Source organism: Buteo buteo, chromosome Z (genome assembly GCF_964188355.1).
Source record: "Buteo buteo chromosome Z, bButBut1.hap1.1, whole genome shotgun sequence".
NCBI lineage: Eukaryota > Metazoa > Chordata > Aves > Accipitriformes > Accipitridae > Buteo > Buteo buteo.
In genome coordinates, this window is record NC_134204.1 from 3,843,308 (window position 1) to 3,914,302 (window position 70,995).

General features: G+C 49.6%; 1 protein-coding gene across 1 annotated transcript; it reads left to right on the forward strand.

Annotated features, from left to right (window-relative positions):
- Window positions 1-13,620: 13,620 nt before the first annotated feature.
- Window positions 13,621-56,649, forward strand: ZBTB7C (zinc finger and BTB domain containing 7C). Its single transcript, XM_075020467.1, has 3 exons — window positions 13,621-13,817; window positions 49,484-50,680; window positions 56,013-56,649. Exons 2-3 carry the CDS (start codon window positions 49,500-49,502, stop codon window positions 56,647-56,649), a joined length of 1,818 nt encoding a protein of 605 aa, XP_074876568.1. The 5' UTR covers window positions 13,621-13,817; window positions 49,484-49,499.
- Window positions 56,650-70,995: the final 14,346 nt, after the last annotated feature.

The following is a 70,995-nucleotide window of genomic DNA, read 5'->3' on the forward strand; positions in this document are numbered from 1 at the left end:
GGGCAGCTCTGGAGCCGCGCAGGTTTGCTACGGGATCGGAGCCCCGCTGCCCTTCCCTGGGGACCCACCATGGCCAGGACCACCACCTTAGCCCAGAGCAGCCGATATTTGGGTGCAGGGTGTAACTCCCAGCTAGCCTGGCCGAGCCAGCCCACCACCAACACGGTGTTTGCAAGGGCTGAGCTGCCATCTCTTCCACGGCACGCTGAGCATGAGCCAAGTGGAGGAAACCTTAGCAAGTCCAAGCACTGCAAAATAGCTTTTTGACTGCATCTCTCATGATTACACTCCCCAAAGCAACTTCTTCTCGTTTACAGTATCTTGACCTGAAGACTTGTCCCAGCAGGAGAAGATCAGGTGGAAATCATGATGCTCCCCTGCTTCTGTAAAGCTCCTGATTGCCTTTTTGTTTCTTTGCTGACTTTCTCTTTTCCCATTATCTCATGATGGGGGAGTTTTTTAAATACGTAGGTTTGGGAATGGCAAGGCCGTGGAGATAAAAGCCGTCTCCTGCGCGCAGAGATTCATTACCTGCTCCCATCTAAGCCAGGAGAGAAGCTAGCCTGCTTTTCTTTTTCTTAATAAAAATATGACACTGGGAATTTTTTTAAAATCAAATTAAAGCACAGGAGGACTTGAGAAAGTATGGGGGCTACAAACTAGTGCTGGAGCAAAAAGGACTCATTAAAATACAAATTATTTAGGAGAACAAACTGGAATGCCATTACACAAAGTGTTACCGACTCATTTTCATTTCACTGAGTCCAGCCTGGGGTTTGGCTACACATGATAAATGAGTCTGTCCTACTCCTCCTTCTCCTTTTTTTTTTTCTAATATGGGGCGAAATATGCAATTACAACGTCAACCTGTTGAAAAAAATCAGGTCCCACTGGAGCAGTCATAGCCAAGTCTTTTGGGAGCGCTTGGGGGGACACAGATCCCTGCCTGCTGGGATTTGGGGTGCAGCTGTAGTGAGCTGGAACCTCATGGGGCCAAATCCTGTCCCTCTTGGGTGAGTGATCTGATTCCACAGCAGCACTCGGGCCTTACACATCTCCCTAAATGTGAAATCTGCTTAAAACAGGGCACCTGGGTGAGCAGTTGGGGTCCCTGTTGCTGAATTTGGGAGGGTGCTGCAGCGGGGTGCCCAAATCAACCCTGACACAGCCCCTGCTTACACAGCAACACCTGATCGCGGTGCCAACCTGCCCGATGTGCTGGCTGAGTAAGGGTTTTAAGACAAGAAGCCTTTGTCCTCTGTGGTTATTTAATTTTTTTTTTTTTTCCCCCCTCTTTTCTAAATAATTTTCTCTGACTGCGCCGTCTCAGGCTCAGCTGGAGCGGGGGGGGGGGGGGGGGATGTTCTGCCTCGTCAAGCGTTAATTGCAGCAGAGGAAAAACACGCCAGCCGAGCAGGGAGCTGGGGTGGAGGCAAGGAGGAAGGTGGGAGTGGAGGTAATATCTTTTTTGGAGGGATGGACTGCTTGCGGTTGCATTACGCTCCTCGCCCCGGCTGCTCCCGGATGCGGAGCCAGGGAGGAAGAGGAGGTGGGAGGCAGGCAAGGCAGCGGGCAGCGCAGGGCGTTCCCTGGCAGGGCTTTCACCCACCGAGGACTTTGTGCAAAGCATGGATATTTAAAGGCACACTCGGGAGCGCTGCCACAAAGATCCTGCCTCCCCTTTAGTGCAGGAATACGGGAGCAAAGTGCTCGAGAGCAGCCACAGAGATTTGGGTGCTGCCGGTTTTGGTGCATCCTTTCTGATAAATGCAGGTGGGAGAGAAGAGGCAACCAAAATCAGTGGCTTTCTGGGGAGATGGGGTCTTCTGCGAGCTGCCAGCAGCTTGGGTGATGGGAGTCACAACCGGGAAGAGAGATGATCCCGGGTTCAAAGACCGTGGCTGGTACCTGCTGCATCTTCCAGTAGCATTTGCAGATGAGACCCCAGACTGTCTTTTTTAAACATCATCAAATTTTTACCTTGCATCTGGGCAGCCCAATAAGGTGGCTGCAGCTTCCTTGAAGGTGGCTCCACCATCAGTATGGATCACCGCACCAAAACTGTGTGTGGTGGGATTCGGTGATTTTAAGCCAAACTACCTTTTTTTTTTTTTTTTTTTTGCCCAAGTTTGAAAGATTTTGTAATGTCTAGCATTAGTTAAGACTTTGATTTAATGCCTTATCTCTTGAATTCACCTTCAGCAATAACAATGTATTCTAATCCTCTGTTCAGGTGTTGATGGATGGGGCCTGTTTGGGTTAAACATCTGGGATTTGAATTGTTGACCCCTTTCTGTCCCTGAAGCAAGAGCAGTTGAAGGAGTCCTTGAGGAACGTTGTGAGCAGCAAGTTCTCCATCACTGGTTAGTGGCAAAGTCAAATGGAAACACAAGGCCAGGGGCATAGGGTACCCTTAGCCAGACTTCATCTCCAGCTCCCATGGTGAAATCTGAAGGTTCACATGCAGTGGTAAGAAGCCCTCTGCAAATCCTGGCAGATGGAAAATAATAGGCTGGGGGCTAAATTCTTCCTTGAGTGGGTTTCAGGAGGACAAAAAGACATGAGGACAAAAAAAATCTTGCTTTTCTGTAAGGCTTTTTCCCAGAGACCGTTGCCTACCTCTGCTAGGTTGGTGCATCTGGAGCTAAGTAAGCCTTTGGGCTTGGCTCAAGCTGGGATTAGGGAGCAAACCTCCCAGGTCACTCTCCAGGGGCCCAATGGGGTCCTCCCTGGAAGATGCCACAGAATCAGTCCTGCGTGAGACCCTCCTCTCCATCCTCGCTGCCCCAAGGACCTGCGCTCTCCCCCTGTGCCAAGGGCTGGGAGAGCAGGGAGAGAGCAGCAGCCCCAGGGACCTCCTTGAGGTCCCATGAGGTTGCCTAAACCTTCATGTGCCTGGTGTGGTCATGAGATTGCTCAGGGCTTTCTTGGTTCTTGAGACAGAGAGGTTTCCCCTCATCTTTTGCATGATTGAGCAGGTCTGGTCCCTTCCAAGGCGTCTGCAGAAGCAGCAGGAAGAAGGGCAGATACCAAACTGTCCTTCCAGGCCCAGGAGAAGACACAAAGGAAGGTTGGGCAGGGAGCCCCGCTCCTGTGACCTGACTTGGTGTGTCCAAATCACTAAGGGACCTCTTCCTTGCCCTTTGGTACCCTGAAGACAAAAGACACGGACCTACCCTTGGGATTTGAGAGTGAGGAGCACATAGCAGCCGATGGCCATGCGCCCTCCTCTCCTCTGCAGGGCCCTCTTCTGCTCAGAACCCGGAGAAAAGCGGTCTCCCGTGAATTTGCTGAGCCCCACATCTTATCTCCAGCATCCACCCAAGCAAGGGACAGATGTTGGCTGGCCATGCCCAGGACGAGCAGCTCTTCCCACACACCGTGTGCCCCTTGCCCTCCTCCTTCACCCGCCTTGCGTGGGCACCTTTGCACCGGCTGCCCATCACTCAGCCTTCCTCCTCCTTTGGTACCTCGCAGGTACCACATCAACTGCCTGGTCCATCAGGCAGTGCTGCCTTTGCTGAATTAACTGCTGTTTTTCTAAAAGGGGAGAGTAGAAGTAAAACACAATAAAATTGAAGACATGGTAACGCATGACTTCAGCGGGAGCTGGACGATGCCTCAGAAAAAAGGTGGTACCTGTTCAGGGAGAAAAGAAATGGTGATGCTAAGGGGACGCTAGGGATAGCGGTGTTACTGGTGTAACAGGGATGCAGTGAAGCTGCTTCATGTTTAAGCATTTCCATTTTCTCTTGTTAAAGGTTTCTAAAAACCTTTTCTTTCAGCTGCTAGGTCTCTGGTTTTGGAGCAGCGGACAAGACCTAGATGTCCAAGTCTGCGGGGCTGCCCGCAGGGATGCTCGCTTCTGTGCCTGGCACCCCTGCGCTTGCCTTCGAGGTGTCGCTGAGGTGTTCGCCCATGCATTAAGTGTTGTGTTTTCCCAAGGGGCAGCTAAGGCTCAGGGATAAGAAAGGCCAGATGGAAGTATTCCTGTTACAAAAAAGCTGGATCAAGGTTTAATTGATTTCCTTGGGGTCACAAAGGTCAGCGTCAGCATTAAGCCCCGCGAGGAGCACAGAAAGGGCTGGTCGGGGTCACGCGTCCTCTCGTAGGCAATGGCCAACTCTAGGTGCTGCAAAATCCTGCAGTATGGAGGCTCCAATTTACTTCCTGATACCCATTCCAAGTATTCTTCCTCAGAGATGTTGGGGTGTGCATAACATCCAACCCTCTGCCCTCCTGCAGGGCCAGGCATCTGCATCTCTCTGCAGGGACGTGGTCCCCCCCCCCAACCTGCCACGGTGTTACCTCCCAGTATCTGCATCAATTCTGAGCATCCCACCTCTGTTTTTTTCACTGCCTGTCCCCTTCTTCTCATCCTCTGAGGTGGAGTGATGACCCCAGCCAGATGCTTGGCTGCCAGCATCTCCGCTCTGCTCAGATCGCTTGGCCTCTCCTATTTGTGTAGCACATAGCTGATTTATCAGCAGTGATGTTATATTTGCTTCCAGATAAGAAAACGCTGAATATTGGGGCTGGGATTGAGCCTTGTGAAACCCCCCTGGAAACAGTCCAATTCCCCTCTGACAGCAATTTGTTGAGATCAGCTCCGAATCCTCTGCACATGTGCTTTATTCTTATAATACAGCGCTCATTTTTTAATCAGCATGTCATGTCGTAGTAAATCAAACGCCGTACAAAAGCCTATGTATATTATCTCTAGGCAATTATCTTTATTAACCAAACTTGTAATCTCCTCAAAGAACAAAATCAGCTTTGTTTGATGTGATGCGTTTGCCACAGAACCTCTCTGACGAGCATTAACTGTATTCCCGTCCTTTAATTCCTCTTCTGGTTGACTCTCAGGAGGGTTCCCATTATTTTACCCATGATTGATGGCAGACAAGGCAACCTGTTCATCAGGCCATCCCACTTGCCCCTTTTGCAGATCAGTGCAGCATTTGCATGCTTCCAGCCGTCTAGATCTTCCCTGGTATTCCAAGATTTATTAAAAATTAACATCAGCGGTCCAGAGAGCTTCTCAGCCAGCTGTTGGAGGGCTCTTGGGAGCAAGTTATCCAGGCCTGCTGATTTAAAATTGTTTATCGCTAGTAGATGCTGTTTAACAACCTCCTTGGTTACTAATGGACTGGAAAGTACTTCATCCTCCTCATGTGATACAAGCATCTCATCCTGCTTCTTTCCAAATGCAGACCAGAAATATTGATTGAACACTTCTGCCTTTTCTGCATCATTACTTTTCTCCCCATCTGAGGCTGCGCTACTGATTTATACAAAGGCATTATAATATTTCCAGGATTACTCGCCATCCCTTTCCATATGCAGCTGAACATCTTGTTAGCTTTGTGGCTGTGGCTCTGCACAGAGCAGAGGTCTCTGCTGTGCTGTCTCTGTTGCTTGGAGGTCCCTTCCTTGGTTTGACACAATTTAGGACCCTGGAAGGTGCCTGAGGAGCAGAAATTCCTCTCCCTGCCCTGCATCGCTTTGCATTTATTAAGGAGGAGTTATTAATTTGCTGCACTGTTGCCCATCCATTTGGGTTGCTGAGCAGTTGGGCCACCCCCAAGAGCTCCAAAACCATCAGACCCCCCCAGCCCTTCCACAAAGGATGAGATTTGCCCCCAAACCCCTCAGATTTTTTTAAGTCATGATCATTCTGCATCTTAACATATCTGTTAGCCCCACCGTCTCCATGTTGCCATGTTAATTTTAAGTTAGTCATCCATGGATGTACAAGCCCTCATCTCTCCTTAGCAGTTTGTGACTGTTTGCTCTCTCCCCTGACCTAGAAGAGAGCTGCTATTTCTTTCTCCCATCTTATTTGCCCTTTGCCTTTCCTTCCATTTCCCCAGCTCCCTCCTGCTCCAACCACAACCTGCATTCACCGATTCCCCTCTGTTTTGCTCGCACCTTCGAGCAGTTCTGCGAGACGAGGACAACATCAGTTTTCCTGTGTGCAGGTTGCATTGGCCGAACCAGAAATGGAGTTTTTCTGCAGCGATGCTCTTATCCCCTTTGTTGCTACTGATTCAGCAAGGTGGGAGCGATGAGGGGGCTCTGACCTGCAATTACTGCACATACTCTGGGGCAGCACCTGAGGATACCCAGGTGATGGGACAGCCCATCCCCAGCATGGCAACATCATTTGGGGCTGTTAATATTTTTGGCTGATATGAATTTCTTCTGGTGTTGTCCCTGTTCATACCACTCCTGTTAGCAAGCGTGTCGCAGGACCACATGTAGCTGTCATCATTTCATCTGTACTAAAGAGTTTGTCAGATAAATACCTTTTCTCCCACTAAGTCCAGTCTCATGCTCTTCAAAGCACAATCCCAGTTACGCATGGAGGATCATGTTTGGGGTTTGGTGTGTTTTTTTTCCTGGGTCTGCTGTATTTTGCTTTTTTCTTGGCTGAGTGTAGGAAGGTGGGGTCTGGTGGTGAAGGGTGGGCATGGACAGCGGGTGTGTTTCGTTGCCCCACGTTGTCCTTGTGGCAGGGTCCAGCCTGTTGAGCTGGGAGGATGGTGGGCAGATGGCCTCTTTCTCTCTCCTCCTTAGGAGAAGATGAGGCCGTGCCAACTCCTCCTGAGCATCACTTGCTGCTGGCATTTCCCCCCTGCAGCTTTTCCCAGCATGGGAAGAGGGCAAACTCGGGGCTGAGGGGTTCCACGGGTGCAGAGAGACCACGGGGTCCAGGTTTTAATCTGTGCAAGGCTCCACCCACCTATCCATAGCTTTTTTCCAGAGCAATCTCCATCCCTGGTCGAACTTTCTGCAACCACATCCGTTGCCGGCAGAGGTGTGTAGCACCGCAGTGAGATGCTGTGGAAGGGAGATGTTCACAGCTCTCATCCTTGCTCATGGGATCATAACCTTCAAGACCCCACTTTGGGAAGAGAGCCACACTGTTTTCTTTAGTCTAGCAGAAAAAGGCTTTGTGTGATGAGGTGCTCGGAAGCTAGAGCTGGGCACGTCCAGGCAAAAAAAAAAGGAAAAACATGCAAATTTTTTAATACTGAGACTAATAAACTACTAGAAACACTTGCCAAGGATCAGGGCAAAGCCCCCTTGTTTTGAAATCTTTCAGCCAAGATTGCCTCTGCTTCTAAATGCTGGAGGGCTGGTGGGAACTAAGGCCTTGCTGCAGAAATTACCGGGTGAAGTATTTTATTTTGTGTGAAGCTGGAGGGCATAATACATGATCATAATGGTCCTTGTTGCTTGAAAATAACGGTGCGAAATAAACCTTTGTTTTGTAGCCTAAATTTCCTATGAATTGTGGTCTGAAATCCATGAATAGAGTTAGCAGGGATGTTAAAATCTTGAATATTACGAGGAATAGGCAAAAAATGTTCTGCTGTAAAGTTTGGGACAGCAAGGGATGAGGATGCTTGGGGAGCAAAGATGCAAGCTGTGAAGGAAAATACTCTTGCACCCACTAAAAGGGAGATTGATCGGTTGTGTTCGATATTGTATGTAGCTCAGGTCCTCCCTCCCAAGTGCGGCGTGAAAGCAGAGGAAATAAAAGCTTGGCTTTTGCTAAGGAAAAGAATGACCCACAATGTCAATTTTTCTGTGGGAAGAACGGCTGAATTCAGTGTTTTCCTTTCTCGCTCCATCCTGCTGCAACGCTTTGCTGTGCGGCTGGGCAGGCCAGCGAGCAGATAATGAATCTGCCGAAATGTGGTTATTGATATAGCTGAGATCATTATACCTAAGGGTCTTGTGAGCTTTCCCATCTACAGGGGCATTTTTCAGAAGGTTGCGGTCATGACATAAACAGTCTCATTTCGTATGAGATCTCAGCTGGCGAAGTCCTCAGCCTGGGAGCATTTTTTAAATACGTTATCAGGAAGGTAAATCAGGTCAGCCACATTTTTTTTTTCAGCTAGGTGAAGTAAAATGGTTCATTTGCCTCTCACTATTAATGTGATATTCTGCAAGGAGCTGTGGCCTGATCCACAGCTTCTGAAAGCAAATGAGGTTGTTTCCACCTACATCAAGGAGCTTCTGCTAAATTTCTTATTCCTGGGTAAGGATAACTTTCTAGATTGTGGAAGTGAAAGCAAGTGGACTGGCCAGAGGGTTATCAACGCCCAGAGGCCGGCATGCTGGTTACGATGGGCAATTTGCTTGGTCATCCTTAGCCCATCCACGGGTGGGACGGTGCGAACAGATCCAGCAAGGAGTCATGGCTCATTTTGTGCAAGAGCAAAGCAAAAATAACCCATTGAGAAATTACGAGGCAGGGAATGCGTATCAAAAGCTGCGCGGAGCAATTGCGTTGGAGCCGTGGATTGTGCAAGGAGGTTTAAAGCGATTGTAGTGGAAGTTGGGCTGAAGTCTGCAGCCTTCACTAGGGTCTGGGTCTTTGCAGATGCTCTCCACCGCCTCCCTTTCATCCCCCAGCAGACTGTATTTGTGTCACTCAGGGTTTTTAGTACCCATCTCAAGTTTGTTCTGGGGTGCTGGGAAGGTTTTTTTGGCATCGGGGGGGTGGCGACGCATTTAAAGTAGACGTTCAGAAGCCCCATGTGGTCTGGACCTCCCTGGAGGTCTGCATCTCACCCAGCTTCAGCTGCCCTGGGGAGGGAGAGGTACGTCCAGTAAAACTCTGCGCCAACCCATCAAGCTCCGCAAAGAGGCTCTTTGATCCACATCTTGCCTTTTATTATTAACACCCATTTGTGTTTAGAATTCATCCTACGATCATTTATTTTTAGTAGCCCTCGCCCAGTCCCAACCCTGCACAAACACAAGCTGAAGCAGACTTGAGAATCTTTCCCGATAAAGACAAAGGGAGGACTGAAGCATTAAAACCAAGCAAAGTGACCCGGCTACTGCCTTCAGACATGTGTCATCTAACCAAGTAATCAAGCAATAACATCAAGTATTTATATAGGCATGGGTTCAAGGAGGAAGATGTGCGTGCGCTGGGGAGCGGGAGCTGGTGTCATTCCCTCCTCGCTGGTGGCTTCAGGGACGAGACAAGGTTCCTGGCCCCTGATCTTCATCTCTGAGAATGGCCATTATCTCAGATGAGCTGGCTACACCTTCATTTCAGGAGATGGAGGAGGATTTAATGCATTTAGCCTTAAAGCACCTCTCCAGTGCCATGCCACCAAGCCTTCCATGTCCTAATCTGTCGCCCTTGGAGATTATCTTTCTCTCCCACCGAGCAAGAGATTGCACAGGCAACGGCTTTGCCCGGCTTCATCTTCTTTCATTAGACTGAGAATAAGACCCAGTGGAGAAAGGTAAATGTTTTCCAGGCAAAATACAGGTTTAATTCAAAGTTTGTTTTGCCATGTTCTTGCTAATGTGGGATCATTCTCATGCCCATTGTGGCACGGTGAAGCTGCAGGGGAGCAAGAAGGACTGGGAGCTGTGGATCAAGGAGGACTGGGAGCTGTAGGGCCAGCTTCACCCAGAGGTGACTGCACTTCCAGAGCTGGTACCAGTCCCTGCTGGAGCAGATATGCTGGGGGAAGAGGGGAGGTGAGGGTGCAGCTCTTCCTCTGAGAGCTTCCCAGTGAAACCATATGATGTAGCAAAATCCCATCATATAGCCACACATACAGTGTGTATATATACACGTACACCCTGTACACCTATACAATATCATGTTGGCTGCATCCAGCCCTGTTCCCTCCATAGAAATCAAACTGTGTATTCATTTCTTGAGGAAATCTCTGGGTACCATAAATGACCCTATTTCCATTGAAGACATTGGAGCCTCATTGAGTTCCACCATCCATCCACGTTAGGCAAAGCGCTGGAGATCCCTTAGGATCAATCTGGATTATGGCCATTAAGGTTTCAAATATGAAATCACTGCAACTCTGGCTCGATTGTTTTAGCAGAGCATTTAATCGACATTGGTTTTCACTGATTTGCTTTAGAGCTTTTTTTTTTAGGGTGAGAATATTGTGACAGCAGCTTTGCGTGTACACATAGCCTGGACCAGCAAATCTGCCCCGTCCATGGTATGGGGTAACTGGTAATTCAGCCTCCCGCTGGAAACTGCTTCTCGTCTGCAGAGCGTGGGGCTACTAGCAAGGAAATCCCTTCCAGGACTCACTCATTCACCCTTTCCCAATGTCCACAACTACCTTTTAAAGATGAAAAACCAGCAGCTCTAACCCAAGCCATGAGCTCAGAGACCTTCTTAAACCAGATGGGTTGTTGCCCCATCACCCTTCCTCCTAACCTGGTGGTACCCCAGCAATAAGGGTGCGCAGCCAGGTTGTGGGCTCACATCTCTTCCTTCCACTTACTCTATCACCTTTAAAATAAGGCCAACATTTGGAAGCACTTAGGCAAGGCTTAACTTTATTGCCTGGAGAGCAGTGTTGAAGTTAACGGGGATATGCACCATAACAAACAGAAACACGTGTGGGTGGGTGGGATAGACACCTTGGAGGAAACTTCGTCAGGCTTTTCCAAGTTTCCCATTTGCAAGCAGTTTCTGTGAGATTTGGGGGGAAAATATGTTGCTGGGTTTTATTTCTTACCAAAATTAACCTGCAAAAAAAAATCCTCTTTTTTTTTACCTACAGGTTTTGGCAGTAAAATAGGGATGTTTGAGGAAGAAAATTATTTTTTCTTGAAAAATGTGATTGGTGCAGCAAATCTTGCTGCAGGAAATATCTTCCTCTGGCTTTCAGGGAGCTGGATTCACTGAGGTTGATTATTGGGCTCCAACTAGCCAACTTTTTCAGGACCCCATGGGTCCTGAAAAACTCAGATTTGAAAGGAAAAATTGCAAAAATTCACAAGCCACTTGTGCCAGTTTATTCTCTAAAACAAAAGCTGTACAAAGCAAAACTGTGTCAAAATTAATTTTGCATAGGAAAATCTTTAAATTTGATGATCATTTATTTTTCTGATTGGACAGGCATCCTTTAAGTACTCTTTTCTGGAAAGCTTGCAATTCAGTGTACCTGTGATTAGAGCTTTACTGACCTGGGATAAGCAATCATTACAACCTTTTCTGTTATTTTTTTAACTAGGTGTTTCCTGTTATGCTTGTGAACCGAGGTGGGGTCTAGCACAACCCTTTCTTGTCTTCTTTCTCCTGTTATTCTTATTTCACACCCTGTTAGAAGTAGTTTAGCCTCTTTTCCTTTCTAGTCTAGAGACCTGTTCATCCCTCTGTTAACGGCAATCAAAAACTGGGAATCAATTTCACGTGGGAAATGGGAAATAATTTCCAGGGTTCAGTGGAGACCTATTGGTCTGCAGTGGTTTCAGACTCAAAGTCATTGCTGAGATGTTTCATTTGTCACTGTCCCCTGCCCCAAGTATTCTTCTGTATGAAAATGTTGGGTTTGGACTGCAGGAATTTGGGGATGTTTTTAATCATAGAATCATTTAGGTTGGAAAAGACCTTTAAGATCATGGAGTCCAACCATTAACCTAGCACTGCCACGTCCACCACTAAACCACGTCCCTAAGCGCCACATCTACACGTCTTTTAAATACCTCCAGGGTATTTAAAGTGGTGACTCCACCACTTCCCTGGGCAGCCTGCTTCAATGCTTGACAACCCTTTCAGTGAAGATATTTTTCCTAATATCCCATCTAAACCTCCTCTGGCACAACTTGAGGCCATTTACTAATGTCCTATTGCTTGTTATGTGGGAGAAGAGACCAACTCCAACCCCCTTTCAGGTAGTTGTAGAGCGATAAGGTCTCCCCTCAGCCTCCTTTTCTCCAGACTAAACAACCCCAGTTCCCTCAGCTGCTCCTCAGAAAACTTGTGCTCCAGACCCTTCACCAGCTTCGTTGCCCTTCTCTGGACATGCTCCAGCACCTCAAGGGTACTGGGGACATTTCCATAAAACCAGCCTGGGAAACAGCACCATGAATTAGCATGGGATGGAAGTAATTGTTTCTTCAACTGGTTGGCTTTGGTGGATTGATGGGAGCAAGTCATTTTGATAGAAAAAAAAAAGACAGTTTTTGTGGGAAATGAAGAGTCGCTTGGTTTTGTGCTTCGGGTGCGTGTGGGTGGTGGATGGGTGCTCCCATCCCACAGGGGATGCAGGCTGGGGGAGTACCAGGAAAGCAGCGAGTGGCAATTGGTGTTCCTTTCCACACCAGCTTGGCAGTTGCTGGATGCTGCCCAAGTTTTGCTTTACTCTTATCTGGGGCCAGACATATTGTTCGCACCGACTTCATTTACTGATTTACCCAGACACTCCTTAAAAACCCAGTAGTCAGAGGAATTGCAGATAGTGGTTTGGGTGTGGGGATGGAAGCAGTATATTTTTTTTCCTACAGACCAAGAAAGCAAGTACTAAAAGTTTCAAAAGTAACCGTGCTCCGAGCACGGAGCTCTTCCAAGCTGTGTCTGGGAGTGCCAGGTTGCCCCAGGCTATCTTACACTTGATTTTGCCTCGTGCTTCAGAAAGATTTCCCTTGTATAAACAATTTTGGTTGTGATTTGGGGTTTTTTTAATGTGCTTCTTTAAAGGAGAACCAGCAGAAAGGCATGTAACATGGAACTCGGTGTCCAGCTGCTTTCATCGGATTTACTGTATTAACAAAAAATCTGTATTTCCTTGTTGTCGTAATACCAGTGCCAGAAAGGAACTAGTATTTTATTAAATGCAGTGTTTAACTTAATGGTCAGAGATGTGGCTGCTTAATTTGGGGCAGAATCTGCAGAATGAGCTGATCCCTAGGGCACCCAGTGAGGAGGAGGGACCTGTTACTTATCACTCAACACAATGGCCAACCCTTTGAGGTTGGGCGCATGCCGGCAAGCCGGGCTTAGCCAGGTTGGGCTGCTCACGGCGGTGGAGGCGGCACGTTCTGCTGAGCGGGGCTCCGGCGGGGTGACTCCTCTGCCGGGGATGTCCTCGTGGACGGGGACCGCAGGAGATGGGTGCTGGATGGGGTTGTCGGCCCCATGGGTCTAGCTGAGGTGGCCAGGAGGTGGCTTCCAAATCTGGCTGCTGGGGGGGCTTTGAAACCCCATGCTGGGCACTCGGGAAGGGTTTTCAAAGTCACTCACTCATTCTTTGGATTGGGCACCCAATTTGGGGTCTTGTCAGCTGTGGAACACAGCGACGGGGGACTTGGGTAAGCAAACCTCCCCTTTGAAGATGTTTTGCCTCCATCTTCTTGCTCACGTGGGTCATTCATTCGCAAACCTGATTTTTTAGTTAAATTATATCCAGTTCTTTTTAAAAGAGAAGGTTTTCATCCCCCCCCGCCCCCCCAGATTTACCTTGTCTTAGCCGAATGGGTGCGCGGTTTGCAGGGGAAGCAGAGCAGATCAGTAAGAAAGTCACCCACGGCGTTACCTCTGTGGGGGCAAACCAGCACGTGGTCAGGGCTCACCAGTTACACCAGGGAAGGGCTTGGCCCACCAGGTGGCTAACAAAAAGAATGCGATAAATCTGCTTCAAGAAAAATGAGGTTTGGAAAAAAAAAACCAAACCCAAAACCCACAACAACCCCCCCAAGTTTTTCTTTCCAAAGAACTTCGTGTGCTTGTTTAAAAAGGAAACATGAAAAGATCCCGGTAAAATCAGCCCATGTCCCGCGTGTTGTTTAGACCTTAATAGTACAGGTGGATGAGGAGGGCTCCGTGCCAAATACTTTTGGTTTAGAGGGAGTGGTGGGAGTGAATTCTCCTAACCGCTCCTAGAAAGGCTTAACTTTCCGCACACAAATCAATGACAATCTCCGCTCGGCTGCAGACACTCGGGGAGCGACGCTGCCGGATTCCCCGCGCAGCCAAGGCTGGCGAGGGGAGGACGAGGGTCGGCACCCGGAGCGGGAAGGTGGGTCGGATGCTGTACTTTCGACTTCCAAACTACGTGGGTTTAAAATTTTTTTTTTTTCCCCCCTTTTAAGGCTTTTGCGGTTTCTTGAGGGGAGGGGGAGGCGCTTGAATTTCATGCTCGGAGGCTAATTGTGTTCGTGTTAGAAATCTTCGGCGCGTCGTAGCGATCCTCTGTACTAATCTATAGCCATTTACATGCGTTTTTAATTGCTGTTTGAACTCGAACCTGTGATTCTCTGATTTCTTTGCTTGGTATCTTGAATCTTTACCAAGCCTGGAGATTTTGGCTGTGTATCAACACCTGTACGATACAAACTCTCAATTTGAGGGTTGGGTTTTTTTTGTAAGTCCGGCTTAGTTATTTGTTTGTTTGTTTTAGATAGAAAATATCAGTGTGAAAACACATCTGCTAACATCCCCTGCTGGGCAGGCAGAAGGGCTCTGATGAGGCAGATGATTAATTCTGTTCTATTCTATTCTATTCTGTTCTGTTCTATTCTATTCTACTCTATTCTATATTTTTAACACTTATTTATTAATATTTGTTTTAAAGTCATTTTTGTTTCGGTTGTTCTTTGCAGAAAACTTGCAGGAAAAAACCCACTCTCCTCTTAAATAGTTAAAACGTCTCAGCAGATTTAACACTGGCTGCGCTGCCCGAGCTGCAAGTAGGGATTGCATGGGGAAACCAGAGGTGCTTTATCTGGAAAGCCCCTACCTGGAGTTTGGGTTTAAATCTCAGTCTACCTCCAGAACTTTTTGCTTCTTTACTAGCAAACGGGACACAGCAGGACAGGATGTTATACCCAGTTAAGCTTTAATATTTTTAACAGCTCCTTCTTGAAATTAAATGCTGTTTCAGCAGCACAAACCCCCTCTCCAGCTCCCCCGGCCCCACGTAGGTAATTCCCAGAGCCGCTCTGCCGATAAAAACAACAGCCGTGGTTTTGTTTAAGGTTGGGCTGAATGAAAACAGGAGGGGAGGAATGTGCTCAGCAGAGGAGGAACCGGCGCTTGGCCATTCCGGCGTTGCTTTCCGGAGCGCGTCGGATGGACGGAAATACTTGGTGCGGTCGTGCGGGGACCTGCAGTTTGTTCTGCCCTCGAAAAGGAGATGTGGCAGTCACCTTCCAGTTCACCCAGGTACAATATTTGGGGGAATGAGACCGAGTGGGACTTTCCCCTCCTTTCTGCTTAGTGGAAGTGGAATCGGATGGAGGTTTCTCCTCCTGGGAGGATTTGGAGGTTGGGAGCAGCAAAGGCAGCCGGGTCTGTCTGAGCCTTCAGCATCTCCAACACCCCACACTGGAGAGCAAAACCTTTTGCAGGCTTCTCGGGATATATCCTGGTATATCCACCCCAGGCCAGCCCAGCAAATAACTCCTGGAAAGGTAGATGACATGCTGTCTTTCCCTGTCTTCCAATGCCTTCTATCACTCCCACCACCGCAAAAAGGACATTTCAAACCCGTGCTCTGAAGCAGGCAGTGTTTAACACCCACTTTACGCTTGTGCTTGATGCCGTTTACTTCAGGTGCCAGGCGATGAGGAGTCAAACCTGGCGTGTTTGAGCGCTGAGCAAGCGTTAGCCATACAAACTTGGGATTTTCCAGCAAGCCCGGGGCTGTCCGGCACCTAACTCCCTTAGCCTTGCTTTGAAATTCCCCCTCTAATTAATAAATAAGTGGCAAGTTTCACTGACATAATTTCAGAACTATTGCTCTTAATTAAATAGCAAGTTATTAAAATAGTTTCAAAACACTGAAATCTTGCCTCCCCGGTTCATAGTCCTGGTCTTATTCCCATTAAGTGTCGCCGGTGGAATGGTTTTATAAACTTGGAAGCAATTAGGAAAGGTGAACGATCTCGGACCGCATCAAAATGTGATATTATCGAGTGTGTGTGGATGATCCTAGGAAAGCAGGCAGCGATGGGAGGGCTCATCCCTGCCCATGCTCCTGCCCGTGCCCCTGCCCCTGCCCTCCTGGCAGGATGGGGATGGGAAAGCAGCATCACGCCACATAGAATGTATATATTTATCTATAAATATAATATCTATGTTATAAAGGTACATACAGTATATATATTTGTATAGTGTATGTCTATTATACACTATTATATTAGCATGTCATGGTGCAGAAGGGGCAGCTGGCACCCAGCTACACCACGCTGCGGGTCAGGTCAGCGAGGTAGCTGCACGGTTTATTTTCCTTTGGCTGAGAGCTTTAGCGATGAATAGAGGGAGGGGATCCGGGGCTGGGATGCTTCTGCCAAGAATGATTTGGAGGCCTCTTTATATTAGTCAGAGCTTTTTTATTCCTTACTGGAAGCGTGAGAGGAGCCGCACGCCCGATGGCAACGTTGCTCACAGGTCTGCATAATTTTCAAGTATCGCTCATGTGAGCAGCTTGCCTTAATTATAGATTTATTTCTCGCTGCTGTTGGATTGCTTTGTTCCTCGTCCCTCAGAAAGATGTCCTTGCCCCTAAGGAATGGGTGTGTGGTGGTCGTGAGTGCTTTTTTGGGTCGGGGGGGAAGGATGCCACATCCCAGCCGATGGTTTTGCAAGGGGCTCGATGTGCTCGGCAGCTGCAGAAGAGGAGGAGGAGGAGGAGGAGGAGGAGGGGATGTCCCACACCGTGAAGGCTCTGCGCCATCTCCGTGTGGGTCCGGGCAGGCACGTGGAAGTTAGGACCATCAAATGACTTCCACCTCCCGGGGAGCGGGAAGATGCAGCAGCCCGGCGTTGCCGTCCCCCGCCCTGCCCTGCCTAGCAGGGAACCAGTTTGGGAAGTGCCTCCGTGTTGCCCGCGGATGAGCCAGCCCAGGAGGAGGTAGGAGACCACTTTGGATTGAGATCCTGGCACTGCTGGGAGGAGGCAGGGTGGAGGGATGGAGACCAGCCAGCTTCCTAACTATGCAAACAACCCACACCCATGTTCGGTGTTTATCCCCGCCGAGCCCGTCACCATGGTATCTGGGCACCTTTTGCCAAGGTGAGTTGAAGCTGATGGAGCAGATCCTCTGCCAAACCCCAGGCTCTCTAGGCATGTGTCTGGGAGGTCTCCTAGATCAGCTCGATCTTTCGGAGTTCCTGCTGCTGGGATAATCCCAATCCCCGCTGCTGCCTGGCCAGCTCCTGTCTGCCATGAGCTCCTCCAAGCGGGTGCATCCTCACCTCTGCCGTGGGGTTTCCTTACGCCGTGTCGCACCACCGTGCCGGGCAGGCAGCCGGAGAGGTGGTTTCACAGCCCCCTGTGCTGAAACTGCTGCCTTGATGCAAAATTTGGGCTTTTCTTCCCCACTTGGCTGTGGCTCTGAGTTGCTGGGGAGCGATCAGAGGCTGGTGGTGCCTCCAGGAACACATGGGGTCTGGGCACATCACTGGGTGACCAGCCGGTGATCTATCACGTTCTCCTCGCTGTTCGTGTTCTCTGTCACTGTTCTGCTGTGGTTTGGGGCAAGTTGTTCCATCTGCTACCAGCAAAATAGAGGTGAGGTTTGACAGCCTCCTGGGAGGAAATTGTGGAGGAGAGGAGAAAAGAGAGGAGAGGAGAAGAGAGGAGAGGACAGGAGAGGCGAGGCTGGAAAAAGAAAACAGCAAAGAGGAAAGAAAAGCAAGAGCATATTTTTTCTGCAAGGTATTCGGCTGAAAAAAAAAAAAAAAAAAGAACATTTTTATTATCAATATTAAGCAGTTTCGAAATGGGAAATTTCCCCTCCTGCCCTACTGGCAAGTCATTGCCCTGGCCAATCGCTGGTGGTGTGCAAGAGATGAGTCCCATCAGCTAATCCCTGTGACTCCCATGTCCCTTCCAGACCTTCTCCCCAGCCTTGCAGGGATGCAGATTTTGGGTGCAGCTGCTTTTCTTGCACAGAAATAATCAGGGGATGAAACTCGAGGCAGCCTCAGATGCGTTTGGCAGCTTCTCGTTTCCCAGCGGCTGCCCAGCGATTGCGTTACGGCTGCTTTTATACTCTGCGCCGAGAGACTGAACACCGGCTGAAACGGGACTCTGAAAGTCCACCTCAGCTGGGATTAATACCTCTGTGCCACGGCTAGATGCTGGAAATACTAGAAGGGGACAGATTGCAAAAGAAATAGGTCAGATTTGCTTTTCTTTATCACCAGGTCCTTGCGCCGTGAGCGGGTCTCGCTGCCTCTGTCTTTAGGGAGGTGTTGGATGAGACAACCTTCCCCATGGACAGGTCCCAACCCCTTCAAGGTGCTAGGTGGCTTTGGGAGCTCCAAGGGAACTTCTCAGCATCCCAGGGCAGAGAAAAAGGTTGTGATTTACATCCAGGCCCCAAGCTTGGTTCATTTCTGCCCTCTTAAGTCCTGGCTGAAGAGAAATTAAAGGGATTAGGTCCTCTGTGCCTTAATTTCCCTGGATGTAAAATAAGCCAGTAGTCGCCTTCCGTGGGTCTTGGTCTGGTTTTGAGAGAACTTGGAGATGCTCTGGATGTAGGGTGGTAAAATGAATGCCAAGCCTTATATCAAAAGAGGATCAGAGATTTTACGCTCGTGGCTGCACAGGAGCAGGCAGGTTGCAATATTCCAGCCTTTCCACCATGCACATGCACTTTCCAGTTTTGTTGCAATTAATTACAGTGTAATTAAAGCAGAACGACAGTGCTAACTAAGGGCAAAATCTTGTGAAACAAATAGTGTTTGGGCTGATTTTGTAATTGCTCCAGGTTCCCCAGATACAAATTACACTGTCAGGGCTCCTGATTTATGGCAGAGCGATATATGCACAGATAACTCAAGGCAAGAGCTGCCTGCCTGGGTTGCAGGTGTGGAGGTCCATGTCCCATCAGTTCTCCTTGTGGGTCACCCATGAAATTTGGGTTCTCCTTGAAGAATCCCATGGCTAGCAGGACGCAGGTGGCACTGCCTCTTTCCCTCTGCCCCATCCCCAAGGCTTCTCATGGAAGTTTTCTCACCAAGGAGGTGGCAGATGCTGCCCTGGGTGCAACTCCATCCTGGGCAGAGGGACACCGCCGGTGACAAGCCACCGACGGGGACATGGTGGGCAGAGGGATCTCACTCATCCATGCTGGTCCAGGCTATGGGACGACATGGCTGATGAAGCAATTTAGCCCTTGGCTCCCAAATCTTTCATGCTTGCAGAAAGTCCCCGTGTGGGTGAGCGGGCAAGGCTTGGCTTTGCTAAATCGCAGGCAGATTTTGCCGCCTGATCCTTCTCGGGCTGTCTGGTGGGGCCGTGATAAATCACGCTGGAGCACGGTGACTCAGCTGGGGAAGGTGACCTGCAAAGGGAATACAAAATGTTGTGCCCTTACCTGCTTCTCTGAGGGGGACCGGGCATTTTGTTTTATAGATTTGTTTCCTCCGTTTCTCTTGCCAGCCGTACTGGGAATATCGTGCTTTGTTTTCGTGCAGGAAGTCCCTTTCCAGATTAGAGAACTGGAGTGGGTGTTTTCTCACCTTTAATTAAAAGGAGTGAAGCTGTGACTTTTTAGCAAAGAAATCCTGCCTTGCAAGCGTTTGGAGGTCACTTGAGTTAATGCATTTCAAGAAATGCAAACAAAAACCCCAAAGTACCCAGACACCGTTGCCTGGAGTTTAAAAATAAGTGAGGTATGCTTCTGAAAAAGTCACGAGATCAAGTAAAAAACAAGGAGATGAGCTAAAAGTGTCAATTGTTACAATTAAACCCCTCTGTGTTCATTTTTTATCACTGAACGCTGGGGTTTGGGCCGTGAGTCACTGTCTGCTGGTATCCCAGTGCCGACATGAGCCCGCTCGGTCACACCAAGGGCTCCGTGCGGGATTCAGCCACGGAGGGATAATCTCTCCACCAGCCACCACAAAATCCCGTGGTGCTCGTGAACATCCTTTGCTGTGGGTCACGGGTGGCTTCCCGGTGTACCTGGAAAGGTGTGGTGGTTCCCACCGCCATCCCGGCTGCGGCTCGGGGTTGAGCATCTTCCCCCGACAGGTTTTGGCGTTGGGTACCAGTGCCCCCTCCCAGCACATCCCACCAGCAGCCGGGCTCCTGCTCTGAATACTAAATCCTGAGACAGAGAGAAGGAGCGCGTACGCTGATTAATTTGAGCCCGTGCTGCTCTTATCCTGGTTTCAAAGTAATTGTCTCTCCTGTCCACAATTTTCTCTCCTTACATTTCACTGCATATTTATTAGGTTTTTGTGAGGCTATCTGCAGCCACATTAAACCAATTTACTCCTTGAAATGTCTGACCTTTGATCTGCCAGCCACTGCCTTTCGGAGCCAGAAAAAGAGCCTTTAATAACGTGTCACATGAAAGGCTCGCCGCAGAGCCTGTCACTTGCACACCCGAACTCCAGTTAATAAAGTATCGGATGAATCAATTATTGCCTAATAATTGTTACCTATATTTTTGTGCTAAACAAGGAGAATATTTTTCCCCTCTTTTCCCGGTCACTTTATGATCTCCCACTAGAGAAAACTGATAAGGCAAATACATGTACACAGCTATAACTAATATTTCTCAAGCAACATCTTCAACCTTTGTAGCCAGTTCTGATCCTGGCAGACTCGGGTTTTTTTGCAGAGGCATTAGACTATCTGAGTGCATCTCATTTTAGGAGTCCCTGCAGCATCCCTGTGTGCTCTGCTGTGTGCTGTGTCTCCTGAGGCCCTCCAGCCGTCCTCCGCAGGAGGCATAGGAAAGGTGAGGGGGGTTAGTAGGTTGCAAAGTGCTTTGCTGGGGATTATTTGGCTGTTTTCCAGGCAAGGGCAGTGAGGCAGGGGGATGCCATGACTTGTCCATCACAGCAAGGTTGGAAGCAGCCACCCCAAGGACCACGCTCTTCACCGGCACCTCCCAGCACCCTCGGCACCTCCCGGTGTCCTTGTACATCGGGGCTGGATGCTCCTGTATCATCGCGTCCTGCTCCAGGGGCAATGCCTCACCTCCTAACCCATGGAAAGGCCAAAGTGGGGAGAAGACCCCTTCCAGTGGGCTGCTGGCACTACTGGCACAGCCGGCTCTTCGTGCCACGAGACTGGGCAGCTCATATCACGGTCGTGGCTGCATCCAGCCACGCTGGGTATCTTTTATTTTACATTCTTATTATGTATTTGAAGTGACCGATGTGTTATCTCTCACTGCTACGGAGCCGTCGAGCTCTCAGGGGTTTGCCGAGAAAAATAGAGGCAGATGTGGCCAAGCTGCTGTTGAAATCAGGACGCAGGGACAGAGCTGGTGGGATGCAGCATAGCTCCCTTGGGGTCTCTGCAGCCCCTGGGCACAAGATGCCGCTGCCCTGAACCCCAAGAAGTCACCTGTAGCATCTCACCCTGGGTCTCAGACCCCTTTTTGTCAGGCTGCTGGCTCTCTGCGCCTGGTCTGGACTGCTTTTGGGGATGATGGAGAACATTGTTCAGATCCTTGTGGAAGCCAGAGCATCCCCGAGTCCCCAGGGGTACAGGACCCTCTGCTCAGGCAGCCGGGCTTTACTTGTGCTTTGGGGAGAGGTCTCCCTGGCGCTCCCAACCTCTCCCCTGGTAGGAACATCAATCCTGCTTCTGCTGAAATCAGCAGCGAAGCTGGATTTCACGGGGGTGAAATGGGCCGGTGAAGTTTAATCACAGCAATTACAGTTTCTGTCACCTGCAAGGTTCTCCGATGCATCACTCTGAAACAACATCTTGCCCAGGAGCTCCATTTCACTCCCAGTGACATCTCTGCAGGGCAGCAGCAGGCAGCCGTCCGGAGAGGAGCACGCCTGGGTACAGATCCATTCTGGAGGTGGCCTTGGCAACACACTTAGGCATTTATGTATTATTTATTTTCCCCAACGCTTTTCATCTCTTACGTAGTTGCTTAACAGCACCAGGCTTTCACAAAGTGAGGGAGAAGGCTGAAAAATGCAGGAGGCAACCCAGGTCTCCTCTCTCTGCTTTAATCTTCCCGGGATGACTTCTCGCTTGCCATATGGGGAGGGACGTGCTCCTGACATCCCTAGCCTGCAAAACACCGCAGCGTCAAGCAGAAGCAAAGTCTCAAGTTTCAAGGGAAGGAGAAACCATCTGCATCGCTCTCTAGCACATCTGTGCTGATTTGGCTCTGTGAGGACTTGGTTGCAAGCCTGTAGGATTCATCTTCAGAAAGGCTGGTATTAATTGCCGTTGAAATGGGAAGCGTTAAAAGCTGGGTGAAGAAGAGGTGAAAAAAAACGGGGAAGCTTGGAAATACCATGGGCTGATAATTCTTTCCGTCACTCTTGAGTGTATTAACAACGTTGATGGTTGAAATTGTTACTGTAGGAGGCCATCTGCTAGGCTTTGCCTACCATGAATAGGGAGGCGAGGTGGAAGTGAACATCGCTGGGGAAGTTTCAAACCAAATCCCAAATTTGAGACAAGATTCAGATGGTCCTGAAGACCTTCATAAACCTGCATTTCTTACCTGCATTAAAAAATAAATGTACCAAACCAGATCTCATTCTCTGTATTGTCAACTGCATTTCGGATGGAGGCACCTGATGTACCTTCCAGCTTTAATACTGGCTCACGCCTTGTGCCTTCGTCCCTGCGTACCCAATTAAAAAAAGTCATGATCAGGGGCACATTTCATCCAGGACTGTTTCCAAATTAAGCTTCAGAGGGGAAGTTAGCCTGGAAGAAGACAGGAATGGGGAGAGGGACCTGTGTGAGTCCTGGCCATGGAAAGCCATGCTACCGTATTGACCTGGAAGTCCTATCCTGGAAGAGCCCCCTCGGAGACTTTCACCTTGTCCTTGGGTTTCTCAGAAATCAGCACTTTGTTTTCACACCTTCCAGCAAGGAGAGCCCTGGCATCGTGGGTTGATTCTCCTTAAAATGATGCTGTCACTTTTACCTTCATCTTTTACATTCGACATCCCACAGCACCCAAGCAGGAGCATCGCAGCTGACATGCTCCATGTTATTTTCCAGCCTTAAATCCATGGATGCTCAGCTGGTGGCCCCCGCCATACCCCATCGGTGCAGGCAGGGTGAAATTCAAGCCTTTTTGACCTTCCAGTTTTCCTCCTTGGGAGATGAAATTAATACTCCCTGCCATACATTGCAGGGATGCTGCTGGGATGAATTAGTTAATAGACCAAATCTCACTTGCCTGCCTCTGCAAGGGTGATCGCCACGTGGCTGAGTCTAATATTCGCTTTTCCGATGACCACAGGGGACTTTGGGTCAGGATGGCTGGGATTTTGCCACGACTTGGGTGGGACCATCCCGTGGACCCCACCGGGATCCGGCCCTTGGGTGGCGAAGGGCAGAGGCTATTGCAGAGATGCCACAGATGCCTCCCTGCAGCCCTGCACCGCATAATTTCCAGGCTCGCAGTGCTGTCTCTGCAAAGGTAGATTTGGTTTCTATTAATAAGGGGATAATAGCACGGGAAACCTGGCTACAGGATGGCCCGTACCCAATTACTGCGGTCGCTGGGCTACAGCAGCCGCTTTTCCCTGCAATTATCCCACCGCTCGCTGGTGTAGCACAGCCCTCTGCATTTTATTCTTAGTAACAGAGCCCCGGGCAAGGTCAGGGGGGTCCCTGCAGCCGAAAGTCCCCGGCTGAGGGATGCAGGAGCTGAGATAGGGACAGCGGAGCCACCTCGGTGTCACCCACCGGTGGAGGGGTCAGTGGGGGCAACGTAGGAGCGATGTCCCCCCAGCCCCGGCCGATGCAGCCACAAGGCTGGCTGGAAGGCAGTGCCCTGTTCTGTCCTTGTCCCAAGCCAAGTGGTGCAGGGGGGTCCTGGTGACCTCCATGGGGCACGTCGGCCACTTTGGGGTCCGTAGCAATCAGCCTCATTTTTTGGGGGGCACAAAATCCCCCATCCAGTCAAGGCATGGTTAGTGGTGGACTTGGTAGTGTTAGGTTTACGGTTGGACTCGGTGATCTTTCCCAATCTAAATGATTCTGTGAAATAAGACTGGACGTGATGCTTGGTCTTGCTCCCAGTATAAAACAGGTTGTATGGAAGCTCTGCTGGTTTGCACCCACTGGGATTTGGCCCGTCCAGCTTAGTGAGCCAACATGGGAATCACGGAGGCAGGAGGAGCAGGGGGTGGTCTGAGGATTGAGATTTGGGGAATCCAGGGTGAGTTCCTTTTCCAGCACATTCCCTATGCATCTGTAGGAAGCCACTTTGCTTCTTTATCCCTCAGCTGGGTATCCGTAAACACGGATAATAGCCTGACAGAGGGATGCAGCAAGAAGAAATACATTAGAGTCAGGGAGATGCTCAAAGGCAAGCTACCCAAATCACTCTAAAAACACGGAAGACCCTTCTTAAACCTGTGTTGGTTGTGGGAAAGCGGTGAATGGAAAATATATGTCAAGGATGAAAAGTGATGCTTAAAGGGCAGGAATAAAGCCTTTCTCGTGAGAAAACCCCAGCTCTAGTCTGTGCTGTTTCAAATTGAGTTTTCAGTTTCCTAAAGGCAGCAGACAATGCTTCACTCAATTCTCTCCCCACTGTCATTAAAACTCGAGTGTGTTGTCTGGATATAGTATTTTGCCCTACCTTAAGAGCTCTAATCTTTTTAGGACCATTTCTTGCCGCTATCTGCAGACACTCGAAAGCCTTCTCGACCACGGAGTGAAATACAATCCCTGTCTTGGGGAGCTTTACCTCCCCTTTGTCTTCTGCAAAGACAGAGGGAAAATAACCACTTAACAAATCTGCCAGGTCTGAATTTTCTCCCCCCTTCCATCTCCCCTTTTGCAGCTATCATTTGTCGTGGGTTGCTTTCTCCCAGTGCCACCTGCCTGTTGCAGGGAGATGGCGAGGAGCCTTTTATTGTTTGCTGAACAATTCCCTGCAATTTGCTGTTCGCTATTTCTTTTGGGCTCCTTTAATCCTTTTTTCGCTTGCTGCTGCTTATTTTTAGCTTGTGTGCCGTTCTCATTTCTTCCCCAAAACTGTTTGTGTTTTGAAAAGCCCCACTTTGCTGCTGATGGTACCTTTTTTTGAGCATCCCTGGCTGCCTGCAAAGCCCTCCCTGCTCTCTCCTTCCCCCAGCGCCCTGCCAGGCTGGGTGTTGGATGCAACGAGCTGCCATTCTCCGCTTTCCCAGCTTTCCCTGTTTTTCCCTTGGGAGCTCTCCTCCAGCCCTCCCTTGGAAACCCACTTTCCCTTCGTGCCCAAATCCTTTTGCTTTTGTCCAGTGAAAAACCCAGGAATGCCAAGCTCCCAGCGATGCCACCAGCCCAGACCCTGCCACCCCAGCTCCTTCGGGTGATTTACGCTGTCCCGGTACAAACCGAAATCCTCTGGCTTTGCCGGGTGCCGAAAGACTGCCGGCGATGGTGCCACCGACCACGAGGCGTGGGCACGAGGTTCGGCACGTGGCAACCACGTGGCGTGGGAAGCGTCCGTGGTGGCCCCGATGTGGAGCCCCTCTGAGCTTCAGGCTGCCTCTAGTCTTAGGATAAAGCTGAGCCTTAGGCGGGAGCTAGCTCAGGCCGATAGTCTAGCTAAAGTGGTGAGTTGGGATTTGGATGAGCTAACTCCAAATTTTGGCTCTACCGTGGGCTTCCTCCACGGCCTTGGGCAAATCACCAAGTCTCTTTGCTCCTTATCTCTGCAAACCAAGTCATCTCTTTTTTCTCCCACTGTTTATTCGGAGCACAAGCATTTAGGGATGGATTGTTCCTTCTTTGGTCTTGCTTGTACGGTGTCTATAAGGGGATGAGCATCCCCCTTGTAGCTATAAGACACTGATGCAGTATAAATGATCACTGCAATTAGTAATAGTAAATGATAATAATAATAGTAATAATAATAAACCCTGCACCTTGCACAGTAGAAACTTAGTCTGCTCTGAACATGCTCCAAGCTATCATCGGCAAACAACAGTAGTGGATATTTTTATTTCCTTGCCTGTACGTGTGCTGGTAGGGCTATGCTTCATACCTGTTACTCAGATCTACAGCTGGAGAATTATAATCCATCCCTTCTCCTGCCCACAATCAGGATTCAGAAATTCAAGCAGGACTTTCTTATCCCTACAAACATCTCCCGATCTGCCCAATTGACTGCCCTGAAGGCAAATAGCAATGTCCAGTTATGTTCTTGAGTTATCCAAACTGTCCCCGCTGTGTCAGCCAGGAAGATATATTTCATTTCTCCCTGGCGGTCCTGTCTCCTCCCTCGTTAATATTGCAACAAGCATTCCTCCTCGGGAGCACCGCCTGTCCTTCGGGAAGGCTTTGAGCCTCCCTGTTTCAGGCAGGTATATGGCAACTCTGCTAGCTCCATCTTTCACGCAGACACAAAGCCGGTAGCATCGGCTCTGCCTTTTTCCTGGGATCACCCAGAAGGTAGATTTATCATCATCTTCACCGCTCCTTGCCATTGTGGGTTGTTTTTTTTTTTTAATGAACTGGTGAATTTATGTTGGAAAAGCAACTTGAATTTCCTGACCTCAGAAATGATTAGGAATAGGTCTGGAGACACTCTCATTTTGGTGCTTTTTTGTTTTTCCTCTAAGATACGCTGGCGGCTGGAGGTGCAAGCCCAAAGCTGCATCTTTAATTGCTGTTTTCATGAACATCACGGCAACTGCACTGTGGTCTAGGAAAAAGAAAGTGGGATCTCTGTTAATAACCAACTGGTCTCGCTGCTGCTATCTTGGACCGGCAAAAAAGTTATTTCTGCTATCTCCTAATAACAAACTGATTTTCTCTGTTGTCTTTCAACATCGGATGAGCTCTTGCTCCCATTTCCCTTTAATAAGTGCTATTTTGTTTCCATTATTGCTCAACAGTAAAATCTTTTCCCGGCAACTTTACCAGAAGTAGATTTATGGCTATGAAAATAAACTTGGGCGTGATGAGATCTTGTCATTTTGTTATCTATAAAGCACCTCACAAGACTTTGTAGTTATCAAAATGTAATTATACATTTAGATTTTTCCATCATCTCTGTTTGTTGGGATTTTTTTTTTAAGAGGGAAATGATGAAAACTCCGAAATCCATGCTTAAATATAACTCAAAATATAACCGCTATTGACTTTACTCTGGCTTCTTCCAGAAGAAGGGCAAAAAATAATCACCGTGTGCTGCGATGGTGCCGATCTGCCCAGAGTGATGTTCATGTTAAGACACATCTTTCGGGTTTTTTTTCATGCACACAGAAAAGGTCGACGTTTCCTGGTTTGAGATACGGTATTTACCGATTCTTACGCGGGGCTGGATGTTAATTGTCATCGGAGGCTCTGGGTGTGGGCGAATCATTGTATAATGCCCACACCCTTCGGGTGGCTTAGGGTGCGGTGTTGTCTTTGCCTCACCGTGCAGTTTTCAGATGTATTATTACCCAAAAGTAACACACCCTTCCGTGCTTCGTTGTTTTTATTAGGGATCGCTCTGAACCAGCGCTCCAAGCACCTGGCAAAGCTGCCGTTGGATGTAGAGCTCGTAACTTAGGCTTGCCTGGGCTTCCCGCTGGGATTCCCTGCGGAGGAGCTCTCACCGCTGACGCTTTGCGTTGGGAGCAGGTCAGCTGGGGCATCTCAGTGGGCACGTCGGCATGCCAATGTTGGCACGGTTAGAGGCCACCAGGGACTTGGGCTGATCTTGCCTAGGCTGAGCTCCTAGACGGAGCTTACCTAGATGGAGTTTTCCGTGATGAATAGCGGCCGGAGATGGAGAGGTGGGAAAAGCAGGTATTTCTGTTGGGACTGGACAGGGCAGGAGAGAATTATCCCTTTGCAGAGGACTTCTAGCCTGACCCCTGTTTTAGGGACTTTGGTTGAACTTGCCCCAAGGGCTTTTGATTTCGTGTGCTGTCCCGCCTCAGTTTCCCACGTCTCTGTGAGATGAGGATCATGATAACCACCCAACTGCTTTTTCCATGTAGTGCCGGCTTCTGATGGTGGCCAATATAACCGACTCTTTCTCCAGATGATGCCTTTTCTTGCAAACTGTTTAGGAAAGAGATGTCCCATCGAAGAGCCCACTTCATACATCTCATATAGCCTTTTGCACAAGCACACCAGATGTCACATTTTCTCCACCCTGGCACAGCCACCATGGTGGCTCTTCCACCATCTCCACTTGGCCAGCCCTCAGGAGCATCCTTCGTGTCAGTGGTGACCTGCCCATCCATGGTGACCCCTTTGTTCACCTCTAGGTCGCCGCCACCTTCTCCAACCACCCAGTTCTCCTTCTGTGGAGGGTTTTATTACTTTTTCTTGCCTGAAGTAGGGGGCTGTATTTAAATGAAACACATGCAAGGCAAACTCACAGAGAAGTCTCACCTTTCCCCGTGCCACATGATTGAATAGGGGGGCAAAGATGCAACCCCCTTATTAGAGTAATATAATTTTCCATCTCAAATAGGAACCAGGGATGTTTTAATGATTGGGCTCATTAGATGGACTTTCCACTTAAAGTGTCTGTCTGGCAATTAAGGCTGGGAAAAGCATGACTGATGACCACACCTTCTGTGACTTAATGGGGAGTCTGAAGGCTGATCTTATTATCACACTGATACAGTCTGTGATAAAAAAGAATTTAAGATACTCTCCAGAGATTTATTTGCCCATTAGGAAGCTGCCAGGAGAAGGTTAAGGGAACTTGTAAGGTCAAAGCTGAACAGAGAAAAGTACTAAACGCTTGGGATCCGGGTGGGCAGAAACCGGAGGACACGGTTTCTGCTCTTTGCTCCGCTACTGACCTGTTACATGGCCTTCACCAAGTCACTTTGTTTCTGGGTTTTTTTCGATGTGGCTGGTCATCACCTTGTTGGGCACCGTGGTAGCCCTGCAGATGCTTGATGTAACAGCACCATGGCTTTGCCTCGGTGGCACAAGTCCCTGCTGCCATCCGCAGCCAGAGATGCCCGTGGGAAAAAATGGTGTTGAGTGGAAGGAAGCATCTACAGTCGGGAGGAAAATGATGGTGTTTAGAGCAGGGAGCTGACAAAGGGTCCGGCAACATTTTCCTTCTCCTCCAAGAGCATCCTCATGGGTCTTCAGTGATTCCCTAACCTATTCTGTCCGCTTTAAAACGTGACCCGCTGTAATATTTTACTTAAGCTTGGTGTTTAATGGACTGGAACTTATTGTAGAGCTCACTGTGCTGGCTTCAAACCTCCTGTTGGGTACCATTTTACTGACATTAGCTTGCCATAGCTTGTCAGTGATTTTAACTGTGCTGATGGGTTGAACGCCCCAGGATACAGGAGCCGGCTCTTTCAGCTTTGTACTTCGCTTTAGCTTCCTTAAGTACAGCTGGGAGAGATAATTCAGCTAAATATGTTTTAGTACAAAGTGAAGTTTTTGATGACAAAAAAACTACCGTGCATGTGGGTCAAGTTTTGTCAGATTAATGGAGGAATTGTGAAAAACGGAAGCGTTTCATTTCAGCATCTTCAAAGTGAAAGTCTCGACTTTCACAGGCAGCGTGATTTGTTTGCCTCAGCATTTCCTGTGTTTTTAATTAAACAGATGCCCAGAATTTAGGGAAAACATTTTGTTTCAGGCCGAGCACGTCGCTTTTCAACATTTTTCAGTTCCAGAAAGGAGAAGCCCTGCTCACTCGTGCTCTCCAGCTCCTGAAAAGCCTCCTCTCCTTTGCTCCGCGTCCTTTCCAAGAGGGTAGCGCCGACTCCAGCCCCATCTGGTCCATTAGGAAAGCAGAGTCCCAGATTTCTCTCATCGTCCCTCCACTTCGTCTTCCCTTTGTGCCAAATAGAGTGTTGGGAGGTGAAAAAAACCTCCATATATTACTTAGATTTGTGTGAAAACTAAATAATTGAATATGAAGACACTGGCTTTATGTCTTTTAAGGAATCCTTTTGAAGTTTGACTCTTTTGACCTTCGAGGCCCTGCATAATTTTTTCTTCTCCTCTCTCCTCCTCTTTGTTGTTCCTTGCACTCCTGTAATCTTCTCTCCTGCCTGCTTCCTTCATCTCCTCCCACCCTGCTCCGCAACTCCACTTATCTGTGCCCCGTGTTTGAAGCGCTCGGTGGCTTGTGCAGCCGGCAGCCTCCTCTCCCCCCGCAAGGAGCCTCTCCTACCCACCCTGTTTTCTCCAGCTGGCGTTTTACCTGCGCTCTTTCTATCCCCTGAATTGCTTTTTTCCTCCCTTCCATTGGGAAATGTTAAATTAGGGGACCTGCCTTAATCTTCTGGCTGGCCAAGTGCAATACGTCCACCCACAGCTTTCAGCAGGGGATGGGCTCTCTTCCCTCTCTCCAGACAGAAGTAGGACTCCACCCTCCCAGGCTAATAGTGTAATAACTGTGTGAGCTTCCCGAGCTGAATCCACATCATGTCCAACCCCACTGGCTCCTCTGTTGGCCTCGCGGTCTCCCCAGGGGTGGTCGTTGGGGATGGACGTTCCTACACCGTCCAGCACGGAGTGGGATCCCAGCATCCCATCAGGAGGCTCTAGCGATGCTCTAAAGTCAGAGTTTGGAATAATTCAATAAAAGAGGTTTCAGGCAGTGAAAAAGATCATTTAGGTAGTATATAAAAATTGCTGGAGAGTTTCAGTTTGACCAGTTCAGGAAATGGTTTTCTCTGTTTACCAGGAGTCATAGCTTCGCTGGGGTGAATGGGAGGACTCAGCTGACTTATCACAAAATCACAGAATGGTTTGGGTGGGAAGGGACCTTTAAAGGTCATCTTGTCCAACCCCCCTGCCATGAGCAGGGACATCTTCCACCAGATCAGGTTGCTCAGAGCCCCGTCCAACCTGCCCTGGAATGTTCCCAGGGATGGGGCATCCACCACCTCTCTGGGCAACCTCTTCCAGTGCCTCACCACCCTCATCGTAAAACATTTCTTCCTTCTTTCTGACTTCAGTGGGACAAGCAGTCTTCTTTCTAAAGATTAAATTTAGCTCTGAATAAAGGATGGGTACACATGCACATGCATGTTTCATGGAGGTATTTAGGCATGAGAGTGCTGGTATTGGAGGGGAAGCAAAACTCTCACCCTGCATTTACCTGGGCAAGGTTTTCGTGCTTGTTCCCCGGGAGGGCGAAACATGGATTTGCTCCTGATGCAGGTAAATATTCATAGTGATTTCACAAGGACTTGAATTCCTCCTGCAGCAAATGTGTGAGCTGAGAAAGGGCAGCAGTGGTTAGTTCTATGAAGAACTGCTCTCCTTTCTTGCCAGGGTACAGAGTTCATTTTTCCACTGACGCATCTCTGACAAACACCCAACGAGAGCGTGGCACGGGGAGCCAAGTGATTGTGTTGTCATGGCAAAGACTAGTGAAAGAAGAGCAAGATTTATATCATGGCTGCTCAGAGGGTTGGAGAAAAATGGCCCAAAGCCAGAAGTCATGCAGGCATGGCTGATACAGTCTTCAGTTTTTGCCAAGTGTGGGCTGGTTGGTGGCTTATGTGAAATGGGCTGCATAGTCTTGGTCCAAGTCTTGGTGGGCATGATTCCACATCACAGAAACCAGCCGTACAATTGACACTTTTGCTGACAGTCTTAGCAGAAAGATGAGTTGCTGAATTGGCCCTGAAGATGAAAAAAAAAAAAAAAAAAGAATAATTTTGCAGCTAGAGAAGCACTACCTTCTACCAGGGAAGCAAGAAGAGCAGACGACCCCAGAAAGCCCAGCACACACGCACACGACTATGGTGACGTGTTTAATTTACCCAAAAGCAATGAGGGAAGGGCTTTAGGTTGCTTTCTGGAGATGTGGCCTCAGGTGCAGGTCCCCTGCATGCCTGTGGTTGTATTATTTCATCTCCTTTGTGCCTCAGCTCCCTATCTGCAAAACCAGAGCACGGAGTCAGAGAATGGTTTTGGTGACAGGGACCTTTGGAGGCTCCTGGTTCCACTTCCCACTCTAGGTCAGGCTCCTGCCTTTGTGTGGGTGAGTTTTGAGTATCTCCAAGGATACAAATCCCAACGTCTCTTCAGCTTCATGGTTCAAAGCTTGACCAGCCTCTTAGTAAAAAATGTTTTTCTTACATCTGATCTAAACTTCCTTGGCTGCAACTTCTGTCTGTAGCTTCTTGTGTTCCGAGAGGAGTCTGACTCCATCTTCTCTATATGCATCAGGTAGGTAGATGAAAAAATTAGATTCCCCCTTCATGGCCTCTTCTCTGTGCTGAACAAACCTCTCTTCTTACCTTCTTACCTCCAGCTCCCTAACCATCTTGGCACACCTCCGCAATGACAATGTCTGTCTGGAGAGCCCAAACTGGACACAGCGCTCCAGCTGTGGTCTCACAAGTGACAAGTGGAGGGGAAGGATCACTTCCCTTGACCTCTGGGCAGCACTTTTGCTAATGAAACTCAATGTGTGTCTGGCCATCTTCACTGCAAGGACATGCTGCTGGCTCCTGGGCACCTTGTTGGCCACCAGGACCATCAGGTCTTTTTCTCCAAGGTGGCTTGCTAGGCAAACACAGGTGGTTCTTGCTTCCTACCAAGGTGACATGGACAGGAGGTGTCGGGGTCTTGGCAGAGCTCAAAGGGTGAGGAGCAGACTGTCCCTGGAAATGCACGGTCTGGAGGATCAGATGGGGCATGAGCTTGGCCACGTTGTGTTGCCGGCTACAGCGATAACCCACCAAGGCTTGACCTTCTTGTTTGAAAGTGTGAAGACTGTTAACAACCGAGAGGTGAGATGGCTGTAGGAGCAGGAAAGCACTGTAGAAAGCCTGAGGATACACTGAAGCACTTTTTTTTGGTCTCGGGATTGTTCTTGTTCAGAGGAGGTGCAGCTCATGTAGCCGCTGCGGTTGCCGATGCGGAACCTGCCCTGTGAATATAAAAGGAAGATTTCTGTCTCCACCGCTGCCCATCCATCACCTTTCACAAGCCTGGAAGCAAAGGAAGAATAAAAGGAATAACAAGAAAATAAAGAAACATTGCATCCAGAAAGCTATCCTCTGTGTTTCACAATTCTATAAATTATGCCCTTCCCTTCCTCTTTAATCGCCAGGCATATAAAATATGCTTGCAGCAGAATCATATTCTTCCCATTAAAGTTTCAGAAGAGAAATACAGGTCCCATCTGCCTGTTTAGCAAAGCAGGGCAGTGCACGACCGTTTCTTTTTTTTTCTCAAAATCTGCTTTATGGCAGGAGTTTTCTCTTTTAGGACTGGCCATTTATTTCATTTTCTCATGTCAGCGTGTGTTTTCACAAGCAGTCTCCTCTTTATTTTCACATGGGGCTTTCTCCAATGCCTTCGAACTCAAGTGCACCTAAAGAGCAGAGGTACAACCTGCCCTTGCTGAAGGTCGAAAAAAAATGAAGGTCATTTAGGACTTCAGCAGGGTTGCTAGAGGTGGGTGTCTGCTCTGCAGACAGGACAGACACTGTCTGAACAGCAAAAGTTGGCAATAATGAGAAATTAATAAACTGGATTCTGGAGGCACCCACATGCTTCACTGCCATCCATCCCTGCTTGCCTCCAAGGATATTTGTATTTATTTGGTGTTGGTCTGGAGTCAGGAAGGGCATGAGATCTTAGGGATGGGTTGCCTGCATGGTGGAGGAGTAAGTGTGGCGTCGTCCCCTGCCGTACAGCAACTGTCCCCACGACTCACCCCTGCAAAAGGCAGGGAGGGGAGGCTACATCTGTGTGCATAGCTCCTCGGTGTATAGGGTCAGGTGGCAGTGTAGGTGTCTATACGTCCAGGCGGACCTATGCCATCTCTGGTTGTGCATGTGAACAGGGAAGGCTTATAGCTTTTGGAAAGCAGGGATGAAATGAGAGTGCACGACAGCCTCCGCTTCTAATTCAGCCCACCAGGTCTTAGAATCATGGAATCATGGGATGGTTTGGGTGGGAAGGGACCTTTGAAGGTCACCTCGTCCAACCCCCCTGCCATGAGCAGGGACATCTTCCACCAGATCAGGTTGCTCAGAGCCCCATCCAACCTGACCTGGAATGTTCCCAGGGATGGGGCATCTACCACCTCTCTGGGAAACCTCTTCCCAGCGTCTCACTACCCTCATCGTAAAACGTTTCTTCTTCCATCTAGTCTGAATCTGCCCTCTTTTAGTTTAAAGCCATTACCCCTTGTCCTATCGCTACAGACCCTACTAAAAACTCTGTCCCATCTTTCTTCTAAGCCCCCTTTAGGTAGTGGCAGGCTGCTGTAAGGTCTCCCCGGAGCCTTCTCTTCTCCAGGCTGAACAACCCCAACTCTCTCAGCCTGTCCTCATAGGAGAGGTGCTCCATCCTTCCGATCATTTCTGTGGTCTTCTTGATACCTGTTCTGTGGCTTATCACGGGTTACGTGAGGTACGTGCAAAATGATAATCTATGGTGCTGTGCTCTTAGAAATCCCTCCTATCCAGCAGAAGGACATGTCCCTCTTTTTTACCATAAAGCCTCATTCTTATTCAGCAGCATTCAGAGCAGAGAGAATTCAGAGGACCGGGCCTATGCGGCTGCTTTTTCCGTGCCTGGAGATTTACACCCGCGCTCCTGCTGCCGTTAAAGTTGCCCTGCTCTAAGTATAAATCAGACCGTGCTCTATTAGATGCCTTACACATTTCCGAGAAGTCATGTGTGATGGTAGAGAGGATCCACTGCAAATTTTGCACTGGCTTTTGGGGGCTGAATGGTGCTGGGGGTATACAGCCACAGGGGGGATTTATATTCCCCTTTCCTGATGGGTTCACCACAGAAGAGGCTTTTTTTTTTTTTTACCACCTTGGGCAAGAAGCTGTTTGGTTTGATATAGGTTCAAATTTTATTTTTAAGCAAAATATGAGAAATGCAGGAGAGGAAACCGCACTGTGTTCCTTAAAATAAATGGAAGAAAAGACAGGGCTAGAAAAATATTCTCTGATGCATGCACTTTGTGAGCATGTACCTTGGCATACACAGCATGGAGGAGCTCTGGATGTTTAATTGGATTGTATCTTTTCCTCTATAAGGAGCTTTTTATAAGGGCCTGGTCGAGCTCTTGGGCTTGCGAAGTCCTATAGCCCGTCTCCGTGTGTAAAATGCCAGCAAGTCCCATTGAGCTCTGACTCTGGAATACCATTTGGAAGAGGGAGTGGAAACCAAACCCAGCTCGTGACCTACCTAAGTGAGCCTGTCACCGAGACCATGACTCAGGGAAAGGGAAGGGGGCAAGATTTGGGTATTTTGGCCACCCATCTACCCTTAAAAGCCCTTCTGTTGCTCCTAGCCTGGTGAGGCAGACGTCTCTCCTGGCTTTTTTTTATTCTCCATGCTTTGCATCCCCTATGCACATGTCCGATTCGGTGCTAAGCCTTCAACAGCCGTGGAGGGAGACTTCAAATCCCCACTTTCACCATCCGCAAAGGCTGGAGCCACCAGCATCCACCTGGGCAAGGGGAGCAGCCCTGCTCGTAGCCTCCCGCACCCACATCTGCGCTCCACTCGCGAGCACGCCCACAGCACCATTACCTTATAATTAAGTCTCTTTTTCCCCAACTGGAAGGATTCTGCTATAAACAAGGGTTTTCTCTAACCATAATTGCGCTCGGCGGAGGGCAAAGCTCTGCAATAACTCAGGGCTTTGTTCTGTGCGCAGGGAGCGAGTCCCTCTGCCTATCCTCAGGTATGCCAACAATGCGAGCGTAACTCCCCTCGACCTGACATGAATCTCAGGGCAGGGTTTGCAAATAGAGGCAGTGGTCAAAATGGGGCTTAAGTGCATTTATAAATATTTTGAAGTACCGACTTGGAAAAGGAAAGTCCCCGGCGTGCTGCGGCGCTGGTGTTTCATCGAGCGCTGGTGTGCGGCTTTGAAGTGCGGCGTTGGCAAGCTGCTGGGTTCCTGCCCATTCCTGAGAAGGGCTGAATGGATATGTATCTGTATATAAAAACCCACGTAAAATTTAAGACGCAGTGTTTAGGCTCCTTTTTGGCAAGTGTCTTCACGGACAAACGGGGCGAAGAAATTCAAATGCTGCAAGGGGTATTTTGCTCATGTGATGCATATATGGAACAGCATAATGTGGATTAGAAATGCCAGAGATGGGAGACGAGGTGGGTGGACGGAGAGGTGGATGTTTCCATATGTCTGCTTTTATTGTGGCCCCTTAACTAATGAATTTTCCTCTCCTAGAGAGAATTCACTGTAATACATTTAACCAGACACTGACGTATTTGCGCTGTGAAAGGACATGCAAAATACAGTGAAATGATGGGGAAAGTGGGGTGAAATGCTGATATTTTCCCACCCAGGACAAAAAGTATGTCCTGAAATAGTGTGAGTGATTCTACGTATCTGCTGGTGCTCTTCAGGACATTCCCCAACACACACAGCCAGAGCATCCTCCAGTCCTTTGCTCAGGAGGTGGATCAAACCTGCACCCCGGTGAGAATATGCAGAAGCAGCCATGTGCTCCCCACGCACGTGCGATGCCCTTCTCCATCACACAGATACTTGGGATTGGTGTTGCGTTAGATGCCTGCATTTCTTTTTTTTGTGTAAGAGAGCAAGAGCAAAGCAGCTGCTCCGTAAGATACTCTCTGTCTAGGAGCTGAGAGCCAAAACCTCTGTAGGTACGGTGACCGCGAGGTTGATCTGTAACATCCCATAGGTTTGCCTGGAAGTTGTAGCACTTTAACTAGACTGGCCTGGTTATACTTGTACCGTTCCCCCTAAGCAGAGTATATCAGAGCTGTACAGATGTTGCCTTACGCATCCAGGTGTGCCAATGGGAGATGATGCCTCCCTCCTGGAGGTTCCTGCCTCTATCGCTGTGCTGCTGGAACCATCCAAGTTCCCTTCACCCAGCTGCCCATAGCAGTTGGAAGAAACTTGGTTGCTACTTTTTCCCAGCAGAAATAGGGATTTTCCTAAGAACAGCCTCAAAGGCAGAGCTGTGAGGAGGAGTTACCTCTGGCCTGACAGTGGATGAGGACCTGGGGGGTCATTTTTTATGCCTCTGGCACATCTTGGACCAGGAGAGAGAATCTATCCTCAGTCTTCACGAGCTGTATAGGGCCATATGTAGTCCTCCGTGTGAAAGGGAATCAGGCACCTTGATATAAGCTGCTTTTGCCATGCTATAGCTGTCCCTGTTCTAGCTCTTGGGCCCATGCAGCTCTTTCTGTAAGTCCCAAACCAGCTGAAGATCCCATGCCAACGTCCTCATGGTGGCACCAGCTCAGAAGCTCACTGTAGGGTGGTGCAATTCCGATCCCTCTGCAAGACTGTCCCGCAGACCGCCGTAACATCCTCGTCCTCTTTGCACTGCTGCGAATCCAGAATAGCATCAGTTAAATCCCTGGAGTCAATCCATAGTTACACCAGGATAAATAGGAATACGCTTTACTGGGCAAAGCCTGAAAAAAGCGTAAAATCCATCTGTTCAGCTCCAGCAAGGCCAAGTTCTGGCTGTAGCCAGTGCCCTGTAATTCAAAGACTCCTTTGGACATCCCCTTTGAGTCTGGACATGTGAGCAGCTTCCCTTGAAAATGTTTCCTTGTAAAGCCTTTGTGAACTTGTGCATGCATTGATGTTATGGTTATCGCACATGTAATTACATCTGACATTGTAATGACAGCATGGGGAGTTCAAAATGTAACAGTAAATATAGTTGTTAGGGAGAAAAAAAAAAATCCCAGCCCATCATCCTGAATGCCTCTTCACGTCATGGGAGAGATGCAGACAGACTCCAAACACCATCAGCATTTCTGGGTTCCAGTTGGAAACTGCCTGGAGTTCAGGATACGCCAAAACAAACAGGCGAGACTGTCTCTCTTTACATGGCAGGGCTGCATTCTCTCCTCCTTTTCCCAATTTTTTTTCTTTTTGAAGGGTCACCCCTCTAAAATCCCTAAGAGGGGAGAGGCTGGGATTTCTCCCTGCTTGCTTGGGCTGTTTTTGTAGCCGGTGGCGTGATGCACCCCTGATCCTGCACTCACACCCGGCCAAGAGCTGAATCCTGACTCGAGCCCCGGTTATTTTTGAATGCTGTCGGTTTGCAATGCTGTATTGAAGGGTCATTTGCCAATTCCATTATAAGCCTCATTTACAACTCAGCTGTTTTAAATCAAATCAGACTGTGAGTTGGCGTGCCTGTGTAGTCAGCTGGGACGTAGGACTTCCTTGCTCGGGGGCCCGATCCTGCAAACCCCCTCCTTGCTTGCAGAAGCATCGGTTGAAAAATTAATCCTATTGATTTTCTTTTTTTTTTTTTCCATGCGTTTCAGCTGAACCATTTAAGCAGGAGATAATTTTTCTTTTCCTTCTTCCAGGTTATATCTTGGGGAGAGCTCAGATGGTTTTTTTTCTGTTGGTCCTCCATCAGCTTTGACTATATTTACCAAGCTGGGCATGGGTGGGCCCCACCAAATCGCACAGATTGCTCGGGCGGGTGAGGCTTTGCAGGATCAGGACTGAGCTGACGACTCAAATACTGTTTAGCTTTCTAGCGGGTTGGCAGAGAAGCCAGGGGCTTCGCTCACAGAAGGAGTTGAGATACAAATGAGATCTGAATCTGACCCCTGATCTTCAATTAAATTGCTCTGTAACCTTGAGAGCTGGATTAAATCGTCCCCTGAAGATGGGGAGTTGCCTCTGGATATTCGCTGCTTGGGCCACACTGTAAGGTTATGCTCATATATTACCTGTGGTCTTCAGAGAGCTCATTAGTTGGTTGGTTTACGTACAAGAAGCCTGGATGAAAGTCTCATCCCCCTTCCCTGAGTGTCCTCCGCCGAAGCCCAGCACTATTTCCTCTAGAAACGCCCAGCTCAGGGGTTAGAGACGTGATGCACCTTGCTGGGGTTTCAGCGTGGTTGGGACGTCTGATTCAGAGAAGTGTTGGCTTGCAGAAAAATGATCATAGAATCACAGAATGGTTTGGGTTGGAAGGGACCTCTAAAGGTCACCTCGTCCAACCCCCCTGCCACGAGCAGGGACATCTTCCACTAGATCAGGTTGCTCAGAGCCCCGTCCAACCTGACCTGGAATGTTCCCAGGGATGGGGCATCCGTGATTCTCCTCCTCGGGTCAGCAAAGGGTGGAGAAATGCAATATTCACCCCTCTGCGATGGAGCTGGGGCTGTAGGTGACTCTGAGGAGACACTCATATGGGTGAAAACTGGGTGCATTGGGTCCCCTCTCTGAAGCCAGGGACTTGAATTTCCATCCTGTGTTGGGGTTGACTGCGGCAGCACGGCCCAAGCCCAGGACTAGACTTCTGCCCGTGGTACAGATGATGGGGTTGTGGTGCTGGAGGGGCCGTGTCTTTGCAGGCTGGATTGCCGTCACAGGACGAGATGCTCTGCAGAGGCACCTTCCATGAACACGTCTCTCCGAAAGCCACTTTATGTCCACGTGGGAGCTATTCTGGCCCGGCTGTAGCAGGGGAGCTCATGTGCTTAGAGCTCCGGGACTTAAATGGCAATTAAAAATGAATGAGACTGCAAAGGCTCTCGTGAGACCCAAGCAGAAAATAACATTTTGGGTGATGCCGGAGGAAAATAGACCTATATAGCTGAGGTACTGCTCTCGTAAATACCCGTGGGACTGCGAGCCTAAGGAACGCCAACGCGGTGTAAGCAGCGGAGGGCATGGTCGGAGGTGAAAGGTGAGGCTGAGCTTGCGTTATGGGGCTTGGTCCAAAGCCAGCTGGGTTTTAGAGTCGTGCTAGCTCCTGGGGTTGTCCTTGTGAGAGGGAGGACGAAGCTCCTGCCGCCGCCTTGGCCACGTGCGGGGTCCGGTGGTGGGCACGTCTTGGCCAACGCGTGGGGCTGGGGGCTCCTCCTGGAGGGATGACGTTTGGAGAGGTGGTGGGGGCCAGCAAGAAACTCCCCCAAACAGGGATGTGCATGGCTGGGGATGCCCGGCGATGCGGTGGGGGAGCCCGGGGAGGGTCCGGAGGAGCAGCCCTTCCCGGGCAGGGGAGTGAAACGCGGCCGCTGCCAATGCCACCATCAAGCTGAGCCTCCCACCCCGCCGCTTCTGGAGCCTGCCCATACCTGCTCCCAAGCCGATATTAAGCCTGCTCAAACACTGCACCGCCTTCTCCTCGCATTGTTTTCTGTACCCCACACCCAGCACCAAAATAGCGATAACCCCCCCCCCCTTCCCCACCCTCCCGCGGTGACTCAGGCTGGCGAGCAGGCACACATCTGCTTCTGATTTAACGTGCTAGCGCTCTGACCCTTTTATTTTTATTCCCAAAGTCCTCCCGTCGGTGGCTTTCTCTCTGGGGGCAAGGGGAGAGAAAAGAAGGGAGAGCTGGATCCCCATCCTTTGCCCCCTGCTTTTTTGGGGGCACCCAAAAATGTATTTTATTTTATTTTGGAGCCGTGCTTTCATGCAGGCTGGTGACAGCCTTACCCAGATCCGCGTCCAAGTCCCTCGCAATCCTGTCCACTCCGGAGGGACGCCAGCCAAACCAGTTTTCCATGGTTAAGCTGGGCACATTTTTCCGCCGTGGTTTTTTTTTTTTTTTTTTTTTTTTTTGTCAGGAAGCAAACCCACCCAGTGTGTGCGCGCCGTTCAATAGGAGCCTTTTTTTAATTTCTTTTCCTTTTTCTGGCTCTGAAGAAGAGCAGAACCAAGAGGGAGCGAAGGGGCCTGCCTGTTCTCCCAGGAGAGTTCAGAATGGGAGGAAATGGCTTTTTTTTTGCTATTTTTAAGGCCGTGCTGGAAGGAGATACCCACCACCGATGGGCTCCTGGTGTTGTAATGTTGTGCGCTGATAGGGATGTATCCTCTCTCTCTATATATATCCTATATATCCCCCTATAGCAGTGGCCGAGCAGCTTGCACAAGGGGGAACGTGGTGTTGGAGGAGAGCGGCTGCAAGAACATGGGCAGAAATGCCACCACCAGTGTCACGTACCTTGTGGACCTTCATCCAGGTCACGTCTGAGATGCTGGAGGGACCAGCAACCTGATGTTCAGCCGGACCAGCTCCGGTGTGGGTGCATCTCTGGTGGGGATTTTCCTCTCGCTCTCTTCTTTTTTCCTCTTCTTTTTTTTTTTTTTTTTTTTTTTCACAGAACATGGCGTGGGAGGGGGGAACGTGTCACTTGAAGTGTGAGTGAGTTTCCATGAGAGTGGGGTGGTTGCACAGGATGACTGGAAACTCTTCTGTTTCCCCCTCCCACAGGATTTCTATCCACACAGACACACACACATATGTGTGTGTATGTGTGTGCATATAGATACATAGGAAGGGGAGATACTCAGCAAGGATCATTTCCCGTACCAGTGACACCGCATTTAAAAGTCCCCTAAATGCTGGGGCATGGCCAGGAGACCATCAAGGCTAACACGGAGTCGTGTAGAGAGGGACCGCTGAGGGTTTCCAAGAAAAAAAAACCATAACTAACTGGATATTGAGAACCTCCAGCCTTGCAGCATCTCCCAAAATTTCAGCAGAGAGGAGCAGAAGGGAACTGATCTCCTCGAGCACCATCTCCTCGAGGTACAGACCTCCAAGGAGCTGCTTGGAGGAGGGGGTACAAGGCTACGAGAAAACACTGTGGTCAGATGTGACCACCCTATGAAGTCCCCTCCCACGATACCTGCCTAGACACTGTGATTAATTAATTTGCCCCTGCTTTGTGCGTAGATGTAGCCCTCAAAACACCATCTGGAGCCAGGCTGTGCCTTCCATGTAGCTCCACTAATTGTTTATGTTTATTTGACCATTTATCACTGGGATCCCCCTTCGCCAAAACCCGCTCAGCACATCAGATGGGACTTGCCATGCGGCACGCAGACTTAATCAAGCTGCTACCCAGAAGTGACCCAGAGCGTCAGATTTTGGAGATTTATATAAACTCTGAAATTGGGAAGCGCGCTGGGTAATTTAAAGAAGCCGGAAGGAAGAAACCAAAGTGAAAACGTGGCCCTTCAATTATAGGAGGCATTGAATTCTACTCTGGCCCTACCAGAGCTCCTGTTTGCATTTATCTGGGGCCCAAGAACTGGTTTCAAGGAAATAGGAGAGCGATGGGGCTTGGTCCTGGTGGTGTGATGGCATCTTCCTAGCATTAGTCCTGCAGCGTGCAGAGCTGCGGGATGGCAGGTCCCTACGGGCTCGCCCAGAGGCAACGTGTTGATCCACCAAACTTCACACCAGAGTCTGGGAGCTCATTATAAAACGATGCTCAGGTCAGGCCAGGGTGGGAGACCTTGGGGTAGATCTAAGGGGATGCTGGGGCTTTTCGGATACCCGGTGCCTGCCGTGATGAGTGACGAGGGAGAGAAGAAAGGAGCTCAACCTGTTCATCATCACGTGCCGATGGAGGGGCCAACTTGAGCAACAAGCCCATAGAGGAGCTGAGGCCAGGAAAAATGGCCTTAACTTAAATACCCCGTGGACTGGAGTTGGGTGCTTGCTGGTGGTCACGGGGCAGCGGCAAATTCCCATTACAACAAGTAGCACCCAACCATTCAGCTCACTGGGGGAGGATTTGATTCATATTTTGCAATTTCACCAGATTGTATCTGTACATAAAGTTGTTGAAGTACAGGGTGCCCTGTGTAGGCTCTTGGTAGCTGGAGCTAACCTGCAGGGATAGATTTGTTGAATGATGCATAATATTTGCTGCAATGTATAACTAGCCTTTGAAAATTCTCAAGGATGGGTACACAAAGGGTGCAGGAGACTCTTGTGCTCTCCAACACCTTTTCTTTTGGATACCCTGATGGGACTTCAGGTAAAGATGGCTTTCTGGTGGCCTGCTTAGAGGAAACTAGTAGTTCCAGTCCAAAAAAGTCAGTTTTATATAGTATGTGTAAATATATGTGGTTCACATGGCCTCAACTTGCCAGCCAGATGTTGATAAGGCTGAATCCTTGTATGCCCAAGGATTTTGTTCAGAGATTAGTATTAATACTGAAAAGTCCAGTAGGTAATGGAGAAATACCAGGCTGAAGGTCACCTGTGTGATCTCAATCCCTGACGCATAACCACTTTAATTATGTGATCAAACCATGCTCGGCTTCCAGGGCTCTTCCTTCGGGTAGGAGCCATCTCACGCATCCTTGGCTCCGTGGACGCTGGCCAAAAAGGGTTGGGCTGTCCCCCTGGGGCTCCTTGGCCATCCTTCTCCTCCCAGCATCAGTGGGAGGTCTCCATCCGTCTCGGCGTCACTGGGGCTCTCGTTGGCCGCTATAGGCAGCCTTTGAACCGGCGTCCTACGGAGCATCCCCTTAAATTTTACTGACCTGCTCCATGTATGGAGCTGCTCCCTTGCCAGGAGCCACGTGGGGTGATGCCACCTCTGCACCCCTATGGGATTTCCTCCCCATCCTTGCTCCAAGTGAGCATCTTCCACGGCGAATGTGACCCTCTTTGCCTCCTTCCTTGCCAAAGCATCGCTTTGGAAACCTCTGCCCTTTTCTACTTTGTCCAGATCTAAGCAAAATCCAGGGTTGGTTTTGGTGGTTTTTTTTTGAGGAGGGATCTTCAGGTTTAGGTGGATGAGCTTATTATGTACCTCTCAAAAAACCAAACACCCCCAACTTTCCCAGCTCAACCCCGTACTCCCCAAGCAAGACTGGTCCCAAGGCGAAGGCTGGTCTCAGTTATTAAAGACTGGGGCCGGCACTCAGCTCAGCAGTAAACTTCTGGTGTGCTATTGCTAACGAGCCCGTTCCCTCCCACAGTATCATCTTTGGGTCTGCAAAGCGACTCATCTCCTTTAAAAACCCGATGATTTCCTTGCGAGGGAGGCAGGGGTTGGTGTCACCGCGTTTTCCTCATCGTTTCGGGCATCTCGCAGGGAAGCGATTGAAAGGCGAGGAGCGCGCTCTGCCCCACCTTCCCGCCGGAGGGGAGAAACACTAGGTACTGGGGTGGGTGGTTTAATAACACGTTCTTCTGGAGACAAGATGTTCAGAGGGGAGGTGTGCTGAAGGAAATATTTGCCTTTTTTTAGGTTTTACATTTTCCTTTTTTTTTTTTTATAAAAAAAAAAAAATTTTAAAAGCCCACTACACCTCTCTGCCTGCCTTTCGCATAGGCTTTGAGGGATCCTAACTCCTTCTTGGTAGGAAAGAAGAAGCTTCTTCCAAATTGGAGTCAAGCGCTTGGCCAAGGCAACGGTGTCATCCCCGTGGAGCTGGCTTCGGGTGGGGTGTCAATGTGGGTGGCTCCGCTCAGGGACATTTGCACAAGGGGCTTGCTCAAGGTCATGGAGCAATCGGCAGATGTGGGAACAGAGCCCCAGCATCCCTATACCCCCAAAATAACAACACAGCTACGGAGCGGGACCTATCAATCACTGGTCAGTGTATCCCATAAAAAGTAGCTGTAATTTTTTGACAGATTAGGGTAATCTCACATGCACATCTTAATTGCCTCATTATAACGAGGCACAAATAAATCTGGAAAAAAAAAACCCCAAAACACATCTATTTATGGGCTGTTGGATGTAGCAGGCGGGTCTACGTACACGGGACCAGGGGTAGATGCAGAGGGATTGCAGCCAGCCCACCCTGGGTGCTGCCGCTGCTCCCTCAGCCTGGAGCAGAGATTGGGAAAGAGGAACAGGTAGGAGAGCAGCAGAGCCAAAGCGTCTGTCCCTCGGGGTGCCGAGAGCCCCGGGCAGGGGAGGGAAGGAGTTAGTGGTAGAAAATAAATCAGGATGGGGAAAGCTGTTGAGACCTCCTGCTGAGTCCCTCTCCTGCGGCGGGCAGGAGGCTGGGGTGGCCGGGGATGCTCAGCGCCCCGAATCCAGGTCCAGGCACCTCTGGGATATTTTGCTGGATGGCCTCGTGCTTCAGATGTAGAGCTCGAATCCCTCCTGGGGTTTTGTGCCTGCAGGGACCGAGCGTGAGGGATGCTGTGTTGGGGTGGCAGGATCCGGCCGGGGTGGGGAGCGATGGTCGGGGATGCTCAACCCCAGGCTTTGAAGCTGAGCTTGCACCCCAAACCCCACTCTGTGCGCAGGCTGGGTGAAGGGAAGAATTGGAGACACCATCGTTTTGCCTGGAAAAATGTCATTTTGACACCGGTAGCGGGCAGAGATCAGCTGGAGCCTCAGGCTCCTTCCTCTGCTGTGCCGTATGCAGAATGAGCACGGCCTGGGGGGGGGCAACCGCTTTGCGCTCCCCAGCTTACCCCGGGGAACCCCCATATCTTCGGGTTGGCCCTCCTGGGGAGAGGGAATATAGGCACACCGAAAAGAAATGTAGTCAGGAGCCAGCACCTTCCTGCAGGGAAAATCATAACAAAGAGAAGGCCAAGCAATGCACGTTTTAAGAGGAGATGCTCCGAGAATCTCTATACAAAGATCAAAATATAGAAATATAAAAATAAATATATACGTAAAGTATAAAAAAAAATATATAAAATATACAGATATACAAATATAAAAACATACACATATAAAAATATTAAAATAATTAAATGCTACATGTTTTAGTAATGACGTTACATGCCAGCATGCAATTAAAGCCCCAAATTGCCGTCTCCCAGCTAAGACTCGGGTTGGGAAGCGTTGTCCCCACGGATGGAGCTGATGGGAAGGGGCCAGCCCTTAGCCCTGAACCAGGAGCCACGCGTTACACGAGCCTTGGCTCTTCCTGGCAGCCTTGATCTCTTCCAAGGGCCCAGCTTCGCGAGGCGTTGTCGCCGGAGATGAGGAAGAAGATGGGATATGGAAGTGCTGATGAGAAGCCCTCAGAGGTGACAGGTCTTCTGCTCCTGGCTTTGAGCAATACTGAGACCCAGGGGCAGGATCCTGTCCCACCTCGGGGCTGGCACATCTTGCCCAGGGCTCCTCCAAGCTGCGGCAGTCCTCCATTTCCACTTACACAAATGAATATAGGCAATATTAGTTTCCTTTATCTATTTTCTAGACACATATATCTATAATCTGAGTATACTTCTGTTTTTCACTTAGCACAATGCTAAATGAGCATTTCGCCTCTCTTTCTGATATTTCAGTTTTATATTACCGGTTTTCAGAGACCGTATTATACCGAAGGATTCTTAAAGCTAAAAGCAGACGTGAGAATAAAGCAACCAAAAAATAAAAATAAAAAACAGAACGGGCTTTTGAGCAGCAGAGTGCCCTGGATGAGCTTTGGGTCACCCAGGGAGCGCGTATAGCAGTCGGTTTATAATATTGCTGCAGTCCCTGGCTTGTATCTGGGTTGTATCACCCACGTTCAGGCAGGCAGCGAGGTTATAAAACTCCTGCCTGCATCTGCCTACATCTGCCCACATATCTCCACCGCCCTGGTGCGGCGGTCATCGCTCTGAGCCGGCAAAGCATCATCCTTCCCAAAACCAGAAGGTTTTTCACCCAAAAAGGGGGCAAAGCTCAGCTCTCCCCAGTCCCCCTTCTCTCCTGTTGCAGCCTCAGGTGCTCGCCCTGCGCCCGCGGGCAGCGCGGGGGGAAGCGGTCCTGTATCCGAACAGCATCTCCCAGCATCGTTCTTTTATAAATGGGGCTTTTCATGGCAAGAAAGTAATGAATGAGTTTTAAGCATGCCCATAAATGCAATGTTTCGAGACGTCATCCGCAGAATACATTTATTTTCGGTGCCCTCCACCCTCCCCCCTCCCCCCGCCACAAACCCCAGTTTATTTTAACAATGCTGTAATTTTCTATCATAAAATGGGATTTTTTTTCTGTTTAACTCCATGCGGGCCGTTCAGCATTTGCATGTGTGTGTGCATGCACTGGTGACATTTGTCACCATCGGATGCTATTTTTAGGCCTGTTATTCTTGAGCACCCCACCCTTGGCTTGGGGAGGGGAAGGGGGGAGCACAGGAGGAGGGAGAGGAGGGAGGGGGAGGAAGGAAAACGTCAGCCTCAGCACACTTCCAGCCTCTGGCCATCAACCTCCCCCGGGGCATGGGAACCATAAGGTCATTTCTCAGGCTCGCTGAGCTCCGGAGCTGTCAAACCACCCTGCGAGTTAAAAAAATGCAAATGTATGCAAATGAATGGGCTGTTTCTCTCCCTCTCCCCCCCATTTAAATGACATGAATCACCTTCAGTTTTGCCAGCATCCTGTTATCGGCTTGCCTAAGTGCTTTGGTTAACAGAATCGCATGTCGAGAGGACCAGGAGGGGAAAAGAACAGAAAAGGAGTCCATTTCCACCAAAAGGAGCTGTACATCATTTTAGTTTACTCCCTGATCTCCTAATTCCGTTTTTTCTTGCTTTCTCGCTGCTGAGTGAATAATCCACAAATTAGGGAGGATGGAGTTTAGTGTCCGGAAAAAACCTCCATAAAAACAATTGTCAGGGTAGTCTAATATTGTGCTTTTCTGATCTTTTGCACTTCGGGTGATCTGGCAATAAAAGATCAAAATAGATTTGTAGGAAAACACGTTCCTTCGTGCAAGGAGCTCCTTTAACACTAATGTTCCTTCAAAGCAAAAATAAACGAGTTCAAGATAAATACAGCAATAGAAATTTAATTGCTCTTGCTTATTATTAAGGATACAAAGCCCTAAAAAGGAAGTTGTCTTTTCCTCCCTGGCTCAGGGGTTATTTATTATCTTACATTCCACTTGCAGAATACATTGGATTTACTTTCATTTATCGGCGATTTTCAAGGAAGATTTGATACGGAGCCGATCGGGCTGGTAGAGGAGCGTAGCTAGTTAACATGGTTAAGCGCAGCACACTGTAATGAATCAATTTGTTTCAGACAACAGACATAATTAGCGTGGAGCTAACGGGCATACCACGGGATGCGGGGCTGGAGCATCGTCCCTCGGCCAAAAATATCGGTGGCTGGAGCTGAGGGGGGGTCGGAGGGGTCTAATTCCCCGTTCCCTTCCCCACCTCTGGACACGGGGAGGTGGCTGGAGAGGGCTTCCCGGGGTGGGGGTTGCCCTCCAGCCCCCCCCCAAGGTTTCACTAGCTCAGGGATGCCTTGTCCTCCATCCCGGCGTTGCTCCCGCCAGGCTGGTGGTCCGTAACCCTTCGGCAGCGTGTTCTCCCTCTGTCTAGGTTGCACCGTCTTCCCAAGGCCTTCGCTCGCCGGCTCCCACGCAGCGAGTGTTCGGCAGCGCTGATTAGGTGTGGGGGAGATATCTGCAAGGTCTCGGCTGGAGATTGACCCTGCGGAGGGAGGAGAAGGGAGACGGCATTCCTCTTTCCATGGGAACGTTTGCTGCAGAGCCCGATCCCCTCTGCGGCTCCCCAGCCTCCCCCAAGGGTCACTGGCTTGTCAACCAAGGTGGAGCAAGGATTTCCCTGGACAACCTCCACCAGACCGGGCTCTTTCCATCCCCAAGGGATGGAGGCAGGTGGTAGGGTGGGAGCTAACCCCTCACCCTGAGGTAGACCAGGTCCCCACAGCTGGTGGGAAGGAAATTTGGAGTCAGCGCGGCCAGAAACCAAGCAGGGAAGGACACCCGGGACGTGGCCGTGGATCCCGGGAGAGATGTAGAGGTGGGGTGGGGTGGGATCGGGAACCTGCCTGATGGTCTCAGCCTTGCGAAAGGGGCCGGAGTGGGGCTGGAGTTTTACTTACGTGTACCCTGGGCTTTCTCGGAGATTAACGGCTCGGCTGTGAACTGAGTGTCGACCTGCAGCGGGGCCACGAGCTGGGGCTCATGGAGGTGACACTGCAGGAACACATGCTCTGTGTCCTGGGAGTTTCCAAGGGGTTAGCGTAGTCAAAGTTATTCTGGCTGTTTGATGTATTCTGTGGGTGATGGGATTAATGTATTCGTCGCCTGCTGGAGGAAGTCACTCTCCTTTCCTGGGATTTCTCATGTGGAAGGGCTGCTGGAGCCATGTGAAAGAGGAAACATCTTACAGATTAAAAAAATGGCAAAAAAATCAGGTTTTCCTTTTGGGTGTGGGCTTTTTGCTTCCGAATTTCCCTTTGAAGCTGGAGCTGCTCTAGCAGGGGAAGGTGTCTGCCAGATGAACAGGGCATTTGACACCATGCTAAAAAGTCCAAACAGGATTGGGAATGGAGCAAGCTCAGCTCGCGGGGGAAGATAGCAGCCAGCCATCTGCCTCTGGCCAGGCCCCTGCTCCCTGGTTGTCTTTCTCTGAGCGTTCAGGTACGCTCTGACACACAACTCCTCGCCTGCCTCCCCCATTCCCAGATCCCTCGGGAAGACATCCCACATGCTGAGGTGACGTGGGACAGCTTCCAGGCATGAAGTAGCAGGAGGACACAGAACTGGAGACCTCCTGCCCCATAAGGACGGCTCTCCTGCTGCAGCAAACAGCCACGACCAGCAGTCCCTCCTATTTGGGATGTCCAGTTGTACCAGTCCCAAAAACAATTGCGTAGAGGAGACGGGCGCTCCCCTGGCTCATCTTCTTTAAGTGGTGTAGGTGCTGGCACTTGGCAGCGTGAAGCAATGTAGCATCACCCTTTCCCCACGTAGCTCCTGACAGGGAAAATCCAGCGTGGGCCTGGAAAGATGTTGGCTCTGGGAGGACATGGAAGAAACGTGATGGGGTGGGAGTCATTACACAAGGTTCCTGGGGGAGGGATGTGAAAGAGAAGAGGGAGCTTGTGGTGGTTACGAAAAGGAGAATAGGTAGGAACGGAGAAGAGATGGATGGAGACAAAGGAGACGATGTGGAGGGAAGCAGAGGTTAAATCACAGAGGACCTGGAAGGAGTTAAAGGTGACATGGAGATGCACTGGGGCAGTGTACAGAGGTCCAAGAGGGATAGGGGGGAGGAGGACATTGAGAGAAGGCAGGGTCATTTTGGTGTTACTGGTTGGGAACTCCCTGCTAATTCCCTACTGTCTGTGTTTTGTCCTAGGGCGCTAAATGAGAATATGGCCAATGGCATTGAGGATCTTATCGGGATCCCATTCCCGAACCACAGCAGTGAAGTCTTATGTGGTTTAAATGAGCAGCGGCATGATGGTCTCCTCTGCGATGTCATCCTCATTGTACAGGACCAGGAGTACCGGACCCATCGGTCCGTCCTTGCTGCCTGCAGCAAGTACTTCAAAAAACTCTTCACTACCGGCACTTTAACAGACCAGCCCTATGTTTACGAGATTGACTTTGTCAAGCCTGAAGCACTTTCTGCCATCCTCGAGTTTGCCTACACCTCAACCCTCACCATCACCACCTCAAATGTCAAGCACATCCTCAGCGCTGCCAAGATGCTGGAGATCCAGTGCATTATCAATGTATGCCTTGAAATCATGGAGCCCGACAGAGAGGCGGAAGAGGAAGATGACAAAGAGGACGATGATGATGACGAAGACGAAGATGAAGATGAGGAGGAAGAGGAAGAGGAGGAAGAAGTGGAAGATTTTGTCAATCAGGAGAACCTAACCGATGTCCAAGAAGTAAGCTGTCACCAAAGCCCTTCTAAGTCTGATCTTACCGAAGAAGCATATACAGAAGCACCTAAAGACTTTCCAAATCACTACCCAGCCAATAACTCCTCTGGACACTTGGGCGTGATACGAGACTTCTCCATCGAGTCCTTGCTAAGGGAGAACTTGTACCCTAAGGCGAACATCCCAGAAAGGAGGCCAGCGCTCTCTCCTTTCGCCCCTACCTTCTTCCCCCATCTATGGAACGGCGATTTTAGCTCCTTCTCCCAGCTCGAGGAGCCACAAGTAGACAATGGCCCCTTGGATCTGGTGATCAAAAAGAGGAAGATCAAGGAAGAGGAGGAGAAGGAAGACCTGCCTCCGCCTCCTTTCCCTAATGACTTCTTCAAGGACATGTTTACCAACACCCCAGCAGCTCCCTTAGGGCATATTAAGGCAGAGACTGACTATAGCGCTTATCTCAATTTCCTAAGCGCTACCCAGTTTGGAGGAGTTTTTCCTCCGTGGCCCCTGGAGGAAGAGAGGAAGATAAAGCCCAAGGCATCCCAGCAATGTCCCATCTGTAACAAAGTCATCATGGGAGCCGGCAAACTGCCCAGGCACATGAGGACCCACACGGGAGAGAAGCCGTATATGTGCAATATCTGTGAAGTCCGCTTTACCAGGTGTGCATTGGTTACCTCTGCCGTGCGTGGCTGCCTGGGGGGGTGGCTGGAGGGACCATGTCGTGACCCATGGCTGATTCCTAAGCTACACGTCTCTTTTTCTCCCCAAAAGTAGCAAAGAAAGCAGGGCATGATCTCTATCCCTTTGGAAAAAAAAAGGGAGGAAGGGAGGGTGGAGGAAGAAAACAAACCTACTGATTTTGGTGGGTTGTGGATCACATCCACAACTCACTGGATCCATCCCCTCACTGGACAAAAGCTTAAATAAGTAACGGGATATTTTCAACCCCACCATAGTTCACCACAGTTGGACCAGAGGCAGCTGGAAAACAGATGGTCAAACAGCCAAGGAGGCTTCATCTCTAATGTGCTGGGACATGCGTTGAGTTGGGAGGGCCGTTTAGCTGCGGGATGTAATTAGTTTGGGTTTGCACATTTTGGCATCTGCGTAGACCACAACCAAGTTGCACATGTTTAGACATGACAGTGTCTGGGCTTTCTGAGGCTGGAGCGGTCCTAATTATTATACGTTAGTAGCGAGGTGGGTGTCAGTGCCTTTTCCCAGGTAACAAATGATAGGATGAGAGGGAATGGGCTCAAGTTGCGCCACGGGAGGTTTAGATTGGATGTTAGGAAAAATTTCTTCACCAAAAAGGTTGTCAAGCATTGGACCAGGCTGCCCAGGGAAGTGGCGGAGTCCCCATCCCTGGAGGTATTTAAGACATGGAGACGTGGCGCTTAGGGACACGGTTCAGTGGTGGACGTGGCAGTGTTTGGTTAACCGTCGGATTCAATGATCTTAAAGGTCTTTTCCAACCTAAATGATTCTATGATTCATTGCCCCGAATGTTGGCCGCCCAAGAACCTGGCACCTCGACTCCCTCCGTGGTCAGTGGAAAGAGATCAGCACCCTCGGAGAGGTAGATGAGAAAGGGGTGAGCGAAGGTGTCATCCCTGACCACAAAGAGAACCGACGGGGCTTAGCTAAGGCAACGTAACTTTTAGGTATCTCAAGTTAGGTGAGACCAGCCCCAACATGGGCTGCTCCAAGGCAGGCATGACCGGCCAGATCCAGCCCTCGTACCAATTCCCAGCCTTTGCACCTTTCTTCACCCCAGCAGACCCCTCAACGGTAATAAATTGGAGCGGGCTACGCAAATCTAATGGTACAGCTTGCAACCTTTGTCTGAAAAGCCGGGCAAATTTAATCGGTGAGCAGAGACAAATAGATTCCTGGACCTGCTCTTGCTGGGTATAATTAATATCTAATGAGTACAATCTTTACCATAATAATAAAGCTTTCTGACAAGAGCATGGTATTTCAGCTCCTGGCTGCGTGTGAGGGAGCGAGCCCTATTAGGCTGGAGCGAGGAAACCAGAGGAAAATAATATGCACAGTAGGCAAAGGCGAGCTCCTGACAATGGCCGGACACCTGGGGTGCTCCCGCATTCAGCCTGTCTTTTCTTCTCCCGTCCCTGTGATAATATTCAAGTGGAAGTTATGCAGATGATGAGGATTTGACCTGCAAATAAATTTCCATGCTCCCCTCCATTAACGCAGCAGACACCGTATTATAACGCGGGGAGCATCAAGCCTGGGGCGGGTGTATGTGACGCGAGCCGGCTCACCCTGCGTATTTGCAGGGGAAAGGCCACCGCCTGGTGCTAATTCCTGCCTGCAGGAATTTGGATCCGGCTCCTGCCGGTGCTGCACCCCCAGGTTAGCGCTGGGTCGTCACCTCCGGACGCGCGGGCTCTGCTGGGAGGAGCGGGATGGGTTCAGCCCCGGTGCGTGCGGCTGCATCCCGGGCTGGAGGAACCACCTGGCCAGCCCCATCCTGCGGTCCCCATCGCTCTCCAGGGTGTGATGCTGCGGATGTTAATTGCTGACGAGGAAATAGCTTGGCTTGACCTGTCACTGGCACCTTCCCTGTCATGGGAATAATAGAGCTGAGCCCTCCCAGAGGGCTCCCAAAGTTCCTTTCCAAGCAAGGGCAGCATTGTTGGCTTCGTTTGGGGAAACTGAGGCACGGAGAGATGTTGGTACCGACTCACAGTCATTGCGAGGTCAGCAGGGGGGTTCAGGTGGGAATTCAGGTATCCTGACCCCTAATCCGGACAGGTTAAATCAGCATCTTGGAGATTAAAAGCTCCAGGCAGAGATGGTCTAGCGTGGCCCATTACTAATGCAGGGTTAAACCCAGCAGCTTCTACATCCCCCCATATGCTCAACAGCTTCTAAATACAAAGCACAGAGGTAGGAGGACTTTAACCCAAGAAAATAATCACAAAGAAAAGTGGGACTAGCCCAGCAGTGCAGTCTCCCATCATCATTCACGAAAATGAAGCTGTTCGTTTTGGTTACCCTGCACAGAGCTGAAGGCTGGAGAGTTTCTTCCTTCTTTAACACCCTGAGCGAAGTGGAAATTTCAAAACATCGGTTTATTTTTATAGGTATTTGGAAGTATTTTGAATAGCATGCTGCTGTTTGGTTTTGTTTGGGGTTTTTTTAGCCATCTTCAGCATTACTCTAATGTGAGAGCTCTCCTTTAGGGGAAAGTATTTAAGCAAAGTGGAGTGATTGAGATGTAGAAAGAGATTTCTGCCAGGATTTCCTGAACGCTGCCACTCGGATTACGTGTTTTGCTCTCGGGGGGAGTCTCATGCTTCCCGAAAGCATCGGACTCGCACCCACGGGAGTGAGGGGTGCCTTTGTCGGGGAGATGCAAGCCCACCCTGGGAATGAGGGTGCAGGAAAGCAGAGGTTCCCAAATGAGATTTCTAAATGAATCAGTCCTTTGCATTATTTCTGCACTCGAGGAACTGTGGAGGAACAAATTTACTGGGGAAAATAGAGAAAATTTATTTTCCTGGGTGGGGAGTCCCCCAACCTCCCCATCGGATCCCTTCCCCTTCACATCAGTGGGATCCCGCATCCCACGGCAAGGACCCCACATCCACCTGGATCTGCCACTCCCGACTCCCACGGACATCTGATCGCAGGAAGCAGGACTTCATTTAATAGCTCATTAATTTTTTCCTTAAACAAAGGCTGCTCAGCTTCTAGTCCGCTGTTTTACCCTGCTAAAATGCTGGAGAAAACTGCAAATACTTCAGCTTTTCCACCAAGACAACCCCAGAGTGCTCAAGGAGAAACTGTTCCAGCCAGAAAGGTTAACATTATTTGTTCCTATTATTTGTGTTGTGACAGCTCGCAGAGCCCTAATCGCTCTCCTAATGCAATTGCATTAAGGTTATTCACACACACAGAGCGCGGTTCTCCTTCGGAGAGCCTGCGAGCCGAGCTCCCATCTCGCAAAGCCTGTGTTTCCCATGCCGCATCCTCCCCTGGGCTCTTCACCGCAGCCGGAGCATCTCACCCGCCCAGCCTCTGAGCTTCTCCAGGTAGAGCCATAAAACCTCTCTTCCATCCCACGGAGATGCTGCCGGGGCAGGGATGATTGAGTTTCTGCCCGTCTGCTGCTGGAGATGGGTAATAGCCTGAAAAAAGCTTTGCCTGTATTTACATTATACAGTCCTGGCACGCTGCATGTTTATTAGGAAAAGCGATCCTGCTAGGTTAAACATTACATATATAGGTTTAAATTATATTATAGGTGGGGCTGGTAGCTCTGCTTTTTATTAACATTTCCCAACACTTGGCATTACGAGCCCCTGCATTCATCTGCTTACGACTTCACTGCGCATTATCCGTTTGGGATAAAATTTTCCAAGCTGCTTTGTCTGCTGCTGAGAACTGATTTCAGCCTTTTCGGGGGAAATGCCCCCTTGTTAAAATCGTGGGAGAACAGCATCTTGGAAGATCGCAGAGTGGGAAGTTGCGATCTGGCCCTGGCCTTGGCATGGAGACCGAGAGATGCGTTTTTTTCTGTCTCCCTAAAAATCTGCATGAGTTGTAAACCTCACGCGAGCTCGTTACAGCCTCCGTACGGGCAGGGAGCATCTCCACTGCCTGCGCTGCTGCTGCAGATGCAGGACCAGGCTGGGACCGGTTTCCCAAAGGCAATAAAGCGTCATCTGGTGAAGAAGTGATTCTCCTGCCAGGGATACTTCTCTGCATCCTTGATCCCGAGGGAATGGTTTGCAGGGATGCCCATCCCAGGGCTGCACTGCTCGCGGCGTGGCCGACACCGGCGCGCTGCCGGTCGTGGCACCGAAAACTATTTCAGGATGCGCACAGGCAGGGTGGCAGAAATTAGTGCAAAGGCAGCACCTTGCAAGTTTTGAGGGCTTGACCTGCCAGCAAAAATAGATTTTTGGGGTGGTTTTTGCTTTTTTTTTTTTTTTTGCATGCTCACATATTTTATGACTCCGTATATTCTACATATTCTTCGCCACATTACTAACGTCTTGGAGGGATCATACCGAAAGCATTTCAGGAACCAATATGAATTCTCCCACTTTGCTGTTTACTTACTTGAACTCTGCTGGTGCAGCCTAGGCAGTGTGCTTGGCTCAGTTCAGCTACAATCCGCTTTGCTTTTTATAATCGTATGCCTTAGCTGTGATTTTTGTAGACTGCAGAAAGAAACACTTATTTATTGAAAAAAATAGAAAAAGATTGGACTGCCAGCTTGGGAAAATGTTCTTCGTTTTAGATGCTCCCTTAAAAAAAAAAACAAACAACTGTATTTGTAAATAAGTGCCATTGGGATGGGTATTATGCTGTTCCATGGCTGTATTTAAAAACCTTCTCCAAAATGTGTGTGAGGCTGGATGTGTGCTGGCCTTGGAAGACGTGGCAGGGAAGGACAGCGGGTGCAGAGCACCCAGGCACTGCCTGCACCTCTGCCCGCACCTCTGCCTGCACCTCTGCCTGCCTCACCCTGGGCGATGCTCCCGCTTCAAACGAAAGCTCCTGAGACACCCAGTGGTCAGTGCAAGGATAAAAGGAAAGGAAAATCAGCTCCAAGAGGGACTTTATTTAAGCAGTATTGCCCCACATTGCCAGGTTCTCAAAACTCAACCGATTTCCTTACTTGCAGGCAGGAGTATAGCTGTACTTATTTAGATAGTCCCATACGTTTTTTGGTTTTATTCCGGAGGGTTTTTTCCTCCGATTTAGGCTGGCTTGAACTCTGGGATGGGCTGCAAACTCCTGATGCGGAGGGCTGGGCGTGTGCGATGTTTAGGTGCTGTCGCCCCGGGAAGGAGGAGGTGGATGCAAACGCCAGCCTGCGAGAGCATCCGTACATTGGGGGAAGCCCCAGGATGAGCTCCCCATCTTCCCATCGCCTTTCCCTCTCCTGATCCAAGGAGCAATCCCAACCGCAATCCCTGCCAGCCTGACCGAGCACCTTTTCTTTTGCAGGCAGGACAAGCTCAAAATCCACATGCGGAAGCACACGGGGGAGCGGCCGTACCTGTGCATCCACTGCAACGCCAAATTCGTGCACAACTACGACCTGAAGAACCACATGCGCATCCATACGGGCGTCCGGCCCTACCAGTGCGAGTTCTGCTACAAGAGCTTCACCCGTTCCGACCACCTCCACCGCCACATCAAACGCCAGAGCTGCCGGATCGCGCGACCCCGGCGAGGACGCAAGCCGGCGGCGTGGAGGGCGGCCGGCTTGCTCTTTGCTCCCGGTGGTCCGCCCGTGGAGAAGAGCTTCGTGATGCCGCCAACGTTGGAGGAGATGAGCGGCCACCTCGGCGGCGCGGCCATGTGCCTTCCCGGCCCCAGCCCCAAGCACTTTTTAAGCGGGGCCAAGACCTCCTTCAGCCTGCAGGAGCTGGAGAGCCAGTTTGAAGAAACCCAGATGAAGCTCTTCAGGCGAGCCCAGCTGGACATGGAGAGGAACGCGGGCATCTTCGCCTTCGCCCTGGGCCATAACGAAAACCTCGCCGCCCAACCCTTCTTCCCCCTTCCCGATCCTTGGAGCACGGGCTTCAGCGGCTTGGCGGGGCTCGGCCACGTGGCTCCCATCTCGGAGGCGAGTAACTAAACCCGCGCCCGGTCCCACCGTGGGTCCGCTCCCTTCCCAACAGGGCGACCGGCTCCCTTGGGGTCCCCGCCTGCCCTTTCGCATCGTCTGGCTCCCGAGAAGCTCTTCGTCCCCTCGCCGCCGTGGCCTACCGCGGGGCTTGGGGCACGAGGCCGACCCCGGGGCGAGCGGCTGGGTGGGCAGGGGCTGCGCCCCATGGCCACCGGCACTTTAGACTCGGCGATGCACTTGGCTTTGCGGCCACGAGGCATTTGCTGCCCGATCCAGCCGCCCACCGCTCGCGACTCCGTCTGGGAAGGCCAGGCCAGGACTGCTGCTCTCTTCAACGTTCCCGAAAATGTCACTTGCCTTAGTCCAGGGCACAGCCATCACCATGAGATGGCTTTTGTGGGGGAGATGTTCCCCATTTTCCACCCGTGGGGCCTGCTGGACACTGAGAAGCTGTCCAGACTTGGTTTTGATATGTTACATTCCTTGGCCCTTTTGGTCAAAAGGACTTTTTTTTTTTTTTTTTTTTTAATTAATTCCCATGTCTGGCAACAAAATTTATTCTACAAGGGATAAAAGGGAGGGTCAAGCAGCCACATTGGGAGGGGGAGGATCCTGGCCGTTGCCATTCTCAGCGGTATATCAGATTTGCAGGGCTGGTGAAAGCCCTGCTGTGCAGGATGAGTTGGGACCCTAAAAAATTTTTAAAAAAAAGAGATAGAAAAACACCCAAGAGCAAAGCTGGGTGGAAAAGCTTTTTTTTTACTTATTTTGGTTCTTTGGCTGTTTCAAAATTTCAGAAGGAGAACTAAAGCCTATTTGGAGTATTTTAACTTCAGTGCTTGAAAAGGTGAAGGAAAATTCTTGGAAAGATCAGAAATGTTTCGATTCTGAGCTTTTATTAAAGCTTTGCTTTGCAAAAATAAATCGTGGGAATTTTGAAATGAAAAAGTCGTTTCGAACCAAAGAGTCAGAATTCACTGCCGCTGACCATTCTGAAATTCTGGGGGTTTGTCCTTAATTCCCCCTAATTCTTATATATATTTTGATGACAAAAATTTACCAAACACTTGAATGTCCCCAAATCTGCAGTGTTGATGGGAAAAAATTGGGTGTGCAAATATCCCCACTGCTTGTCTCAAGAGGTCTTTGTGGAAAAGAAATCCACTAAAGATATCTTGCAGATGAGATTGTCTGCTTGCAAGCAAGCAAGCAGAAATATTATTTCTTCACCATTTGTTGGTTCAAAAGACGAGGCGGTAACATATGATGGGGTTCTCCAAGCCGAAGGTCACCCACGGTGGCCAATAGGTCTGGGGTCCTCCCCAGCATCCCTGCAGATCCTGGCTTGGCCACCCCTATCTAATATTTCTTTTGAGGCCAAAAAAGTGGCAGGTTGGCTGGAATCGCCCTGTCAGCCTCCTTCAGCCCCTAAAAACATGAGCTACTCTCAAGGATAAAGGCTTTTGATGGCCATCTGCCTCCAAAAGTTCCTTTTAGACGTGGTGGGACCCCAGTTTCACCATCGACTGAGATGGCTTGCAGTGGGTGCCCTGGGAAGCTGGTTTTACATGAAACTAGCACTTGAAAATGTAAATGTTACAAAATAGGGCTTTTTCTTTCTCTTTTTACTGTTACCTTTCAACGTCAGCAGAATCAAAGGGAATGAGAGGACAGCGGCTTCATTCATTTCTTGGTTTGCCCATCGATGGTGCCGCTTTGAAGCGGTGGCTGGATGAGGGTCTCCCCACCGGAGCATGGCGGGGACACAAGGGGTCCAGGATCCACAGCCCCCATGAGGGCACGGAGGACTTCTGCTCTGAGACCATCCGTAGCAGAACGATCCCAAGGAACTGCCCAACGCTTCCTTCCTCCTCCAAAAAGAAATCCACAAAGACTCCACGTGCAACAAGTCAATGGAGGAAAAAAAAAAAAGAAAAAAAAAAAAAGAAAACTTCTTAGAACTGCATCAAACTTTTTTTTTTTAATCCGTATCAACTTCTTACACGAGCGACGTTTTGCAGATGACTGGTTACTTCAGGTGTTTTTTTGTCTACGATTTGGAGTCATTGTAAAGTATCCAAAGATGCTGAGTACTGTATAATCTACAAGGACTTGAAGCAAGGTGGTTTTTCTGTCTCAATTTGTTTGTTGGGTTGGTTGGGGGTTTTTTTCCTATTTGTCTAGGGGGGAAAAACCTTTGCAATTTTTCTATTTATAACTATTTTTATGTGATTGTTTTATGTACAAAACAATGGAAAAAATCAAAAAAGGAGAGAGAAACACACACACACAAACAAATTTGCCTTAGTTACTCACGGGACAATCACCCTTAACTTTCATTGACGCTAGAAAGTGGATGGAAAAAAAGAGACTAGATCCTTTTATGTATTTATTAAACTATATTAACTGATGCTCTTAAATTATTAGCAGGACTTGGTTCTCTTGCCTGTGGCTATGCTGAGAAGGCTAAGCCGCTGCAGATGCTGAGCTGCCTCCCTCCTCGGGCCGGCACAGCCGTCCCCGTGGCCTCAGGTCTACGGATGTTTGCCGGACACACAAATTCGGTGCTTTCCAAAAGCACCTTTTGGAAAGCCAAAACAATCATGCATTAATTAAGCATCTAGCTGGTACGGGCTCCAACCCGAGGGGACCATTGGTGTTGCGATGCTGATGACGATTAACGAGTTAAGGCTGATTTTCCCGCGTTGCACTGGGTTGGGTTGGACAGAGCCGGGTGCTGGCGGTGATCACATTTTGGGGTGGGGAGGGAGGACTGGAGAAAAACCCTATTTCTTCCCATTTTGATGTTGTTCGGTGACTCCAGGCCACAGGTATCCAACACGGGAGCCCAGCTAAGCGTGGAGGTGCCTTCCCGGGGGTCTGATCCCCTTCTCCAGCCGGGATGGGTGTGATGAGCACCGAGCCTCGGGCTGGAAGGACGCGGGGCTCTCTCCCAGCTCACAGAGTGGTGGCTTCTTGTTCGTCTTCTCACCACGGCTCCTAGGGCTTGGCTGCAGCAGGTACCGCTGAGCACTGGGCTGCATCACAAGAAGCGTGACCAGCAGGTCGAGGGAGGGGATTCTCCCCCTCTGCTCTGCTCTGGTGAGACCCCACCTGCAGTACTGCGTCCAGCTCTGGGGTCCTCAGCATCAGAAGGACACGGGCCTGTTGGAGCGAGTCCAGAGGAGGGACACAAAGGTGATCAGAGGGCTGGAGCACTTCTCCTATGAGGACAGGCTGAGAGAGTTGGAGTTGTTCAGCCTGGAGAAGAGAAGGCTCTGGGGACACCTTATAGCAGCCTGCCAGTACTTAAAGGGGGCTTAGAAGAAAGATAGGGACAGACTTTTTGATATGGCCTGTAGTGAGAGAACAAGGGGTAATGGTTTTAAACTAAAAGAGGGGAGATTCAGACCAGATAGAAGAAAGAAACATTTTACAATGAGGGTGGTGAGTCACTGGAAGAGGTTTCCCAGAGAGGTGGTGGATGCCCCATCCCTGGGAACATTCCAGGTCAGGTTGGACGGGGCTCTGAGCAACCTGATCTAGTGGAAGATGTCCCTGCTCATGGCAGGGGCTTGGACTAGATGACCCTTAAGGGTCCTTTCCAACCCAAACCATTCCATGATTCTATGAACACAGCTGACACAAATGTGAGCCCTGTAATTCATGCTGCCACTATGGAGTTGCAGAATTTCCTTGTTATTTGTGAAAGAGATGCAAAGCCCTGGAAAACAGGTGCCAGGTATGAACGGTGGGACTCGTCCCACATCGTTCAGCCATTTGGAAGTGAAGTAACAGACACCCTGTGCACATTGAGACACGTACATGTTGACACGTTAATTTGGGGTGTCCTAACCTGCAACGTGATTTCCAGCCTTCCTCTGAAGCCATCCTGGCTCTGGAGGGAGGCAGGTACTACTGGAGGGTGATTCATCCCACCTACGCTGGACCTCCCAAGGGTGGGATGAATCACCTTCGACGGCACCTGTCTATCTACCAGCGTGGTTCGGAAAAACTAGCTCGGACTAAACTGCTTTCCTTTCCCATAGCTGCAGTGAGATAAGGTTAACCACGGGGAGGGATGTTCCCGTCACCGCAGCTCCCTCCTCTCTGCTCAGCTGATGGGGCAGTCCCTGGCAAAACCTTTCCCGGGAGGATGGGATGCTGGCACAGCCCAGGGACCATTCCCAGCTTGGTCAGCTTAACCTCTTCCCAGTCTGTTTTTACTGGGAATGCGATGGGAAACGAGGTCCAGTCCATCCTCCCAAGCCTGGGGACCAGGGACTTGGGCTCGTTGGTCATATGCTCCACTGCAATCCCAGCAAAACATCCCAAACCCTCACAGCCACCAGTTATTTTCCTTCCCTCACACTCCCAAGGAGTGCTCAGGTGCTCGGGCAGGGGTCTGGACCTGTGGGCACAGTCCAAAAATGTGGCTGGAGAAGATGGAACTATCAATCCCCCTCCCAGGGCTGGCCGTTGGTCGTTGAGCATCTCATCTATGCTCAGAGCCTGCAGGACCATGGCAGGGTCAGCGCATAAACAGCGTGTTTCTGAGCACAAAAAAATATGGAATTAAAATTAAGTGAATTCCTTTTTAGCTATTTAAATACGTTTTCAATTTTTTTTTAAATCTTGTGGCTTTTAACCCCATTTTATGCTCATATTCTGGTTTGCTTATCATGCCAAAAAAAAAAAAAAAAAAAAGATTTGCAAGGGGAGGGTGAAAAATCTGAAAATTGCTCGGAGGAGCTGTGCGCTAATCAGACACATGGGAATCACAGAAAGAAACCAGCTTCAGTAAATGCTTGTTAGCAGCAACATATGGCTACACTCTTGCTCCTGAACAGCTGCTGTTATCTGCTAGATCATCCAGACCACAGTGGGGAAAACGGTGCCGGGATGCTGCTGCGTGCACAGCATTTGTTTGCACCAGGTGCTGCTGCAAAAGGAGCATCTCCTGCGGATGAGCGGCATGGAGCTGGACGGGCAACTCCTTGCCCTTGGCTCGATACCCTTTGGTGAGCAGTGCAAGAGCCTCTTCCTCCAGGAGACATGAAATACCAAAAAAATAACCAAAAAAAAAAAAAGAAAGTCCCTGCACTTTGGGAAGCAAGAGGCTTTTCCATTTGGCACTTACCTGCAGAAAGGATAGGTTAATAATTTCTTAAAATACCCCCTAAAATGCTTTTGACCCGAATGTGTGGTCCTCAGCAGGTCTCCCAGTGACACCAGTGGGGCTGCAAACGCTGCCCCATCTCTGCTCTGCTCCTGCCCTGCCTGCAGCCCCGAGGGACCTGCTGTGCCCCCCATCCCAGGCATTTTCACACCCATTTTGGAGGGGATTAGTGCTTTATTTACAGTCTCGGTGCCCTGAAGCTGGAAGATTGTGTGGTTGCAGAGGAAAGTTTTAAGAGAGTAAATGAAGCAAGACCCCAACCATCTCATTTTAAGAAAACGTGTTTTGCAGCAGGTCACTCATGGTGGGGGTTTTAGGGTCTGCCGTCGCCTTTTGGCACCTCTGAGAGCCTGCACCAAATTGGTCCGCACGTGACTTTCTTTCCGAGCCAAAAAAAAAAGGGGAAGAAATGAGAAAAAGCCCTTCTTGTAGAAGATACACCTGCTGTCCCCGTGTAGCCCAAGCAAACGCAGCCCCATCCCACCTCCCAGCCCCACTCCAGGATCCCCGCCACCCCGACAGCAGAAAATACCTGTGGCTTGGAAATGCCTTTTTTTTTTTTCCCCTTGATTTCCTGTGTTGAACCGATGTTTTACATGACTTGCACTAATTGCTGTAGGGCAGGATACTGTTAGGTTTCTTTGTTTCGGTCTCTTGTTTGGTTGCGACTCCTCTTGGCTAAGAAAATGGCAGTCCTATACACGTACCTGCTGCACATTTTACACCTCTGGAGAAAATAAACTATTACCTGAAGCAGTGAGTGGCTCGTGTATCCTTAACGCTGCTGTGGGGCTGGGGGCTGGAGAAGTTACGGCATTAAATGATGGTGAGCTGGGTGATGGACCACCTCGTGATGGCCCTCCAGGGTGACGGTTCATGTAGCATCTTAGCATCACCGTGAGGTTGTTTGGGCTGAGGAGCAACCCCTGGCGATGTCCGATACCCCAGCATGAAATCTGTCTGCAGGAAAAAAAAACCCAAAACCCACCCTAAGCACAATTTGGGGTTTTTCTCTTCATTTCTGCTCATTTGCTTTCTGCAGCTCCCTGGCATGCTCAAACTCGCACTGCCCTCGTGTGGTGGCCTGGTGACAGCTCTGCCACCAGAACGATGCTGGGGGACACTGGGGGTCCGGTATCCACATCTGAAGGTGTTTTGGGGGTCTCGGTTACACCAGGACAGGCACGATCCTCCGTCACCTCCCGTTGTGCCCAGCCGCATCTACCTGCCAAGCAGAGGAAATACAAAGCTCAACCACGCCAAGGTGAAGTTTAACGGTTGGACTTGATGATCTTAAGGGTCTTTTCCAACAGAAATGATTCTATGATTCTGAGTCTTCTGCACCCCAATTAACCACAACCAAATAATTAGGCCAGTGAGGCCAGGAACATCCCACCCACAACCATCGGCGACTTCATGGGGACCCTAATTTTGAGAAGGTTATCCCCTGCAGCCCAAGGGTGAGCCAGGACTGGACCCTCTGATGCCCAACACGGCCCCAGCTGATATTTCCCTCTTCGCCTCGTGGTACCACTAATAATATTGCCCCGTTCAGGTGAGCAGAGGGCCAAATATAAATCTTATGCAATTGTATAAAGCTCATTTCCTTAGGAATTGAGGCTAAAATCATAAATGCAAATACCAAGGAAGAAGCCAAACAGCAGTGCCAAGCTACAACCCCCTTTTATAATTGGAAGTTTTATTTTCTTTCTTTCTTCCTGCAGAGATGACACCAGCTGAGATGTCACAAATGTGATCGGGCTTCCTAATAGTTCATGCAGCACCTCGAGCCTCAGGGGTCATCTTGAATTCAGGCAGCCAATTTGCAGGCAAGTGATGCAAAGTGCTGGCTTGCTCAGACTAGGCAGGGGCTGAGGTTTTAAGGACAGACACTGGCTGTCAGCTAAACCCCTCCTCTGCTCTCGGGTAACCTCTGGCAAATCCTTATACCGATAGCTGTAAACCTGCCTGCCTTTAAGGCGTAGCTGTTTAACTCAGTTTCCATAGTAAACAGGACAGTGTTTCCTCGGTGGGACCAACTTCTGCAACGTTAGCTGGAGTTTTGAATCATTTGGGAAATATTTAAGGCTTCGCCCTTGAGTTCTCAGAACCTGGGTTCTCATTTAAGCAGCTTTTAGGAGATGTTCCTGGCCCTCACTGTTGCCGGGAGGTTTTGATGATAATCACTGAAAAATCAGTTGGAAATACAAAGTTCTTCCCAGGTGCTTTGCAGCCCACCAGTGTTCACAACCTTTCTGAGATGTGGTCCTTGGATCTGAAGCAAAGGTGAGCAGTGATTTGCTCTGAGCCTTTCTGCAGGGATGAAGGAGCCGGGCTGTGACGCAGCGAAGTCTGAAGACAAGAGCTGGATGAGGAAAGTGAAGAGTGAGTGGAGGGTCTGCAGGAGATGGAGGAGGATGTCCCATGGGGAGATGGTGGAGCTGAGGGCAATCACCGGAGCAGCAGCCCATGTGTAGATGTGTTCCTCATCCAGCTGCCCGGTGTCCTGCTCTTTTGTGTTTGATCCATTCAGCCCGTGACAAAGGTTATTGTAGCTCGAAGCACCACAGATCCTTTTTCCCTTGAGCAGAAATAGCCAAGCTGGATAATATATGTATCTACTTTAAGATAGATTCAACAACTCACATGTGTAAATACATATGCAGACCTACATACATATATGTGTTTAACTGTTATCCTCACTAGATCTCAGATAGAAGACAGTATTATTTCTGCTTTTTGGGGGGGAAACTGAGGCACGGGGAGGCACAGAGATTTATTTGTGGTTTCCTTGCAGCACAAAGGTATCTGAGCATGCGCCGGCAGCCTACCCCTGACACACGGTCCTTGCACGGGTGCAAATCATGACTGGGGAGTGGTCACCCTTGGCAATGGCTTCATCAGTCTGTTAAATTTAATGCTAGAAGGGAGCATCCCCATGCAGCCCCATTTCCTTGTCTCCAGCATCCCCGTCTGATACAGCCGGCCACTGCTCAAATGACCGTGCAGCCAGTGAGAAAGAAATTTGGAGTGAGAGGGAAAAAGAAAATAACCAAGAGAGGACTTTTTTGAAGGAGACAGTGCTAAGATGAGCCGGTGAGAGCAGTAGGAGCCATCAGGGACCTGCGTGGCCATGGCTGGTTCGGGGGACCGCGCTCTGTGTTAGGTTTGTCTCCAAGGGTGGAAGGTTTCCACCCCACCCCCCCCAAAAAAAAATAACAGAGTGAGCAACACCAGAGATAAATGTCCACATCCCACCCGGTGATGCTCTGAAGCAACTGGGCAAGAATAAGGGAGAACAAAAGGTGGGGATGACTCTGAATGCCGATGAGGAAGGAAACCCCCTTCCCGACGCCCCTAAACGCAGCATCAGAGTAAACTCCAGCAGCAGGGAGGGGATGCAGCCACCACCAACAACCCCCCCCCCTTAATCCGTTAGGGATGTCCAAAGCACGGGACGTGGTCACGTCACGCACATGAGTTTCTTATTTGCAGCAAACGCGTGCGCTCGCCGCGCCGAAGCCCGCAACCGCTCCGCGCCAGCTGCTGCATTAACGCCCCATATGCCAGGCCATATGCTTGATCCACGTGGTGGGTGGGGGTTTTTTTTGGGGGGGGGGGATGCTTGCATGGGCCGTAAGGGGAGAAAAAGGGACAGCTGAGCACGTGAGAGCAGGAATGGTTTAGGAAGGCCTTGGGGAGCGGAGATGCGGGTGTCGGGGAGGGATGCTCGGCGGGTGCGAGAGCCTGTGCGGGAGAGCGTGGCCAGCAGCAGCTAAAAAAGGAGCTGGAGGATGTTGAGGAGGTGTCGGAAGGCACCACGGACCCTTTCCAATGTGTTTCTCAGGAAGTCGCATGTGCAAAATTTGTTATGAAAAGGGATTTTTCAAGACGCCAACAAGCTTTGAAAAATACCGTGCAGGAAATCCGAAGGTGCTGGGTGTTTCTGGCACATTGGGAGCATCTCGTGCCTGGGTAGCAGCAACGGGGTGGATGAAGGAAAGGAATGCTAGCTCATCTAGGTCAGACACCCACAGCGGAGACGCTGCCGTCTCAGCTTGCTGTCTACGCTCTTCCTGTAGTCAAGGGGAGAGCAATCCCTCTCGAGGTAAACATCTGAAATGGGTCAAATAAACCACATTTTTGAAGTGCTGGTTGCTTTCCAGTGGCGGGGAAAGGAGGACGTATGTCCGGCGTGTCCCCTCTCATGCACTGTCCCTTTGGTTATCAGCCTCCTGCCCCACACTCTCCACCTGGTCCTTTGCACAGAGACTCAGCATCGCTAGAAACTCTGTTCAAAGCTTTCACTAATCACCCGACACATTTAAATGCCCAGGATGGAAGACAGCATGGTACTAAAGGCAAAATTCCTTGTATGGATCAGCACAGCAGCAAGGCAGGAGGCTGTGGGTGTGCTCACAGCTCGTTAGGTGCCAGATGAAGAGCTAACGAGGGCTACTACCAGCTGAAGCTCCACAGGTCCAGCCCAAAGCACTGAAAAAAGGCATTAGGCTCTGCTGAGTTAATCCTAGATCCCCAGGGAAGGGCATGGTGGGATCTGTACTTCCTTCAGCCCTCACCATGGGGTGAACGGGATTTCTCCTGCACCCTTGGTAGCTCAGCCAGGTACAGGTGACAGAGGATACTGCATTGTGCAAAAGGTTAGTTAAAATGCTTGAAAAGCCACTTTTTTTGGCTTGGAAAAACTGTTAATTTATCTGCATAAACTAGTGTCTTGGCCTCAGACAAAGCAGGGACCTAAGCCAGGTTTAGAGGCCTCCTACTACATTTAATAAACAGCCTACCCCAGGCATGCTGTGATTTCCAGCCCACGGCTGTAACCTGCCCTATCTCCCTGCTTAGAGAGAAACTCATTTCATTTGAGTTCAGGACTGAGCTTTGGGCTCCTCGAGGGAAGGCAGCTAATCTTTCTGCCTTAGCTCCTCTATTTGTAAAATGGAAATGATGACTTTATCCATCTTTGCGGGCTGCGGTGAGGATTACTGCTTAATCTGAGACTCTGCTGTGCCCCGATGAGGGAGCCCAGTGTGAGAGCGCGTATTAGCTGTATTGATTGGGATGCTGCTTCCCTGCTATGGCTGTAATCGCTCCAAGGATGCAGTGGGATTTGCGAATGGAGAAGGGGAGGGAGGGATTTGGGAGCTAATTTCAGTGTCAGGGTGAGCAGGTACACGCTCATCCCTGTTGCCAACTGGGGAGCAGTTTGCTCAGGCAGAGATGGGGAAATTTAAGGATAAGGAGAGATAAGTCTTGCTGTACCTTTAACCCGTGTGCATGTACTGATGCTCTCGTGTGTGGGCCCGCTATCGGCCAAGATGTGGGAAACGTCTCCAAGCGTTGAAAAGCACAAAAAGTGCAAAAGCTGAAACAAGGAGGTGACAAAGAAGCTGTAAGAAAAGGCAATCAGGGAGCTGGTGGGACAGCAGGAGTTACAGGAGCCTGGAAAGGAGAAAATACCAGGAGATTAAGGGATGGAAGGGATGTGCAAAGTGTCCCAGATCCATCTAGAAAGCATAAACTAAGGTGTCCAGAGTCTTCTCTGCCTCCCTGCCAAGTGCTGGGCAGAGAGTTTATGTGGACAGGGATGTGCTTTGGTCTCGGAAGGGGGTTTGAGCTGGGACTTAACCCAGTAGTGTAGGCAAGCCCCTAAATTCACTGTACACGCCTAGGTTTAAAGTCTAAGTTGGTACACAATCTTGTCTCCTGATGTCCTGGAGAAGCCACAGGGGCACCTCCAGGATAGATGTCAAGTTCTGGGTGAGCAGAAACCCCTTTGGGAGTTGCTCATTCTTCCCCACCAGAGGCAGCCACGGCAGGTACAGCGCTGGCGTGGGAGGATCAGGTGAGATGGGATGAGCACGGGTCGGGAGCTTGCAGGGGTATAAATATCACTGAACGTGCCAGACTGACCTGACATCCAATCTTTTCTTCCTGTTACTGACAAAATTTACAACTAAATGATTAAGCTTAAAAAATGGTGTCTTTTCCAACACAGTTGTCATGGGTAACATGGTTGATAATATCCAGAATGCAACCAGTTTAGGTGCCCAGCAACCCGACCAAAGACTTTTCAGTATTTAAAGTCACCATCAGCTGTTTAGCATTTTTCTTCCAATATCTGCCCTTGCTCCTGTTGCTGTGGCATCCGAGGGAAAAAGCTCAGCCTGCTTCAGGATTGTTAACTGCTAGGAGACATTTAAAATCCCAGTGATGCCACTGTGTACCACTAAGTGAAGCCCCCCATACTGGGATTTTTATGGTTTGGAAACCTGGTCAGAAAGGAGAAGGTGAAGCCCCCCATACTGGGATTTTTATGGTTTGGAAACCTGGTCAGAAAGGAGAAGGTGTTTTTCTGGTACTGCATTAATCCAAGACGTGTAAAATCTGTGCTCAGTTCTCTGCCCTGCCCAGACTTTCAGCGTGAGCTGGGCTGTGTTGTGTCCACCTATGGCAAACTTTGCAATCTGGCTATGCGGTGTTGGGTTGGATTGACAATGGGGCCAGACCATCTGAGCTCATTGCTGTGGCCTCCCCAGGTAGTCGCTGCAGATAAACAGTTATTTTTTAGGACATGGTTCTTATCTTTCTTTAAATGTCACAAATGGATCATGTCTCAAAGTGCCTGTGGTCCTCCACTGATTCTGAAGGGAGGCCAGAGACTCTTGATCAAATGCAGGTCTCCTTACTAGGATATTTAAAATTAGGGTTGATGAATCCCACGCTCTGTAGACACCAAAAGTAACTCGGATTTCAGGCAGTGAATCTAGGGCTATAGGAAAACAAACAGTCTTTAGTAAAACAACTTCAGTCCAACCTCAACCCTCTCCTCTGCTTCACCTCAGGACCCCTCTGAAGGTGTACAAAATGCTCACTCTGCCATGGGAGCCGTGCAGCTCTGGCAGCTTGCATTTTTTTGAGCTCGCCTCCTGTAAATTAAGGGATCCAGCTGGGCAATTTTGCCTTGCACATGCGGGCATGGAGGGAGGCAGGGTCCCTGCAGCACTGTGAACGTGTAAGCACCAGTCCTGCCCACGTGAGAGACAAAATCCAGCTGTGTAAGCCTTTAGCTTGGTCAAGGCAACAAGGCAGAACTGCAGTTGTCTCTGCTGGTGCAGGACCAAAGCCTAAAAGGATCTGCATGTGCACGTCGTCCTCCAGTGTCTTCATAATTCATCGTGGTATGTCTGAAATAGCTTCCGGCAATGTGTTTTTGTTACTGCCCTTAAAATAGGATGCAGAAGGGAAGGTTTATGGGAGATAATTCATTTTATTGGCTCTTCTGCACCAGAATTAATTGCAGCCATATTTATTGCTCAGGCAAGTAGAGATGAGGTAGATAAGGGAATGTCTTTGTTTAGGGCAATGAATAATTTATGTCGTAAATTCACCAGAACCTTGAAATTTGAAGGACTGATTTTGCTTCGTTCCATGTCCAAGCAATGAGATTGAGCCTTAACCCTTGTGTGTGACTGATGTTTTATGACTTTCCTGTCACTGTGATCATCTACTCAACTTTCTGTAACACAAAACGTAGAATTTCCCTGTGTAGGGTGGCTTGGGCTACCTATAAAGTTGGCATCCAGGCTACTTTTGTGTGTAGTGGTGAGAGGTGTATCCAGGGAATAATCCATCCTGTCCTATGACAAATACATAAGGCAGAATAAAACATACAACTGACTACAGAGGGAGTTTTGACAAACAGCTTTGATGGCTAATTTCCCATCTGCTAAGACAGGGGTTAGGTGTCAAAACCATGACTTCTAGTTGATCTGGAAGAGATGGTTTTAGAAAGATACCCTGAAGAACATGGACTAAAAACCTCCCAAACGTTACTAGAAAGTGGCAGTTTCTTTCCTAAAGCGACTTTCCCCCAGGCTGTAGGCTCCTGATGAGTGTTAGGATTTGTGTCCCAGGAAATCCCTGATACCTGCAATATCTATTTTTTCAAAGAGGACAGATCTGTGGTTGAGACCTATTCTGTCCCTGGGGTGGGCACCACTACCTGCCCACCTCCCTGAGAGCCTGAACCGCTGTGCAGATGGCACGTGCCCTGCTTCCCAGGCTGGAAATCAGACAGTTTTTGGAAGCCTTTGCCTTGGAGATGGAGGGCAAATGTTGGTTTATCAGCCTTGCCTGCTTGTGCTCTGGAGCAGAGCTGGAGGGCTCTTGAGCGTGCATACATTGATGTCCCTTGGATGATCTCTTACTTCAAAACAAGGGGGACGGGAGGGAAAGATAGTGAAAGTCAGAAACTGTAACTTCAAAGACAAGATGGGATGCGAGCCCGTGCCAGCTTATGAAAGGAAAAACAGGGATGGTTTCGATTAGTGAGAAGGTAAACACATGGTTAGACTGAATAACAATGTCCTTTTCATAGCTCTCTATTCTAATCAAAGAAAGGACAGTTGTGGGGGACACTGGCATTCTCATTGGAAACTATTATGTCTTGAGAGAAAAAATACCTATTTATTTTAATCAACTGAGAAATAGGTCTATAAATCCTGCTGCCTTGGAGAGACCCTGACAGACCAATGCTAGCCGGACCCTTTATGTGTGACACCAGTGTTGCCACCTCTGCAGAGGAGAGGACTCTAGTATCAAACTGAGGTTAAAAAGGGGGGACTGGGGAGGGGAGGAAACCTCTGTGGCCTAATCCTGCCTCCACAGAAGCTAACGTTGCTCTAAAAAAAATACCAGTTGTGGCCTGGTTGTCCAGATTTTCCAATCTAAAGGGAGGTCACCAGCAGATCTCAGCTGGACACTGTACCATTCAACATAGGCAGAAGTCCCTTCAGAGCACGAAAAACAGGTGGGCAGGCATTTGCAGGGAATTTATATTTTTCAGGGTAGCTGAATGCAAAAAAGCAGCAGAGGGCTTACGGTGTAGAGTGAGCAGGCCACAGAATGGCAGAGGAAACTCAGGCTCGATAAACAACAAGTGCTGAACGTGGTGGTGGGGAAATGATGCCACTGCAGTGACTTGGGTGGTTGGGCTGGAGTCTGACAGATGATGACAAACATCAGCAGTGGCTGAAAATGGGTATTCAGGGCTTGGATTTTGGATATGGACACGTAAAATGGGATTCAGCTGCCTGATTTGGCAGTGATTAATCAAGATTAATCTAAGTGTGGCCCCTGTAATGCCAGCTTGGTAA

What these genes read in the sequence shown, in the direction of transcription:
- ZBTB7C (XM_075020467.1), top strand. Translation starts at nt 49,500, where the DNA reads ATGGCCAATGGCATTGAGGATCTTATCGGGATCCCATTCCCGAACCAC. An exon ending in TGTGAAGTCCGCTTTACCAG is followed by an intron (nt 50,681 to 56,012) that starts GTGTGCATTGGT and finishes TTTCTTTTGCAG; the next exon opens with GCAGGACAAGCTCAAAATCC.